Source organism: Rhododendron vialii, chromosome 6a (assembly GCF_030253575.1).
Source record: "Rhododendron vialii isolate Sample 1 chromosome 6a, ASM3025357v1".
Classification (NCBI taxonomy): Eukaryota; Viridiplantae; Streptophyta; class Magnoliopsida; order Ericales; family Ericaceae; genus Rhododendron; species Rhododendron vialii.
In genome coordinates, this window is record NC_080562.1 from 3,044,186 (window position 1) to 3,116,274 (window position 72,089).

Genomic DNA, 72,089 nt, shown 5'->3' on the forward strand with positions numbered 1-72,089 from the left:
ACTCTTGTCATTCTCCCGCCATTGTATTCCTTTTCCTTCCTCAAAACCCTCTCCCAAGAAAACCCCAAATCTCAGGAAGCAACGTACGATCTTGTGAACACGAAAATGCCAGTTATGATTTGTCCGTCGCTTGGATTCCGACCAAGAAGGATGGGCATGGTCATTGTGGCAGCCTCCAAAAAACCCAGGGGGAGCGGCAAGTTCGGACCTTTGCCGAAGGCCGTACGGGAGAAAAGAGGTTTGGGGGAGGCGAGGAAACAATACAAGGCGGGTATCATGGTTTGGGCTACGGTATCCCTCTTCAACCCGCACACCGGCCCGAAGGGTCTGCGGGCACTCGATGTATTGTTCGCGTTGCTGATTCTGTCCCTTCCAGAGCCACGCTACGAGGGTCCGTCCCCAAAGCAGAAGAAGATTGATCGAAGGTTGGAGCTGGAGAGGAGAGCAGAGGATAGGAGAAAGAAGCAGAGGGAAAAATCCAAGTAGAAAGAAAATTAAGCAATGTGTACACGACAACTCATGTTTCTAGAATATCTACATATATATTTTCCTTTCCAACGCACGTATACTCTTTTCTTTGTTACTTGAGTTCACTGACCCAAGGACCTCAGCATGTAATTGCCTGCAATCGTTCTGGCCGGATTATTAGGTTATTTTATCAGCTGTTGCTTGATGGCGACTGTTACCTTATTTGTTAAATTGCTTGTTTATTGGTACTATTTTCCTCTTAACTTGTTTTAACTTTGAAACCATTATTGACCTGTTTTTGCCGATTTATCTAAGCAAGAAAGCATGTTTTTTTTATGAGGATCTGTTGACTGGTGTCATGTGGTGGATGTTATGGAATCAGAACTTTCCTCTATTATTTTTCTCAAATATTGTGGGAATTAAACATGCATTTGGCTTGTGTTACTGTTAGAATTTGCTCTTGCTCTTCCTCTTCTTCTGATACAGAATATTTAGGAGGGGTAAACGTTCTAAATTAGTTCCTCTACATCAATGGAACAGCCAGATATGATCTTTATTCAGGAGTCTAAACTGGAGTGCATGGACAGATTTACTATCCAGAAATTATGGGGAAATGGGGATTTCGCTTTTGCGGTGTCTAATGCCATCGGATCTTCTGGTGGTCTGCTGTCCATTTGGAATAGAAAATTTTTCAAAGCTGATAATATCATCTCCCATAGGTCGTTCATTGTTATGCATGGTGTAATCAATAATTCTTTTCCTTGTTGTTTGGCTAATGTTTATGCTCCGAATGAGGTGGAAGACAGGAGAGTCCTATGGGATGAACTTCTTGGTTTAAAGGGGAATTCCTCTACTCCGTGGTGTATAGGGGGTGACTTTAACGAAATTTCATCTATCAGTGAAAGGAAAGGGTGCCAACGATTGGAGAGAGGAATGAAGGAGTTTTTAGAATTCTTTAACTCCATGGAGCTTCTTGACATTCCAATGATTGGAAGGAAGTTCACGTGGACGAATTACCAAGATCATGCCATTTTGAGTCGGCTGGACAGATTTTTGATTTCTCAACAGTGGCTGGATAGTTTCAAGCTTCTTCAATGGGGGCTTCACCGGCCTATCTCTGATCATTGCCCCATTCTGCTCACTGATGACAGCAGAGATTGGGGGCCCAGACCTTTCAAATTCATGGATATCTGGCTCTCAAACCCAAAATGTATGATTATTGCTAAGGAAACATGAGTGAATACACAGGTGCACGGATGGGCTGGGTATATTATTCTGCCAAAATTGAGAGCCATCAAAGATAAACTGAAGGTGTGGAACAAGGAGGAATTTGGTGACGTCAACATTGCGATGCAAGATAAGGAAGTGGAACTTCATCAATTCGACCTTTTAATGGAAGAGAAAAGTCTTAACTCGGAGGAGATAGCGTTGAGATGCAAGGCTAGAACTGAATTTTGGAGACTCTCTCGCCTGTCTGAAACCTTGTGGAGACAAAAATCGAGACTTAACTGGATGAAATTGGGGGATAAAAACACAAGGTACTTCCAAGCTATTGCTAATAATAGGTATCGGAGGAATATGGTTGGATCAATAAAGGTGAATGACATGGTACTAGAAGACCCCATGGAGATTAAGGCAGCGGCCGTGGATCACTTTACCAACAATTTTAAAGAAGAGAACAACCTGAGGCCAGTGTTGGGGGGAGCTTTCCCTAGGGTTCTTTCTCTAACCACTTCGACCCACCTAGAGAGATCTTTTGAGGAGGGGGAAATCCTTGCGGCGCTGAAGGATTGGAACAGTAGCAAGGCTCCAGGCCCAGATGGTTTCAACTTTTCGTTTGTTAAGAAAGGTTGGGATTTTATGAAGGCTTTGCTACTGCAATTTTTTTCAGAATTCCATACTAATTGCAGGCTCACGAGAGGTATCAACTCGACTTTTGTAACGTTAATTCCGAAGTTAGATTGCCCCAGGTCTTTCAAAGAATTTCGGCCTATTAGCATGGTGGGTTGCATTTATAAGGTGCTGGCTAAAGTCCTAGCCAATAGACTGAAAAATCAATTACCTCCTCTGATTGGTGAATCTCAGGCAGCCTTTATTGAGGGCAAACAAATATTGAATGGTGTTCTTATTGCAAACGAGGTGATTCATTGTTGGAAGAATAGTTCTCAAGGGGGCTTGATCTTGAAAATTGACTTCGAAAGAGCCTATGACTGCGTTAATTGGGGATTCGTTTTAGACTTAAAAGCTAAATTGGGCTTCGGGGAGAAATGGTGTGCTTGGATTAAGGAGTGTTTGTCCTCGGTATCCATGTCCGTCTTGATAAACGGTTCTGCATCTAACGAATTCCAAATTCAGAAGGGTCTTAGACAGGGGGATCCACTATCTCCATTTCTTTTCAATCTAATGGTTGAAGGGCTAAATCTTCTGCTAGAAAGAGCGAAGGATCAGAACCTTATCAAAGGAGCAAGAATTGGTCCGATTGGATCAAATGGAGTTTCGGTATCTCACCTTCAGTTTGCTGACGACACTATTATTTTCTGTAATAAAGATAGGGAGGAGTTGGCTATCATTAAAAGAATTCTGCGTTGTTTTCAACTTTTGTCTAGATTGAAGATTAATTTCTCCAAAAGTTCTTTGTGCGGGGTAAAAGTGAGTCACCAAGTTGTTTCCTCCCTTGCTATGATTATGGGTTGTAAAATTGATCAGTTGCCAATCAAGTACCTGGGGCTTCCATTAGGGGCTAATCCGAACAGAGTGATAACATGGGATCCAGTGGTCCAACGAATGGAAAAGAGGCTTACTGTTTGGCGTAGGAGTTTTAACTCGTCTGGGGGCAGACTTACTCTAATGAATTCATCCCTTAGTAGTCTTCCCATTTACTTCATGTCCTTGTTCAAAATGCCGATGTCTGTTGCGAAGGTGATTGCAAAGATTCAAAGAAAATTTTTTTGGGGCGATACAGCGGAAAGGAGGAAAATTCATTTGGTTAAATGGGAGGTGATCTCGAAAAAAAAGGAGTATGGAGGGTTGGGGGTAAAGAATTTGATGATCCAAAATCTAGCCCTTTTAGCTAAATGGTGGTGGAGATTTTATAAGGATAATGACTCTCTATGGGTGAAGGTGATCAAAAGCAAATACAACTTGGAGCAAAGCTGTTGGTTACCTCGCTTGCCATCCTCAGGTAAGGCCTCGAACATATGGAAGGACATATGTTCGATAGGGGAACCCTCCTCAAGTATCGGGTCAATTATTCAGGAAGGTTTCAGGTTAGTGGTTCACTCTGGGCAGAAGATTTTGTTTTGGAACCAGGTTTGGTTAGGCGACACGACTCTTAAAGAGGAGTTCCCTCGCCTCTACCTTATTTCTACTCAAAAAGAGAAGGTGGTTGGAGATTTATGTGATACAAGTAGTGATGGTAGGTGGAATATGCTTTTCCAGAGGAGGCTAAGGGATTGGGAAGTTCGTCAGGTCGAAGACTTGCTTATGAGGTTACAGCGTGTGACTTTGGATTTGTCCAAAAACGATGCACTGAGTTGGAGATGGGCGACTGACAATTGCTTTTCGGTAAAATCTGTTTACAATAGATGGGAGCAATTGAATTTCGAAACCAACCGGGTGATGAGTTCGATTTGGACTAGCATTAGCCCCCCAAAAGTGGAAATTTTTTCGTGGCAAGCTCTTCAGAATAGAGTGGCTACGAGATCGGTTCTCCTACAAAGAGACTTAATTCCGGATGGACAATCGGTTTTGTGCCCCTTCTGTTCAGTGCATCTCGAAACTCCGGAACATCTTTTCCTTCATTGTCAATTTTCTTGGGATGTTTGGTCGTTGTTGATAGACTGGTGGCATGTTTGTTGGGTGTGCCCTGGCTCTCTAATTGATTTATTCACATGGTGGATAGGTAGTGGTTTCAAAAATCTTGAGAAATATTTGTGGGAAACGACTTTCCATGCTGCAATTTGGTCCGTTTGGTTGGCTCGGAATGAGATTGTTTTCAACAATGCGTCCTGGCGAGTGGAGGATCTTGGGGAGCTAATTAAAACTAGGGTAGCAATGTGGGTCAAGGTGAAGTTCGATATTAAGGTGCACTCGGTGGAAGATTTCAAGGGCTATATTGATGGATTGAGAAAGGAGAAAGTGTAGCTAGTGAAACTTGCAATGAGGATGGGGGCGATCCAATTTTCTGTTGGATGGTCCTCTATTTTTTTCCCTATTTTCCCGCTTTGTTTTCCTCTCTCAGTAAGCGTGTGTGCTTAGTGAGTTTCTCTCTCGATGTACCCTTTTCGAGCTAATAAAATTTTCTTTGCTGAGAAAAAAAAAAAATGGAACAGCCTCCAGGTATAAACTTTCTTCATTCTGTATTTCTTTAAATAGTGCCGACTACGTCATGCTTTTTTGAGGTCTCTCTTGTGACTGCTTTTTCTTTTTTAATTATTTATAACCATGAAGTTACTGTGTTGGAACTGTAGGGACCTGGGTCTAACTCTTACAGTTAGGGCTATTTTTAATCTGCCGTAAGCATGCTCCTGATAACATTTTCCTTTCTGAAACTAAAACTGATGTAGTTACAGTAAACAATCTTTTTTCTAAACATGGATATTTTGCAATGAATGGTTGAGATTTGTTGAAAAACTCTTTCATAAAAGAGTTAACTCTTTCATGGAAAAGTTTTTGAACAAATTCAAACCATTGATTATACATTGGACAGTCACGATATATGTTCTTATTTGGGTCATTTTTTGGTTATGATCAAGTTATTGATTACGGGTAATTGGACTAATTCGTATTGGGTTGCATCCAACTGTAATGAGGATTATGAATGAGCTAGTGCAGTCAAGCGTAGAATAAAAACAAGGCAAATGGCTTAATTGCAAGCCAAATCCTCACACTTAGGCATTCTATTGTTGTCATTCTTCTATAGGGAGTTCACTGCCGGCCCAAGATCTTAAAACTCGTGAAAATAATAAGTGGAATGGATGGTAAGTTGTTTTTAGTTCAGGGTCTATCGTTGTCATTCTTCTATTGCCTCTTGTACAAGGGTGATGCGCCCTTGGAATTCCTTGTGAGTCTTATCACCAAGTTGCTCAAGTTATGGCTAATCAGGAATTTTTTCATATCATCAATTTGTAGTAAACGAGAAAGGTTTAGGGACGTTGAATGCAACCTTAGATCTTAGTTTGCGAATATAGAGCCTTAGAGGTGACCAGCTTTTGAGAAGCAGTTGTACGCATGCATTGGATGGTCTCAACAATATGATGGAATCTACTATCATACGAGGCAGAGAACATCATATTCCCATGATTGGATTTGGTTGACTGTTATAGGGTAGCATGCAGCGTCAATAGTAAAGCCCTCCAATCTGGGTGATGTCCACATTGCATTGTCTAGTGGTGCTCTGCACGCAATGCCCAATAGACTTATTGTCCTTTTATCTTATCCAGCTCATTGGCCAACGTCTGACCAAGTGCACGGAGAATTCTAGCACCTATTCTATAAGCTAAAGGTGCATCTCCAGTAGATTGGTTATTATTGCCACTCGCAAGATGAAAATTCTGTTCTCATCACCACTCCTTCATTTCCAGCCTTCTTAAGCCCAGGTGGTACAAGAGTTGGACACAAAGTGGTGTTCTAGCTTTCTTGTGGCTACTGGAACTTCTCTTTTCGTAAATAGTTAGAATTCATAAGTTTATTGCTTCTGGTTTAGCGAACAGATAAGTGGTTTACTTTCAATTCTGTCATTTGCTCTTATGCAAGTAAGCTACTGTAGTTTTATGACAATGCCAGAACTACTTAGTTAACTCATTATCATTGTTGGTTATATCTGTCTTATTTTACGTGGCAACTTTCTTCTCAACCTTCCTTGAAACCTGGGGAACCACTCAACTTTTTTTTTTGCTCGGCAAACGAATCATTTTATTGAACTCGAAAAGGATACATCGAGGGGAAGAAAATTAGATGAAAGGTGCAACAAACTATCCAACCAAGGTTGGATAGACAATACGCCTAAAGATTACGCTACAACTTCACTTTCCGAATCCCTTCCAGATATCCTTTGAAATCCTCCACTGTATAAACATTAATGTCAAACTTGGCCTTTATCCACATGGCCACTCTAGTTTTGATTAGATCCACTACTTCCCATGCTTGAGCTGAAACATTGTTGAAAACATATCCATTCCTTACAATCCAGATGGATCAGAGAATTGCAAAAAAACATACCTCCCAAATACTTTTTTCCAAGTTCCGAAACCCGTTCTCAAACCACCACGATGCAAGTTCAGCTAGAGAGGATGGGCAAACCCACTGTATTTTCCACCATTCCAGAATACTAGACCAAACTTCCCACAAAATTCGACAATGCAAGAGTAAATGAAGGGGGGTCTCAACAACATCAGAACAGAGGGGACACAATGCCTGTTGGATTTCAGTAATCAAGTTCCTATGAAATAGCACTGACCTTGTTGCAATTCTTCCTTGAACGGCCATCAAAGAGAAGATTTCCACCTTTGGGGGGCTCAAATTCCTCCACAGAGAACCCAAAACACTATTACTTGATTGAGTCTGAAGTTCCCATTGCCTATACCTTGGGTTACCTCTAGGAGCTAACCCAAGGAGGATTAAAACGTGGGAGCCCATTATTGAAAAAACTCAAAAGGGATTAAATTTTTGGCGATCGAGAACCATCTCTACAGGGGCAAATTAACTCTTGTTAATTCCAACTCCAGTACGCTGCCAACTTACTACATGTCATTATTCAAAATGCCAACGGCAGTAGCAAGGACCCTTGAGAAAATACAGAGATAGTTTTTTTGGAGAGATACACCGGACAAAAAGAAGATGCACCTGGTTAGTTGGGAGGGGATTTCCAAGAAGAAAGAAAACGGGGGTTTAGGGGTCAAGCGATTGATACAACAAAATCTGGCTCTACTTGCTAAGTGGTGGTGGCGGTTCGGTAACGAGAAGGACTCTCTCTGGGCAAAGGTTATTAGAGGGAAATATAATCTAGACCGAAGGAGTTGGCTCCCGTACATACAAGACAATGGCCCAGCTTCAAATGTCTGGAGGAATATTTGTTCAGTGGGAAATAATGACTCGGACCTTGGTTTCTCCATCCGGGCGGGATTTCAAGTGCAAGTAAACTCAGGCCGTGATACACTGTTTTGGAATCATGTGTGGTTGGGTAATTCAGCTATGAAAGAGGACTTTCCACGACTGTACTTGCGTTCCACGCAAAAAGATGCTGTTCTGAGCGAGGTTTGTATCGGAAGGGGCAGTAACAATTGGGATTTGCAATTTAGGGGAAGGTTGCGCTTACGGGCGAGTCAACAACTGGAGGAGATGAAGCAACGACTGCAGGGAGTGACCTTAGATCCATCAAAACCGGATTCCGTGCATTAGGTACTAAATGGGCTTACTTTAAAATTAGACTAAGAAGGTTGTTTTTTCTTTCTCTCTCTCCTTGTGAGTGTGTGTGTATGTGAATGTCTGTGTGTGTGAGAGAGAGAGAGAGAGAGAGAGAGAGAGAGAGAGCAACACTAGGACAGCTAGAAATCTAGGAGACATAGCATTAGACACATTTCCCATGTGATTTAGATCTTTGGAGTTTATTTCAGTGCTAAACAGTTGGCTCGTCAATTCTTGGAGGCATGTCAAGCAACTTGGGGTGAAAAAAAGCTTGTTCAGTTCTGAACAATTTCCACCTAGCTGGCTATTTTTATCCCTGTATATTTTTAACCGTTTCTCAGTATGGTGCTGAAAACCTTTGGGACTCTTGCCTGTGGATTGGCCAATTCCATGTTATTCATGTGGTGCACTGGACTAACTGAACGGGGCTTACGATCTTGCGGTCATCATCTTTTCTTTTTTTTTGGTTTTGGATTAGGGGATAATAGTTCTCACATTTGTCTTCTTTACACCATCATAGTTTGTATCTTTACTTTCCAAATTTTTACACTTTTTCAATTCTTCTCGTTGAGACGAATGACTAATATGTCATATTTTATAGTTGTTTACGTGGTCATCTTTGGATTTGGATTTGGATTAGGGCAGTAACAATTTTCGCATTTGTGTATTTTAGACCATCATATCATGTCATTTCACGTTCCATATTTCTATACTTAGTCTTCTCGTCGAAACGAATGAGCAATATGTAATTTCACAGTTATTCACGTGGTCGTGAGAACTAACTGAACAGGGCTTACCATATTGTGGTCATCGTCTTTTTCTTTGGATTTGTCATCATATTTTTCTGCCAGTGCACACATTTTGTTTCTCTGGTAGAGCAATAAATCCGTCAGAATCCAAGTTTGAAGCCAATGTGTCAAATTTGGGGATTGTATGAATTGCCCTTTTGGTTTCCTCTATCACTTGAAGGGTTTATGCTTGGTTAGTTTAAAATTTATGTCTCAAGGCTTATTAATTTGGTATTTTGAATGGAACGGCGATAGGTATATCTACATATACTAAAATATATATACCTGGTTCGAATTGTTCTCTTGTTTCGTTCAACACTTCAACACATGGTAACAGATGCTCATTTTGGTGTCTTAGTTGATTTCCGTATATCAGAACAAATTGTTGGTTAGAACTTAAATGCTGCATCCTTGAATGCTTTTTATTGTACATTACTAAATACTCAAAATAATCACAATATGGATGTGCACTTTGTGATTGTGAAGCAAAGCTCCTGCCCCTTGCAAAGATCACTGCCTTCTAATTACACTATCAAGAAAATTAGCAGCCTTTTTTTTTTTTGCTCGGCAAAACGAAACATACATATAAACTCGAAAGGGTACATCGAGGGGGCTCGAGTGACGAAAGCTAAACAAACTTACACAAACAATCAGCAAAAGCAGAAAAACAAAACAAAAAAAGCCACGCTCCTTACAATGACTTCCAACAAAAAATTGGAGGAAAAAACAAACACCTCATACACCACTGCAAACAATCTTTACAGTTTCAACATTCTAATTCCATCCAAAAAAACCTTAAAATCCTCGACCGTGTACACCTTAATTTTGAACTTTGCCTTAATCCACATAGCAACTCTAGCTTTAATCTGCTCGCCCACAACCCCAGCTCCCGATGTGGCGTTGTTAAAAACATAATCATTTCTCGTCAACCACAAAAACCACAACGTCGCAAAAAAAGTAACTTCCCACAAATTTTTCTCCAAATTTCTAAATCTACTTTCCATCCACCACCCGAAATGAGCTTCCAGAGATGCGGGACACACCCATCTCAAATGCCACCAGTCTAGAATTTGTGACCAAACATCCCACGAAAAGTGACAATGCAAAAATAGGTGTTGCGAAGTTTCCAAGTGCAGCGAACAAAAAGGGCACAGAGTAGATTGGCCCTCTGGAATCAAATTTCTACCCAAAAGCATAGAACGCGTAGCCACCTTGGATTGCAAAGCCATCCAAGCAAAGATTTCCACCTTAGGAGGGCTAAGGTTCTTCCACAGAGCACCCAACACCGGATTTCTTGAGTGCTCATTGCTTTCCCACTGATTGTACACCGATTTCACCGAGAACCGATTATCCGAGGTCCATCTCCAATTCAAGAGATCACGACAAGACGAGTCCAGAAAAATTGGTTGTAACTTCTGCTTTAATTCCTCCACTTGAAAAGATTCCCAATCGCGTAAATCTCTACTAAAAAACAGATTCCATCTATCCATTCCAATACCACCAGAAATTGCACTGACAACTGCTTCTTTTTGAGTAGAAATTAGATACAGACGGGGATACTCCTCCCTAAGAGTTGTGTCCCCCAACCATACATGGTTCCAGAAAGAAATCTCCAAACCGGAACGAATTTGGATTCGAAAACCCTCCTGGATGATATTTCCGATACACGAGGACACTTCCCCAATTGCACATATATCCCGCCAAAAATTTGAGGCCCTACCAAAGATTGGCATACTAGGAAACCAGCAACCCTGCTCCAAATTGTACTTCCCTCTGATCACCCTCACCCACAACGAATTAGACTCTTTATTGAACCTCCACCACCACTTGGCTAGAAGGGACAAATTTTGCACCATCAATTTCTTCACTCCTAGACCCCCATTCTCCTTTTTCTTGCAAATCACCTCCCATTTAACCAGGTGGAGTTTCCTCTTGTCTATCGTGTATTGGATCAGTTAAGCAAAGATAACATTTAAAAGCTTCCTCAAATCCTTCCGAATGAGGAAGGTTTCTTACTCCACAAAACCTGTTCCCAATCCTTCAAAAAGTATTTCGATGGTCATGGTATTATGCATGATCTCGGAATATGTCCACAGTACTTAATTGGAAAGATACCCTGAGAGGAACTATCACTGGATAATCTTCTTGTAGTCTTGTTTTTTTTTCCTTTCCCTCATTTTCCTGATGTGCTGCCTTGTGAAATGAGTTTTATTGATTGTGACTTCTGTCTCCTCTTTTTTTCTCTCCTCCTCAAAATAGATAATTTGACTTCAGGACAATATAGTCTACCATCCGGACGTTTCTTACATAGGCGCTATAGGTTTGTGCTTCTGGATTGCCAGACATCAGAGCGGCATAATATGCATGAGATATAGCTTTGGTGTGATACTTGGGGCTACTGGTAGGAAGTGTCAGATGTGTTGGTGGAAGCAAGAATTTTGAAGGATGCATTATGTCCATGATGCATGTGTGCAACCTGATCGAGTATGCATTACCCTTCTGTTACATGATTAAAAAACTTATGTGAGTTTTTTTTTTTTTTTTTTTTTTGATTGGCAAGTTTTTTGTAGTTATACTAAGTTTTGTCACAATACCGCAAGGATTATATTTTATGAGCACTCAATAATAGATCACCAGCTCCTATATCTTGCTTAGTGTGATAGTGCTTTACCATTCCTAAGGACTATGACCTTTTTTGCGTTGTTTATTGTCCGAACTATATCGCTAGTAGTAGATCTGGGATAGACTGCAACATGTTTGTTGGCAATCGCTAGGTGGCTCCGTATCAATGTACAACTCTTGTGACTTTGGCATCCACTTTTTATTGTGCTCGAATGGATAAACTTTTTACTGGTTCTTTGAAAATTGAGGAAAGTGTTTTATGAAGGTTTGGGCGCCTTATGGATCATCACCTTAATTGGATTATAGAACATATACCTTAGCTTTATTTAATCTGTATTTTGCATTGTGTACGTACAATAGAAGAACTAAAATAGCTGCAATTGTTTCTCAATGCTGGTTATTTGGAAATCTAATCCAGAAACATAAATCGACATGGATGACCTCTTCTGAGCAGGTAACCTGATGTCATAACAGCGGTGGCTTGGGAAAGTGACATTAAGATACTTTTCCATGAGGAATTGCAGCGGAATCACCTCCACCAAAGTATGGTGGGGGATTCCAGAATCCATAATCTTCTTCATCAATCTTGTCTTGGTTTTGAGTGTCCTATGCAAGTAAAGTGCGGAGATTGTTGTCATCTTCCTCCATTGTCGTTAGAATCTGGGTATGATCGATCAGCCTTCGACGTGGAGGTGAAGGGATTGTGATGGTAACGGTGACCAGAATGCTTGTGATGATGATTCTGCAGCTTTCATTGAAATTGATGCGACTTTCATCACCATTATAATGCATACCGTGTGTATAACCTGCCTTCCAGTTTTTGGTTGGCATGTTTAAAATGATCCTTGCGTCCTTAAAGCCGCTCAAAACCGCTCTTTGCTTTATTTGGGATTTTCCTTTGGGATGACTCTGCAACTTATGACTAGGCAAATTGTGCTCATTGACGAAAAGATTGTGCTAAGAGATGTAGCAAGAAATATAGATCAAATTGCTTCCTTTGTTTCATGCCTTGTGGATGAGCCATCATGATTCTTGCATGTATTTCAACAAGACAGCTCAACGATGTTTTTGCCAAGCGGATAATTTGTTTTTAACTTTCTTTCACTTCTCTTGTAGTACAATAATGAACAAAGCTACTCGGTTCGAATCAATTGCACTTATTCGAGATAAACTTTTTTATCAGGGTGGCATTCTGAATTAGACTATCACTGTCAGGTTTCACTTCTCACCCCACCGTAGGTTAAATTAGTTGAGATTATATGATTATTTTACACGTACTAAAAAAATACTGGTGAACAACATAAACATACTAGAAAAATACTGGTGAACAATATAATCATGGCGATGGGTGACCTCTTGCAAACGTTATTTCAATTTTGCTATTGGCAAGGATCATTGCCGAGATGATAACATTTTTTTTTTTTTTTTGATCCGAGACGACAACAATGATCCATGTGGTGTGGAAAGTTGACAGGCAAAAATAAAGGGCCCACTTTCATTGGTAAAAATTCAAAATTTGGGGATTTGAAAATTTCATCATATGTATTTCTTCGTTGATCTCAACAAAATTTGAAAATTCCAAAATCAGCCCATCTCGTCCCTCTTCTCTCATCCCCACCCAAACCATCTCTCCAAATCCAACCCGCCACCACCGACACACCCTGTCTCGCCCCCACAACCGCCACCGAAGCACGACCACCACCAACGGTCATTCTCACCTGGTTTTATCGATGAATAGGAGCGTCTTCAGCCTCTCGCCTCGCTGGTATGGGTTTGTAATTTCGAAGCCCTAATTTTATTGCTTTTCTTTTCTTTGTCTTCACCGAGTTGTACCACCACCACCATCGAACTCCACCAGTCATCGATCGAGAAAACTGAGCAATGAGTATTGCAATAAAGGGCAACGAGTTTATTTGAGAAAATAATTTACGAAAGATTTAAGGGTAAGTCATTTTCATCCAATTAATGAAAAATATTTTTCTTATTTTTTACACAACCAAACACTGAAAAATAAGTAAACCATGTTACCAAAAAATATTTTACGCCCAAACAAACGAAGCCTAGACCAATGAAGGAATTCGATTCTGATTTGTTGTCTTCTGCAGAGAAGATAAACGTGTTTCACTCTTTGTTAAAGATCCGGTAATAGAAGAAGTGCAAGCACCACAAATAGAAGTCTGGAATAAGATCTGTTCAACTTTGATCATAGACAAAGGCAAAAACCAGTAATAGTGAAAGAGAAAAACTTATTTACCGCGGGTTCCGTAATTTACGGCGGCTTCCGTAAATAAGTTTTTACGGAGGCCAATCGCGAGCGTCCAAAAGTATTTTAGATGATCCGGATTAAAAATCAATTTTTGCTGGTAAAAGAAATTTGTTTACCTGTTAAAAACATATATCAACTATTGATGGCCGAAACGAACTGCTGCAATTGCACGATTCTGTAAATAACTTATTCATGGCTCCTCCATGAATAAGTTATTCTCACAGTGAAAACACGGTAATGAGTACGCAAGTGAGCAACAGGGAATTCTTTTAACCATCTCCTTTGTCCCTTTGAATCAACTCAATTCTGAAGCGAAGGATGAACAACCTAAAACCACATTAAGCAATGCACTAGCTATTATAAAAAACCTCTTCATTTCCGCCAACAATTTGAGAAGAGAAGGATAAATAAAACAAAATTATTATAATAGAAATTCTGGCTCACACATCCATTCACAATTTCCAGTTTCTTCGCCTCGAGTCAACTTCCTTTACTCCTTTAAATCATAAGACATAGCACCAGCTATGCAATATGAATTAAGAATATCTCGAGTTCTTGCTCTGGCAATACTTGTGCGCAATACCAAAATCTGTACAAACATCACAAAGAAAACTTTGATCGGGAAAGGAAAAGTCCTTAACTTAGCAAGTTAAGAGAGCCCTTAATAGAAGTTTGGTCTCTCTCTCTCTCTCTCTCTCTCTCTCTCTCTCTATATATATATATATATATATATATATATATATATATAGTCATTTTCAAATAAGGAGGACCTCTCCATTCCTTCCATTTTCCGTTCGAATTTTGATGATCCGAGCCGCTCAATGTGTTTAGAATGTGATTTTAAGAGTACTCGGGAGGAATCAACAAAAAAAATGACCGAGAATGGCTTCATCCGAGCAATTTTTATTTGAACCGTTTGATAAAAAACAAACAAAAACTGCTCGGATGAAGCCTTTCCGGTCTTTTTTTTTTTTGCTGATTTCTCGCGGGTACCCTTAAAATCACGTTCTGAACACATTGAGCGGCTTGGATCATCGAAATTCTATCGGGAAAGGAAGGTCCTTATTTTATTAAGTTAATGTGGTTCTTAGGAGAAGTGGACTCTATATATATATATATATATATATATATATATATGGGGCCGGTTCTTCCCACACAAGTTTTAACACAGATTTTAACACAGGATCTCAACCATTCATTTCAATGGCTGGGATTAACATACACTCCCTCCTCTCTCTACATCTTCTCACCTAATCCCTCCTCTCTTTCCCCAGCACGCCCCACCTTTCTCAGACCAACTGCAGCGCACTCCTTCATCTCCGGCACCTCTATCTCCCGTGACCCCATAACCAGCACGACAAAATTTGGATTGATTTAGTCGGTGTGGAACCTATTAATCATCACTAACAGCCACGGCAAAAGTTTTAAAAAAAAAAAAAAAACCAAAATAAATATTGGTTTTGTTTCTGTTTTCTGGGTTTTTATTTCTGAAAATTAGTCGGAAGATTTCGAACTAAATCAAATCTATTGGCTTCCCCGATCGCTGCTGATGGTGGAGCTTATTTTCCCTTTTTTTTTCATTTTATTTCTTTGGAAGGGAGGGAGAGAGAGAGCCAGCCAGAGTTGGGTCTGATAAAGGTGGGGCGTGTGGTGGGAAAAGAGAAGGAGGGATTAGGTGAGGAGATGGAGAGGGAGGAGGGAGTGTATTTAATCTCAGCCATTGAAATGAATGGTTGAGATCCTGTGTTAAAATCTGTGTTAAAACTTATGTGGGTAGAACTAGCCCCTATATATATATAAGGACCTTAAGTGAGGTTCTTAAGTGCAGACCTCTCTTTCCCAATCAAATTTTGATAATCCGAACTATTCAATTTATTTAGAATGTGATTTTAAGGGTCTTCACGAGAAATCAGCAAAACATTTAACCGAAAAGTGCTTGGTTTGAACAGTTTTCATTTGAACAGTTAAATGAAAACTGCTCGAATGAAGTACTTTCCGGTCATATTTTTTGCTGATTTCTCGTGAGGACTCTTAAAATTATGTTCTGATCACATTGAACGGTTCAGATCATCAAAATTTGATCGGGATCTATGAGGGCCACACTTAAGCTAAGTAAAGGATCTCTCATAGGAAGTGGACTGATATATGTACAATCCCTTTCTATAAGAGCGTCTGCACTCAGCAAAGTGCTGACTTCTCCTTTTCCGATTGAATTTCGATGATTTGAGCCGTTCAATGTGATCCAAGCATGATTTTAAGGCTTACCGCGAGAAATCAGCAAAAAAAAAAAAACCAGGAAGGCTTCATTCGAGCAGTTTTCATTGAACGGTTCAAAAAAACTGCTCGGATGGAGCCCTTTCCGGTCATTTTTTGACAATTTCTCGCGAGTAACCTTAAAATCACATTCTGAACACATTGAACTGCTCGGATTATCAAAATTCGATCGGAAAATGGGACGTCTGCATTTTAACATAGTGCGAATGCCGTTAGGTGAAGATTAGAGGGAGAGGGAGAGAGAGAGAGAGTATTTATAGGACTTGCACTGAAAACCAAGTAATAAATGGAGAGGGTCCTACCTTGTGGTTTTCAAGAGTGAACTTCAAGAATTCTTCACCGCAACTTTCCACCATACTAACCAAGCTCTTTAGCCCCTTAACAGGCCTATCATTAAAAGCGACGATAACCTACATCACAGTAGGAAAAAAGTTTTTTGTAAACAAACTCTCATTATGAGGTCTACTCATTCAATAGCTTAAACTTATATCGAGTGTAAACTATTTCCAAACCTGATTTTGCACCTCCTCCTCCGCCTCGTATCCAGTAGTAATGTCACCTTTAAGCACCTAAACACCATGTTCAAGGCCAAACAGCAAATACAATAACATATTATCCAATCAGAGAGAGAGAGAGACCAACAGATTCACTCATAATCTTAGAGCATCTTTACCAAATACCTCAAAAGTTAGCATCAAGACTATACTTTGTTATCACACTTTTAATAAAGGGTAAGTTTCTGCAAAGAACTCCAACAAATCCTTCAAAATATAATACTTTGGTACATTTGATCAATTTCTAGTTTTCCAAATCTAAACGTAAAATGATATTTATTTTATTATACTACAAAATAATATTTGGTATCTTTATTGCTTAATTATTTGAATTATATTTTTTTAAATAATTAATTTTTCATATATATAATTGTATGATATGAACAAGTCAAACATCACATTTCTAAGTCATTATCGCCAATGCAAGGTTTATACACATAATTACAAAGCCTCCTACCATATTCTGTTTGGCTAAAAAGCACACACGTCTACCAGCCCCACGACACGACATTCTCCCGACGCGTATTGGACATGCCTAAATACTTGTCCAATTTTCTAATTATATTCCTTTTACTCAAACATAGTGGGGTTACTCTAGGACACGTTGGTGACACTCTGGGAACATGGTAAGAACGCATTAAAAAGTTAAAATTTTTTAAAACACGGCCCATAGTGAATTTCCAAAGATGTATAATTGATGTATACTTATAGGCGGATTGATAATTTCTAAATTCATAAGATTGTTGTTAGTTTGATAGAAATAATGTTGTTGCCTTTTATATGAATCCATAACATACCTCTATACTACAAATAAATTTTACATTCAATATGCCCCCGACATGTCCGTGTCCTAATTTTCGAACAAATGATGTGCTTGCGTGTCCGTGTAGTGTCGTATCTGTATCATGTATCCTTGTCCATGCATATTAGCTCTTTGGTGTTGTTTTCACTTTTCATTTTGTTTCTTGTTGTATTCTTTTGTTTTCATCTTTAATTTTTTCGGGAACGAAAGCAATGAAAGTTTCATTTCTTCGGAAACATCATACTCGAATTTTTCTGAATCTTCAAAAAATTTCCAAAAACTTTCAGGTATTTTTAGAAACCTCTAGAATTGTGAGATTTGGTGAAAAGTCCACTATAGAGATTTCATAAGCTCACAAGTCCATCTATTAGTTTTGTAAGCCCACAAGTCTACTAACCTAAACCCTAGGGTATCTTATGAAAGTGCTTAAAATCCTAAACTCTATGAAACTACCACTAAAACCCTATAATAGATGGACTAGTGGGCTTATGAAATTCACATAATGGACCTAAGACCAATTTTTTATTTGATATTTGTTGTTTGAGGGATCTACCGGACTCGGAGATACTCTTAGAAGACTACGATATTCATGTTAGCATATCAAAAAGTGCATTCACTTCAAAACACGAAAAATAATTAAGGACTAGCATATATTGCCGTTACTATCAATGTGATGCCAAGACTAACACGAGAAAGATCATGAAATGAAAGGAAGGTCACCTTACAAAGCACAACACGCTCTTCATAAAAAGCCTCGGACAAAACCTCGTCTTCATCTGGAATCTTCCAGTTGTGGTACCTTTCGTCCTAGGATTAGGAATTGAATAATAAGACAAAAGCAACCGTTTTAACATATTGGATAAAGGCCTCAGCTATCTATGTGAATTACTTACAACAACTCGCAAATAAGAAACCGAAAGTATGGTGAAAACAAATCCTGCAATTATGTAATACGGACGAGGCATTCTGGATAATTGGGGTTGACTTCTGTTATAAGAACACCTTGTTGATCAGGTTCCATCTTCATGAACACTCGCAAACTAAAACTTTCCATCTTCTGCCACTTGATGGCGAGTATTGGGAGTGCTGTTATGCCAACGTATATTATATGTTCAGAATATTTAACTACATGATTTACAGGAGGCAGAAAGTGGAAATCATAATAAATATTCTTCTACTTTATTTTTTTCAAACAGAGAAAATCATTAGAGCGCAAAAGCACAAATACTAATATAGAGTACTAGGGTTATGTGGTTCACCATGACAACATGTACGTGTGCAACAGTTGTGTAACTACAACAAAGAAGAATGCGAGATGGACTTGGTTGCCCTACAACCACAATATACATCTTGGATTACCTCTTTTGAAAAATAGCAAAAGTAGCCTTATGCATGGTGTCTCACGAGCGGGGAGTGTTAATGCTTGCTCCACATTAGTTAATTATAACCTCCAAAACTAACATCTGAGCCAGGGTGGCCTCCCCACTCATTGTCAATTATTTTTGAGTTGGACACTTTTAAGTATGGTATCAATAGGCTTTAGGAGGCTTTTCGACAAGATCTCTTGACAAATTGTCCCGTTGTTTGTGCCGTAAGTGGACCTTATTTCGTTGTATCCCAATTTTATGGATCCTTTACCTCTCCACATGCAGGGGATGTTTGAGCTTGCCTCCCATTGGTTAAATATGACCTCTAAAAACTAGACTATGAGTCTGGGCCTCCACTCATTGCCAATTGATTTTGAGTTGAATATTTGAACATTAGCACTAATCAAGCCAAACACGCCAAACACAGTATTGCTCAAGCCTGGCTCAACTCCTTATTACACATGTTCAAGCTCGAATTTCTGAAGATTAATTGTTCAAGTTCGGCTCACATTTGAAGTTTTGTGATAGTGATAGGCTTGGCTTGGCTTTTGAAATACTCCCTCCGTCCCATAATGTTTGGGTTTTTTTGGGATTCCAACCATTTAAGAAACAGCATGATTGCAAATTAAAAGTACTTCAATTTCCTAAAATACCCTTGATTTGTCATCTTATACAAAGCCAAAAGAATGTTTTCAAAACTTTGGCGGTAAAAGATTCCTCCAAGTTTTTGACTCATAATTCAAAAGCAAAACTTTCTCAATGTTCTAGAACTTTTCAGTTGTACAACTTTACAATTTGATTGTGACTTGAGGGAAGGGCAAAATAGGAAATGAATCCAATGATAGTCATTGAAAAGTCTAAATGGACAAATATTTTGGGACAACAAAAAAAGGCATCATGGCAATGTTTTGAAAACCGGACACGCTCACCGGAAAAGAGACTAGATGGATGGATCACCGGTTCAACCGTGGTCCAGTGATTTAAAAAGCGCGTGAGGCGCGCGCTATAGCGCGAGGCGCAGCGCAGGTTCTGTGCTTCAAAAAAATGCGCTATGGCGGAAAACCCCAAGGCCCACGTTATGGCACAGAGGCGCGCGCCTTTTGTTTGTGATCCAAAAATTGATCCAACGGTGCAGAAAACACACTGCGATGGCAGCGATGCACTGAATTATTGTTGCTTTTAAGTCTGATTTGAACCCTAATCGATCATATGATTCATACCCAGCCAGCAAAGCAGTTTCAGTCGTCCTTTTTGATCGACGATCGATCGAGATAGCTTCAGTCGACAACTCGACAACAGCTTCAGGCAGCGATGGTAGTCACGGTAACCTCCTCCTCCACCTCCTCCTCTTCTTCTCCGATCGATCTGGTTCTTCTTCTTCTTTCTTTCTTTCTTTTTTTTGTTTTCTCCAGCCTAGCTCTTCTTTCTTTCTTTTTTCGTTCTTTCTTTTTTTGTTTTCTCCGGGCTCCAGCTCTTCTTTCTTTCTTTCTTTTTTCGTTTTCTCAGTCCAGCAGCCCAACTCCTTTCCCTTCTTTTTTTTTTTTTACTTGCACTCCAGGACATGTTTTTCTTTCTTTTTTTTCTCTCCACTCCAGGTCTATTTTTTTGTTTTTTTTACCTGGCCAGTGGGCCGTTGATTTTTTGTTTTTTTTCCAGCTATATGTGTTTATGGTATTATTTGTACTTGTTAATTGTAGATGACATCTGAAAATACTAGTAAAAAGGACAATGGTTGGAAGTATTGCGAAAAGGTTGATCCACACAATTCTACCAAGTTGAAATGTATTTTTTGTAACGAAGTGAAAAATGGGGGTGTGTCAAGAATCAAACAATACCTTGCCGGAGGAGCTAAAAGGAATACGGCGGCATGTCGCCGATGCCCACCTGAGGTTAGAGAGGAGATGAGGGAGTTCATACATAAAAGGGATGAAGCAAAGAGTCAAGTTAAGTCTACACCAGATTTTGATGATGCAATGGTTGGTGATGATTATGACCTTGACGATGATGTAGATGTATTGGAGAAGCAAACGTGGTTCAAGTTGTTAGATAGTGCCGCGACAAATGTGGCGGCAGGTGAGAATTTCAATTTGCTATTTGGTTGTGTTACTTGAAGTTATAAACAATTGAAAATCACTTATTATTCTAGTTCTAACTTTTAACACCACTTATTTATAACAATTACCAGGAAGGCTGTTGGAGGCAAAACAACCTCACTTGTTTTGGTCTCCGTGTACTGCCCATTGCTTGGACTTGACGTTAGAAGACATTTTCAAGTTACCAAATTTGAAGACAACTTGGGAAAGGGCAATAATGATGCATGGTTATATTTATAATCAACCCTCTTTGTTGAATACGATGAGGCAATTTACCCAGAGGAATGAGCTCATTAAGCCGGCAAAAACTCGGTTTGCAACCGCTTTTTTGACTTTACAAAGAGTTTATGAACAAAAGAGAAACTTAAGGAAGATGTTTACTTCAAAAAAGTGGACCAATAGCAAATGGGCAAAAGAGCAACAAGGACAACATATAGAAAAAGTCATGTTGATGCCCTCATTTTGGAGGAATGTGCTCATTGCCCTCAAGTTCGCATCACCACTGGTTAAGGTACTTAGATTGGTTGATGGAGAAGTCAAGCCTCCAATGGGATACATTTATGAGGCTATGGATCGGAGCTAAAGAAACTACTGTAAATTCCTTCAATCAAAATAAGGAGATGTATGATGAGGTCTTTAAGATAATTGACAAGAGGTGGGATGTCCAATTGCATCCGCCTTTGCATGCAGCTGGTTTTTACTTAAATCCTGATTTTTTTTACAAAGATCCAGAGGCTTGCAAAGTTCCAAAAGTCATTGGAGGCCTATACAAATGTGTCACAAAGTTGATTCCCAATAATGATACACAAGACCTTATTTGTGCCGACTTGATGAAGTATCAGAGAGCTGAAGGACTCTTCGGTAACCCAATGGCAATAAGGCAAAGAAATACAAGGGCACCAGGTATCACCATGTTAACCTTAATCAAGTAACCAATTTAAGTCCCAAGGGCTAAGAGTGAATGTTTTCCAATATCAATATTCTATGGTGTGCAGCTGACTGGTGGACCTCATTTGGTCATGACACTCCCGACTTGCAAAAATTTGCCGTCAAAGTTCTTAGCCTTACTTGTAGTTCCTCAGGATGCGAGTGTAATTGGAGTGTCTTTGAGCATGTAAGTATATGATAATCAAATTCATTCATTGACTTCCTTTAGTTATGTATGATCATGAATTTAAGTCCCTTTTATAATTAATTGTTAATGCAGATTCACAAAAAAAAAAAAAGGAATAGACTAGCTCAAAAGCGTCTCAATGATTTGGTATTTGTTAAGTACAATAGAGCATTGAAAAGTCGATACCCGATCCCATATCCTTGAAAGATATTGATGACAGCAATGAATGATTGGTTGGGAAGATGGAGGAAAAGTTTGTGTTTGAGGGTGATGATTTGAATTGGGATGATGTTGCTTTAGCTTCTGGAGCCGAAGAACCAAGAAAAACATCTAGAGCATCAAATTCAAAGTCAATAGACTCAACACCTATCGCCAAAATGGCAAAACCAACTCCAAAGGCTAAGGTTTCAAGAGAAAAAACATCTATTATAGATGAGGAGAATAACGAGGAAGAATGGGAGACGGATGATGAGGAGGAAGAAGACGTGGAAGGATATAAATCAGAATCATCAGATTATGATGATGAAGAAGATGAAGTTCTTGGTTTTGAGAATGATGATTAATGCCTATGCATGCCTCTAGATTTATTGCCTTTAATCCTTTTGTTATGTCTCTAAGGCTAAACATTATTATGTTAGCTTTTCATGGATATGAATCATATGATATGTTATGTTTAGTATTTGGTACTTTCGTTCAACTATTGACATGTTATGTTTTATGACATTTGAAAGTTTTACAAGTGTTTATTTGTGTTGAAAACTTGTTCTAATAAAATTTGTCTCGTTGCAAAGAAATTTTTTTTTTTTTTTTTTTTGCGCTTCACTTCAATAAAGCGCACGCTGCACCTTGCACTAAAGCCCTAGGCGACCGTTGCGCCTCAGCGCCTTTCACCATTTAAAATACTGCCGCGATCGAACCAGAATCGAACCGTGATGTCATCATTATATAAAAATATATATTAATTTTATAAATTAATTATAACCAGATATACATAGAAAATAAAATTTGAAATAGAAATTTATCCCATCATTTTGTGAAGTTAAAGCGAAGGAATTGAAGTAAATTGTTCTGGAAAGATGTATCGTGTAGTTTTAGTTAGTCCCACATCGGTGAGAAAACCAACTTAAGGCTTCCCTGGTATCTCTAAATATACTAAGCAAAGCCTTGCAACTTTTGTGGGACACGATGCATACTTTGCTGTACATTACAGCTGTCTAACTCGTGGCCGATCTGGAGTTTCAAAATTTTCACAGGCCAGTTTGGGTCAACCAACCCTTGACCGGTTCTCCGGTTTATCCGGTATATTTTAGCGGTTTTTCTAAAATAGACTGGTTTTTAAAACTAACGGTTTTTGAGTTTGTCCGGACCAGACAATGGTCCGGTTGATGGTCTAAAAGGTCGAACCGGCCTGTCCGGTTTGGATTTTAAAACATTGCATCATAGGACAAGAAAATGGGGCATCATGGGACAAGAAAATGGGACGGAGGAAGTATGCAAGTCAATTTCAAGCTTTCAAGCCATAGCTTAAGCACAAAAGTATTGGAAACGTACCAGCGATTGATGAAAAGATGTAAATGGCAGGGAAGATCTCACATATTTCGAATATTTATTGATCTACCCCTATCCTTATAATATTTACGAAATAACTCCTTGTTCACAAGCATATTGAGCCAAACACCTATATGCACAGGCTTGGCTTGAATTTATAAATGAACAATGAAAAGTTAATGAGCTTTGCTTATGCTTTGTTTGAACGACTTTGAACGAGCCAAAAGTCGAGCCAAGCTCAATCTGAGCTCAAGATGTTGGTTCGTTTAGCAACCCCAGTACTATCATGCTTCACACCCCATAATTTACACTTTTATGGTTTAAAAGCATAAATAAAAGCAATGATTGCATGAACCGAAAACATTTTAAAAAATACTAGACAAAAAAACCCAGGCATACCGGTGTGTGCTCCATTCTTGTCACAGTCTTGAATGAAGTGCTTAATAACCTCTGTAGGTACAACAGTGGTTACGTTGTCTATCCATTGAAGTATCAATCCCACGCATTCGCCTCTTGTATTGAAAACAGGTCCACCAACTTTCCCTTCGTCCCCAGCAACCTTGACCTGTTAAGACAAACGACGACTTTGGTGAAAAAAAAATGACTGACTTGTAATTGCGATTCCGAACGTTAAGCCAAGCAAACACTCCAATCACTTTGGGGTCCAAATTTTGACCACAACAATTGAGGACCCATTTATTGAGCTCCAATTGGATTTTAACTTTGCCAAAATCTTTTCATGTTTACAACCAATACAACAACAATACCAACACCTATGTACCCAATCAATGGGTCTATGGCGGGGGAGAACTGAAGACGAACCTAACGTTTGACAATATGTACACAAAGTGGCTACTTTGAGAAAGTTTTACCACTAATATAGTGGCCACTTAAATCAAGGAACTCAAGGGACGCTATATCGTGGAACCATAATGGCATCCTAACCAATACTGCAAAGTTATCAATTCCATTTCATAATCTAGAACCAATCAACAGTAGTGGAGTCCTTTAAATAGGCTCCACCAAAGTAGAACAATAACATAAACATAAGACTACCTAACAATCTTACCAGATAAATTAACCCTAAAATATCTTCTAAATGCTATCCTCAATATAAAATCAAATAAAATATCCTCCAAGATCAAGTATGAATAGAGCACAGTGACTAGAACTTTGAATCCTTGATAGGAGGTTGAGAGTTTGATTGCCCTACCCTCCACTGTATGAAAAGAAAAAACTACAACAGTACAAAGAAGCTTCAATAAAAGGGATGAAAAACAATTGAAGTGATCACTTATTTAAAAGTGACAGTAATTGCTGGTTGGCTACCAAATTTAGGGATTATTCATAGAATATTGTTGACTATATGAGGAACAGTTGCCTTTGCCCCGTAGAAGAATATTTTTCCCTCTGAACCTTTGAAGATACACTATGTAATCGACACATATGAACCATTGGAGATGCTCTTATACAATTGACACGGATGAGAAAGGAGATTTTTCTTATGTATAATGGTCCTAACAATAAAAGGACTCAGCCGTTGATAAAAAACAATAAAAGGATGACATAATTATCAACACTAGGAAGGAAAAAATGATGGAGAATTTCTAGTAACGAGTAACTACCTTAAAAGCCAAAAGACTGGCTTCCCAAGACTCATAACGTGTCATGCCCAATTGTGACACACGACCCTCCGTCACAGATACAAAATCTCTCATGTGTGGATAACCAATAACAGTTATATTTTCTTTGGGTGCTGGCAGGTCTCCAAAATCCACTGGCTTAACTCCTTCCCAGAACTTGTCATCATTGACTGTCAGCATTGCTGCATGCAACATCATCCCAAAAAATATCATCAAGAAAATATAAGAGGTCAAAAAGTCAACCTAATAGCATAATAATACAAAAAATATATCAAAAGCCTATGAACAAAAAAAATTCTGCAATGAGTCTATCTTAATAAATTTCAATCCAGAACTCCCGCATCTTAAACTTCCTCTAAGCATCCTATCTCTTTAAAATTGTTTTCCTATCAACAAATTTGCATTTTTTTTTACCAAGTCTATCCAAATCACAATGCAACATAGCTAGCGAACAATCACCACCACCGGAAGAACTTCACTTTTCTAAAAACACTAAAATTCTAGTTTTTCTGTTGCTTTTCCTTTTCCTTTTTTTTTGGTTGTCAATCAATAGAAGACCACAAAAGTGTATCATCGTAGTTGCATCAATCTAGACAATCGGCTACTTCTAGATTGATTCTACCAAGCAAAAAGTATTCTACCTTTGGCAGAACTTTTTGCAGTGATTCGAGCACCTTGCTATTGGCATTACTATCTTCTTTTTGAGGAGCTTGTATTGTTTTCCGACCATGAAGCACTCAAATACATCAACTCTCAAAAGAAGCTGAATTCTCAACATGGTAAGTGGGCTTCATATCTGCAAGAATATTCTTTTGTTAACATAAGGGTGGTTCTGAGAATAAGGTTGGTGATGTGCTTAGTCGAGTGGTGTATCTTCTTTCTTCTATGGCTATTCAAGTCGTGGGTTTCAATTTGCTCAAAAAAGACAATCCTTCTTGCAAGGATTTCAGCATTATATACGCTCAGTTGTTGGTTGGACATCATGGAGGGTACGATGGTTTTACAGCTCCCTCTTCAAGGGAACCTGACTTTGTTTACCTCCTAGTTCTCTCCATGAACAAGTGATTTGGGATGGAGAGGCAGGAAGTCATTTTGGAAGAGATAAGAGTCATAAGACAATTGCAATGGCCGAAGATCGCTTTTACTGGCCGAAGCTGAATCGAGATGTAGCCAAGGTTGTTTCCTAATATCGGATTTGCCAACTTCCGAAAGGAAGAAGGAAGAATACAGGTGTATACATCCTACTGCCCGTGCGCATGAGCCGTGGCAGGATTTGAGTATGGATTTCATCCTTGGACACAAATCTTTATTTGTGGTTATGGACCACTTTTCAAAGATGGCACTCTTGATTCCTTGTTCAAAGACATCAGATGCTGTCCACATTGCTAATCTCTTCTTTCAAGAATCTTTCAAGAAGTTGTTATACTTCATGGAATATGGATTGCTAAGACCATGCTCTCTGACAGTGATAAGAAGTTTGTGAGTTACTTTTGGCGCATGCTATGGAAATTGCTGAAAACAAAGCTGAAGTTCTCTGCGGCTTTTCACCCGCAAACTGATGTTCAAACAGAGGTGGTTAATCGCAGCTTAGGTGATCTACCACGTTGCCTTGTTGGTGATCATGTTAGTAGTTGCGATCAGGACATCAGGTACTTTCTATGGCCGAAATTGCATACAACAGCTCTGTGAACAGATCAACAAGTCAGAACCCCATCGAAATTGGTACAGGTTTGCTTCCTAGGAAGCCAATTGATTTGGTTCCTTTACCTATTCAAGCTTGCCCAAGTGCTCAAGCTGAAGCTTTTAGTCAGCATATTCGTGATATCCAGGATGATAAAGCTACAAACGGCATGCTGATTTGAGACGGAGGTTTGCTGGATTTGAAGGCAACATGGTTATGGTTCGAGTCAGGCCAAAACAGTACCCTCGAGGGGTTTATGGGAAATTTCATTTGAAGAGTATTGGACACCTGGACCATTTAAAGTTCTCAAGAAAATCAGCTCTAATGCGCATGTGCTTGAATTACCTAATTATAATGGTTACTAATGTGGTTAAATACTGAGGATCTCACTCGATATTCTGGGCATGTTGAGGTTAGTAACCAGGCTGACTATGTGGCATCTCTCCCACCAGCCAAATGTTTGAAAGATGAAATCAAAGATGTGATCAAACATCAAACTGTTTCAACTCGAAATGGAGGTTATCAAAAGTAACACATTAAGTGGAGGTTATCAAAAGTATCACATCAAACTGTTTCAACTTGGCGAAGCAGTTTCTTGTCGGGTGGTGGTGATCAAGTTGATGATGAGGCTCGAGATCTGCTAGGTTGCTCATCTGCTTCCGATCTGGTTCTCTTTCATGCACCTTCCAACGTGCTGGATTCTGCCGCAGTTGTCGGTTCATCTGCTTTCAATCTGTCTGGTACAGAGATGTGGTCTGGTGGTGGCTGCAGTTGGAGGACCTGTTGGTGGATATGGCGCAGTGGTGGTTGTGGTTGTCGAGCTGAGGCTGCCGATCTTGGGTGTGGGGCGGCGGTTTTAGTTGCTGTTAGGTCTTAGGGTTTTTTTGGTTTGGGCTTGACCCAATAGGTGTTATGGGCTTGGCCCAATGGGTACTCCCTGGGTTGGCTTCTTGCCAATCTCAGATGGGGTCTCGGATTGACACATGATTGTTCTTAGCTTAGTTTAGGGATATAGGGATATGATGCCGTCAAATCCTTGTTCCCTTTAATCTTTGTAACAATTTCAAAGACTAATAAAAAAAAATTTTGCCGTCCAAAAAAAAGTGGAAGGGGCGTTCACTTTCATATTGTACTAGGACTTATCAAAAAAAATATTGTATTAGGATTACCGATGAGGAGTTTCACCGCCTCAACCCTGACCTTCAGGAAAGATTCCATGCTTTTCTCTCAAGACAAGGAGAGTAGATAGAAAATGGCAGCAACTAGTAAAAGTTTGAAAAAAGGGGTGGGCTGGCCGGTTCTAAAGCCCAAGCCCTAACTTGGCATATGCTGGATGATGTAGGGATATTAACTAGACATTGGCCAGAACATTTAAGACCGTGTGACTTTTAGTTTAGAGAGGTCTGACCACATATTGAATGTATGCAACCATCACATAGCGCATTCATCCTACCCAGCCATCTCGGGAATAGGAAGTCTTTGACTCTTTGGTATTAAACACATCAGAAATCCTATGTGTACCGACCAAAGTGTAGGGAAACCGTACCGACCGCCGCGCGCGGCCGTCTCCGGCCACCGGACGGCCGATCCGAGCCGTCCAAAAATTTTTAAAAAAAAAACCGAGGGGCCCAACGCGGGAATCAACGGCATCCGAGGTGTGTAAGGTGCTTGATCCGAGCACCCTTTTTTCGTGTATATATGTATATTCGCGGAATATACATATATACACGAAAAAAGGGTGCTCGGATCAAGCACCTTACACACCTCGGATGCCGTTGATTCCCGCGTTGGGCCCCTCGGTTTTTTTTTTTTAAATTTTTGGACGGCTCGGATCGGCCGTCCGGTGGCCGGAGACGGCCGTCCGGTGGCCGTCGGTACGGTTTCCCTACACTTTGGTCGGTGCAGCTAGCACTACTCTAAACACATTATGAGCCAATACTTTGAAGGTATAAATGAAATCATAAAAATTCCTGCAACTTTAAGCTTTCAAGATTGAGTGATGCAATCCTCTTTCTTTGATGTGATGCTAAAGAGGCCCTAGGTGTGATGCCTAAGGTTTTCTAGGTTTGAGGCCCAAGATTCTTTTTTATATGTAGTGTTCACAGCCCCTAAACATCCCCTTTTTTGTGTTTGGGCATCCTTAACCGTATTCCAACTCTGCCCTACATGACTACATCCCCTCCACAGCTAAAACTTGTTGCTAAGTAGCTTTTTGCCCCTCAAACTAAATACTAAATTCTCTTCAATGATGAAACCACCAAATCAAACGCATAAGAAGAACAATGATTTGTAGATGGGAAGAACAACCTTTTGTTAGTGAGGTTTGTGATAATATTGTCTCGAATCCAACAAGAAGCCACTCCATAATAATATTGTCTCGAATCCAACAAGAAGCCACTCCATATGTCTTCAACATAGTCCACAATTCTATTTTTATGTCACACAAAACACTTTGACGTAGAAAAATCGATGTGAAAATCCTGAAAGATTTCTTGTTCTTCTTTTTTGCCTTTATCATTCAAAGCAAATTAATAGCTCCCCACATTAACACTAGAGGACATTTTTGGCAATCTCTACCTTTTAAAGTATAATGATGGTGTCTAAAGTAGCTGGATCTCCCGAATCCACTTTTAGGGCTCTACTTCCCAAGCTTATAAATTTTGTTTCTACTAGCTTGAGTCTTTCCACTTAGAATTCCTTGTTGCATTTGTTACACTGAGGAGGATAACCTGGCTTGGCTAAACGCCTAAAGGAAGCTTGTTTCCTAAAATTTAATTAGGCATGAAATTTGCCATGGACAAAAGATTTTTCTTCGACAAGGTGGGAATATGTCGATGATATATAATTTGTAAGCCAACATAATTGTAGAAATTCATGTTTTCATGTTTCACATTAATGTTATTTGAAACTAGAATCACTGAATTTGAGGTTGCCAATTACTCAGTAAAAACTAAGTCCGGGTAAAATTTGAATAGAAGTATATTGGGTCAAAATTTCAATTAGTCAATAAAAACACTATTATAGGATTCCCTCCGGTTATACCCAATGTGTTTACGCGTGTGCAATCCTATGTGTGGTCATCGTTATTGTTGTAACCCTACCTTATAGTTACATTTTGTGAACTCGTTTTCCTTTAATTTATAAGATAAAACGTATTAGATGTGAAAACGAGAACTAATATTTGCCTAGATCTCTTACAATGTCACAAAATTAAATCAAGAATTGTACTACGAAGAGAGAAAGCAAAGCAAACCATACCAAGATCACTCTCATATGCTAAAGCAAGCACCGAAGCCGTAAACCACGTATCACTATTTTTTTTCTTGAGCTTCACTTCCATGTGCAGATTAATAGCTCTAGCACTAGTTAGCACTCTTCTCCCGCTTATAATGAATCCACTCCTGAAGCTCTCTTCTTCTTCCATTAACCATGGGTAAGTGTAACTTTGAAATGCTCTGACGCAAAACACCTTGACAACTGTATCTACCAGTGACTGATAACAAAACATAACATTAACCTTTCTATACTTTTGTGGTTGGTACAATCATTCTACAACCACAACCACCTACACAAATCCACTCACATTCACATTACACACATTACATCAGTGTGTGTGGGCCCCTCCAAAAGATGTGAGTATGTATGAGGGTTTGTGGTTGAATAATAATTGGTGGTTGGTACGCCAGAAGAGAAACCAAACACAAATGTGTATTAAAAATTGAAAACACGCATAATATATCAGACTTACTCACACGAACGTTAATGTTCTTCGTATAGGAGGACTTGTTCTGTTTTTCCTTGTCCTCATCCTCATCCTCATCGCCATAGTTGGAATCTACCTTATTATTCTGTCCTAGTGAAGAAACCGAATATCGGACAGAGCACGACTTAGGGAGAGTCATCGAAGGATATGGAGACAATGAGCAGGAGATGACACGACTGGGAAAGTTTGCGGGGGAGGGGAAGGAATTCTTGGTATCGATAGTCCTTTCATCAATGATCGACAACTTAGACTTGCAGAGAAGAGGAGTAAGACTCGCGATCAGGGAATTAGAAGACATAATTCCGACGCAGGGATGGGAAATGGATGTTTTCTCTTTATATATAGGCGACGCCTCTTCTATATTACCCTTTGGGTCGGGAATTTAGGGTGAGTTTTACTACGGGCCAAAGGGGCAAAACGGGCCTAAAATACAAAGAGAAGGAACATACAACCCGCGCTCGGCCCAAACCATGACCTTTCAAAATCAAAACTAGATTTTGAGATCACTTTTAACGCAGCGGAATTCGCAAGAGATTAGTTATTTACTACTCCATTCAAACAAACTAAACACTTGAATCCAAGAGAAAGAGAAAACTCAAAGGATATTACTTTAGTAATTGAATAATGCATAATGTAGGTTACAATTCCTTTTTTAAGAAAAAAAGGCTGTAGATATTTCAATTTGGACCTATTAATTATGTTTAATTCGTGGCCTTGAGCCTTCCCAATGATGAAACGGAATCAAAACAGGACTTGGCTAAAGCTTGAACGATACTTCTTTGACTTTTACAACCCAAAATCACCATTTTTCAACGACACCCTAAGGGTAAAATGGACACACGTTTTAATGTGTAAAACATTTTTGAATGAAACTAATTGGGTTAAACAGAGGACTCAATCAGCTTTCCAACGCTTCAAAAAACACCCAAAATCGAAAGCGCTCGAGAGTGCCACTCTTGAGCACTCGAGAGCTCTGACAAGCAAATACATGTTGACCTTGACCATTGACCATGATTTTTTTAGAGTTTTCAGATTTTCAAACCTGCAGTTCAAACCTGCAAGCACCAAAGACCTGCCTGAGGCAGCAGAAAGAACAATCATCACAGTTTTTCCCCCAAAACATTTTTTATTTTATTTTAACCTTATTTTTCAAATTTCAAACTTATTTTCTTCTCTCCTGTATGTACCCCCATTGTGCTAGCATTGAGGGGACATGAAATTTCCCCTGAAAAACTACCCCCTTTTGCTGCCAAAAATCAGTCTCCAAACCCTCTCAAACTCTTTTCAAAACAATTATCATTTTCTAAGGGAAATTACTAGTTCTTAAGGAAAATCAAGCGAAAATCCTAAAGAGGAATGGAATCCTAGATTTCATCTTCTTTTACTGGCTTCAATCCATTTTTAAGCAAACAAATCAATCCAAGAAGCCAAGTTCAAGTCAAGCAAAGGTATAAAATCTCATTTTATATTTAAAGTCTATTGTTTTCAAACTCCTGAGGGAAGTCAGTGGCTCATGTCGATTCCTCATACTAGTTGTGAGTCCATTTGACCTTGGTTTAACAATAAGAGTAAGAGGAGCTCTGGCAAACAAAGTTTTCTCAGTGTACTGGATACACTCTAGAGCGCTCGGGAGTGTTGCTACTCACCAAAATCTTGTGTTTGTCATCAAATGCTGCATTTTCTGTCCTTAGTAGACATTGGGTGTGCATTGGTCCTTCCAGAGTCCAGTTAGATTTATTTACAATTGCAAGGAAGCAATATTTGAATGGTTAAGACCAGTTCTTATCTATTTAAGCCTCTGGCTTAGCACATCTATACTTTGATTTCTTTGTGTTTTTGCTGGCAGTACTAGCATGTTAATATGTCTAACCAAATTTGCAGGATGGCTTGACAGCACTCCTAAGCGCTCAGGACCACTCCTGAGCGCTCGGGAGTGATTCCAGTGACAATTTGTTTTGTTATCTTGCATCGGCATTTTATCGCATCTTGTACACTTCGCACCTGCATGCACTGCTATCTTTGGTACTTTGTAAATACCTGCTAATTGTTTTCATGAAATAAAATATTTTTGATAAATCCCACAAATATTAAGTAGAGACCGATCTCGTATCGGGCGAGAGGGATGCAGTAAAACCCTTCCCCTCATGTAACCTGGCTTCTGAATCCAAAACAATCTATGGTTTTCAACTTCAAACAATCATTTTCAATTAAAACGGTTTCTTGGATGGCAAAACTTAAATCCGGGTGGCAACGCTTCAACTTTTCAAATACAAAACTATTTCTTTTTCGGGCCATCCGAGATGCCCCATCGCCCAGGGCTGTGGTAGCCCACAAAGGCCCTAACCCAAGCAAACTTACCCAAAAAATAAAGTATCCAGGAAATTGGGAAAACTAACAAAATTGGAAACTAGAAAGAAAATTAAGACTTGCCCAACTGGAACCAACTAAAAAGAAATTATACGCTAAGAGTAATTGCAATTTAAAATATTTTCTAAAACGATAAAAATATTAAATTGAGGGTCCAAACGAAGGAAATAGGCCGAAATGCAATTTTCCTTCATCCCACCAAATTTGAGCCTGATCCAAGCTCTTCCATATTTTGCCAATTGGGGTAGTCCGTAGTTAAAAGTTGTTTAGGCTTCTGAGGTTCTGACCGGTCCAATTAATCAAGGATTTAGTTGCCACTTGTTCCACATTAAGGCTCCATTTGTTTTGATGTAAAATGTTTTTTCAAAAAATAAACTTTAAACTTTTATTTTTCGGTGTTTGGTTTGCACTTGAAAATATGTTCAGAAATCAACAAAATAGTGTAGAGAGAGAGAAGGGAGCTTAAACAGTGGAGAGATCTGAGATTATTGGAATTGAACGTGGGCCAAGACTGCTGATCGAGAAAACTAAGCAGTAAGAATTGTAGTAGAAGGCAGCAGGTTCATTTTAGAAAACAACTTACGGAAAATTTAAGGGTAAGTCATTTTCATCCAATTGATAGAAAATGTTTTACATGTAAAATATTTTTTTCATTTTTTACATAACCAAACACTGGAAAATAAGTAAAACATTTTACCGGAAAATATTTTATGTCCAAACAAACGGAGCCTAAACCCCTTTACTTGGAGAGAACTCGACCCCGAGTTCAAGTTTGGATAAAGCGGCTCCTCGACGTGATATTCAGATAAATCAACAACATTCAAAACCTTATAAATCTTCATGGAATTAGAAAGATCAATCACATAAGCATTGTCACCAATCTTCTTTCCAAACATTGTACGGACCATATATTTTGGGTTTCAACATGTTGTAGGTTCCCACCGGGAATTTTTCCTTGTGCAAGAACACCATCACATAATCACCCTCTTTGAACAATTTGCCACGTTTGTGCTTGTCAATTGCTCCCTTATACTTTGCATTTGTCTCAGCCAGCTTCTGTTTCACTTGTTCATGCACCTCTAGAACTTGTTTAGCTATTGCCTCAGCTGCAACACTAACATCGGGACCTTGCAAAAAATGAACCAAGTCTACTGCATGCTTTGGAGGTGTCACATATACCAAGAAAAAATGTGATTTTTCCTTAGCACTGTGAACTGCACTGTTGAAAGTAAACTGGGCTTGCGGCAATGCATAATCCCACTGTTTCGGCTTGTCACCATAAATACTGTGAATCAGATTCCCCAAACTCCGATTAATCACCTCTGTTTGACCGTTGGTTTGAGGATAAACTATGGAACTTCTCTTTAGCAACATACCAAATATCTTCCACAAAAGTCAACCAAAAAGGGCTAAAGAAACTTCACATTGTTGGGAATTCAAACATCCAAACCCACAAGCAAATACACATAATCGAATCAAAGAAGAAACCAAGAAAAAAAATAATCTAAAGCAAGAAAAGGACAAAACATGGAGATTTACGTGGTTCTAACTTAAGCTAATTGTTTAATCGTACTCCACGGGGTGCCGGGGTGTTTCAGTATTTTGAAAGTATGTAAGAGTTACAATGAGAGGCAGCCTTAGCTTTGCTTTTATGGTTACAAGCAAGTCTATACAAAGAAAACCCTAAAAAAGTTAAAACTTGTGTTTTTGCCAGCCACTGACTGCCCGGGCAAAAATTTCTATGACTTTGCCTACACCCAGGTGAAAATTGCTACAACTTATTTCTGCCCGGGCAATTTTGATGGCGACTGAATTCTGCTTCATTCTGCCCGGGTAGAAATTGCTGCAACTTAATTCTGCCCGGGCAATTTTTATTGCCACCTTGGAATCATCTTCACATTTCAACACACATCGTGGTCAGTGTATGAGGTAGACCCAACACAAAATCCATTAACAAGTCTTCCCAAATATTGTTAGGATCAGGTAAAAGCATATAAAGACCAGCATTTTGAGTTTGCTTCTGTAATTTCTATTGCCGCCTTGGAATCATCTTCACATTTCAACACACATCATGATCAGGGTACGAGGCAACACAAAATCCATTAACAAGTCTTCCCAAATATTGTTAGGAACAGGTAAAAGCATATAAAGACCAGTATTTTGAGTTTGCTTCTGTACAAATTTAAATATAGAAAAGGAAAGTTGATTTGTGCTTAAATTATTAAGATATGAAATGATTAAAAAAAAAAAAACTAGAATTTGTAGAGTATGGAGTGCACTATACTCATTATATTCAAATGATGGATGAGAATAGAAAAGGTAACTGCTGCATACTAGATCTATTTTTCCCTTTACTCGAGACAATAATAAAAGGAAAACTAAAATTCACTTGCCCACGCTATTAGGCTCAGTTCCGGAAATCTTCTTAAAAAATAAGTACTTATTTTGCCACTTCTCATTAAAAAATAAGAAGAGTCATTCCACAAAATCTAAATAAAAAATTCCTTTCACATTTTCAAACTCAAACAAGATCCATAGTGATAGGAAAATTATTTGCGTAAACACATGATTTTTGAGCTTGAAGTTGCTTTATACAAAAAATAAGACTCTTGCTATGATAATGGGCGCCGGCGGAGGAAAATCGTACCGATGGCCGCGCTGGGCCGTCTCCGGCCAACGGCCGATTCGAGCCGTCCAAAAATTCTAAAAAAAAAAACCGATGGGGCTCACGCGGGAATCAACGGCATCCGAGATGTGTAGGGTGCTTGATCCGAGCACCCCTTTTCAGTGTATATATGATAAAAATCTTTAAAAAAACCGAGGGGCCCACGCGGGAATCAACGGCATCCAAGGTGTATAGAGTACTTGATCATATATACACAGAAAATAGGTGCACGGATCAAGCACCCTACATACCTTGGATGCCGTTGATTCTTGCGTAGGCCCCCTCGGTTTTTTTTTTTAGAATTTTTGGACGGCTCGGATCGGCCGTCCGGTGGCCGGAGACGGTCCGGCGCGGCCTTCGGTACAATTTCCCTCTCCGACGCCTATTGGTACCTATATAAATTCTTGAAAAATAAGCACCTCTTTCTTATTGAATAAAAAATAAGTTCTTATTCCATTTTTGGAACGGAGCCTTAACCTATTAGGGCTACATTCATAAAAAGAAAACTAAGGTCCCGTTCCAGAGCTCGATTTAAGTACTTATTTTTTAAAAAGGCAATTTCAAGTTATAAAATAATGTGTTTACGTAAATAATTTTTCTACCAATATGGATTTTATTTGATAAATCTTATCGAGATCTTTTATACCATAGAAAAAAATTTAAAAATTTATTTTTTATTTACATTATTTTTGAATTTAAAATTGTAAAATAAGTACTTATTTATTAAGAAGGTGTTCTGGAACAAAGCGTAATTCACTTGCCCACGCTATTAGGTTTAGGGCCACATTCATCAAGTACATAAAGGGTGTTTCGGATTTGTACTTTATCTCCCTCCTAAATTCAGTTTGTTGGCATCCCAGTCGACCCGCTCGGCCGTCCGTACGTACGTACTTTCTTCATCCCAACATGTTGGCTACTACTTCTTCTCCGATCTCCCATCCTCTCTTTTGTAAGTTTATTAAGTCGTTCACCATAGATCCCCAAAAGTCGTTCCGTTGGCCGTCCGTTGTTTCTTCTCCTCCGATCCCCTCCGCCAGACTCCCCGTGGCGGCCGAAAGTTGTCAATCGTTCCTCTCAATTTCATCGTCATATGATCAGGTCTTTGTACCCGGCCATTGTCTACTCCATGATAATGCCATAATCAGGTCTTTCTCCTCTCGCGCCTCTGTCAGCGACGATATATTTCCGCTTGGGAGGACTATGGTAAGCATGATTAATTATCGGTACTTCGAAATAATGAGCAAATTAGAGGCTGGTCCTAGTTTTTAGTTTATATGCCATGATGTTTAGACTTCCTATTGATCGGTGATACCCAGTGTCATTAGATACTCGATATTTACACGTAGTTTCAGCTCTTAAAAGAAAGTACTAAGCAAAAATGCTAAGCGCGCAACCGTTGTGTTGGTTGTTCGCCTAATTTTGGCCGTCCAGAGCGGGAAAAAATTTACTTTTTCTGGGAAAAAGTTTGAGGGAAGCCTGACCATTTATTATAACAATGGACGGATGAAGATCGGTTGCGTGTTGTGTTAGCAGTTAGTTGCAGTCATGCCACATCATTAAGGTTGCCAAAAAGATAAGCAAAATAGAAAAAGAAAATAAACTCTAACTTGTTGCTTTTCACACTAACTAAAGTTGTCAAAGGATAAGAGCATTCTCTACCATTTATATATCATTCTTGTTACATCGTCGTTAGCTAAGGCAACCTAGTATTAATTCATAAGAAAGAAAAACAAACAAGTAAAAAACAAAAAAAAACAAAAACAAAAAATAAGGTTATATTGTGCTTTTAGCTTGAATTACATAAAAAATTCAAAATCAAAATGCAATATCGGTTATGGTGCTTTATAATTTGTTTTTTTTAATTTTTTGTCATCATTTTTGAAATCAATTATCGATCTTGATGAAAGGAATGAGAAATATATAAAAATGTGAACCAAAGTTTTTAAAAGGTTCAGATACAACAACATTAATGATAGAATAAAAGTTGTTTTCTTTAGTGACCCTTTTTTTTCTTCTCTTTTTGGTCATTTTTTTTTTAAAACTTTTTACACTCCTCTTGTTGAGATGAATGATTAATCCAAAAAGTAATGGGAATCTAAAAAAAATCAGAAAAGATAGAAATTTTGAAGTTAATTGTATGTATTTAAATTGCCTATATCTCTCAATACGGATCTCAAATTAATATGGATTTTGTTTGATAGATCTCAATTAGTTTTATTATACTAAGTTTTCAAAATCATAAGAAATATTATAAATTGAAAGATATTGTCAATCTAAAAATGACATGAATATAAAAAATTGTCAAATCAATTACTCTCTCCGTCCCTTTTTAAATGTCCTACTTCGTAACTCCAACTTATTAAAAAAATATCATCATTATACCTTTCACATCAACTTTTTCCTCCACTTTCCTTACTTACCCATCATCATTACACTTTTTGCTCACTAACTTTTCAAAATGGAATCTACTTTTAAGGACAAAATAGACAATGTACCAACTTTTACCCACTAACTTTACCAAATGGACACTTATTAAGGGACAGTCCAAAATGGAATACTGGACTATAATAAGGGGACGGAGGGAGTAGGAAGGAAATGGTACTTTTTGGGGGTAAAATTGAAAGTTTGGCATGTTTTGATGGTTATTTTTAGAAAGTGAACATTTATTTTGAGACATTCCGAAATAGAAATGTAGACACTTAAAATGGGACGGAGGGAGTATAAAACTTTAGTTTGGAATTTTTTTTTTTTTTTTTTTACGGTTGCCCAAGCCTGCGGGCTTACCCCCGGGCCGGCCCTTGTGACGGTTTCATTGTAAGTCATATAATTTTTCCATGCTCTTGCGGTGATCATGCTGAGTACCACAATAATAAGGTATGCTAATTATTGGATTCTTTCTCCAGCTACACGATGCAGTTGTCAAGGTATTTTGCATTACGGCAAAACCAGATTTCTCTTTCCCATGGGAAACAGAACAACAAGAGTCTTATGGTTCTGGTTTAGTTGTGAGGGGGAGAAGAGTGTTAACTACTGCTCATTTAGTGGATCACCACACTCTTGTGAAACTCAAGAAGCATAACTGTGATACATGGTATACAGCTACAGTGCTTGCTATAGCACCTGAGTGTGATCTTGGTATGATTTACTTTGCTTTCTCTCTGCACCATTTAACGCACTACTCTTAGTATCTTTGAATTTGGCAAAAAAAAAAAGAGATTTAGGCAAACATGAGTTCTTTTTTTTACCTTTAAGTGTTCAAGTAAACCAGGAGAATTTCAATGAGGGTCTCTTGATTTATTTTTTTGGAACAATTAGCCTACCAACAATCAAAAGGACTTAGGATCAGCAAGAGTAGTCGGAATACATAGAGTGTAAGTTTGGTGGTAGTATTGACAGAGTGACGCTCCAAAATCAGGAAATACCAGTGTTTTAAGTACCTTAGCCTGATTGGTAGTAAGGATGAAGAGATTGCAGATGATGTAACAAATGGAGTTAAAGGTTAATGGAGTAAGTGGCAGAGTGCTTCGAGTGTTGTGCGAGTGAAGGATGCTCGAAAGTTGAAAGGAAAATTCTCTGCTATAAGGCTAACCATGTTATACGGCACAGTGTGTTGGGCTATTAAAACACATGGGGGTACGATGAGTGTAGCTAAAATGAGAATGTTAAGATGCATGAGTGGAAAGCTCTTGTGAGGTAAAATCAGAAACAAAAACCTCTGTAAAATGGTGGGGTTGCACCAACAGAAGATAAGTTGAGAGAAGATTGATTAAGGTTGTTTACATATGTCTATTGTAGGCAGGTCGATGTAGTTAGGAGTGATATGGTTTTGGTAGATGGGGGCACTGAGGGAGGGGGTGGACCAAAATGGACCTTTGAGGTGGTAATTTGGAGTATATAAGTTTACTGGATATAATTGATCACGATGCCCTAGACAGAGATCAAAGGGGAAAAGCAAAATCATATAGGCGGCGACCCTATTTGATTGGGATGTGAGGTGCGGTTTTTTTTTGGTTTGGTTTATTTACTCCACCTCGTAAGAATTTTACACGAGAATTCTGAACTGATTCCAAAAATATTCATGCCAATAGGTATTTAGATCAATATGACTTTTCTAGCCCTTGATTAGATGCTCTGCTTTTCCTTTATCCATGGGGCTTCGCACTTGTATACCCCTGCGTTTTGAATATCCCTGTTGAAAAGGTAATAAGAACAACTGGGTTAGTACCAACTGGGAGGTTAGAGGGTCAATTTTTTCCTGTATCCCATCTGCAGCGAATAAGGGCAAGTTTGTCAAAAAAGAAGCAACTCTTAGAAAAGTAAATAGACTTTTAATCCACAGGCGTTCTTGGCTTACAAATAATGAAGATAGGCTGGATAAGATTCCCAATTCATGGACGGTTACCGTGAGTCTAAATCGGACTTGGCAAAAATTCTTTGTCAAACATAGTCACATCGTTTTTTTATTAACCAATTTTTTTATTAAAACAATTGAGTTATATCGTATGGGGTGATGTTTGCATGCAGCAATGCTAACCATCACTGATGATGAATTCTGGAAAGGAGTTGAGCCAGTCGAGTTTGGGGATATGCCACTACCTGGGGATGAAGTGGTTGTTACTGGCTACCGAGAAGATAAAGATTACATGTATCTGATGACAGCTTGGGCGTCGAGTTTCCGCATGACACGCTATTCGTTTTGGGGCACCGAACTTCTGGCTTTTCAGGTACATGAAAGGCAAAATGTCTGCAAAATTTATTCTTAGTAGTATTAATCATATGGTTGAGTCCCTTTTCTTTTTCGGGATTTTAATTTTAGAAATCTCCTTTTTCTACTCATCGGTTACATAAGAGAATCTCCAATGGCTTATTAGTTAGATTTAAAAACATTGCACTGTAGCACAGCTTTTGAGGCAGGGAAAGTCATAACTCATAACAGAAAACTTAACTGTGCACATAGAACACAAATGACAAATCACAGCGGAGTTATTGCTGGATATTTCCAGATTTAGGGCGGTTAAGTGTTTATTATGTTTAGTCCTTAGGGTTAGTTTTGTCCCTTTCTTGTTTTATTAGGTTATAAGTTTCTATGTTATGTTCATTGTTTTCTTTAGTCAAAATATAGCAGCCATCAGGGCTTTCTTTCTTTCATGGTATCTGAGCCGGGGGTTTTACCAGCCACCAAACTTCGTCGTTGAATCAGATTTGATGGGTGTTTAGCAACCAGACTTGCTGCACTAGCTCTGTTGAAGAAGATTTACAGCTTTTTGCTGGCAGCACCAGAATTTTGTACCAACGGTTCTCAGTTGTTCGCAACTCTTCGTCGCCAAACTCAACTGCTTTGAGTCGCATCTGACACCTCCTTTGGTATCATATTTGGATTTTTATTTTTGGGTTTTCTTTTTCTTCCATGAATCTGGTTTAATCGTTTTTCGGCTTTCGAACTATGGCTGCTGCAAATTCTGACTCTCTTCAAGTTCAAGCTATTTGTGTGAGATTGAATGCTGACAATGGAATTATATTGATGGGACTAGTGCAATCCCTACGGATCGCAAGGCTGAAATTTTTTCTCACTTGCTTCAAAGTTGAAACACGGACAATGCTAAGATTATTACTTGAACAAATAATTCTGTTTAAATCGATTTTCATTTGGCTTAGTTTGATGCGGCAAAGGAAATTTGGGACTATTTTTTTCCAGATTGTATGTTCAGTCAAATTTTGCAAAGAGATATCAATTGGAGCATGAAATTTGGGCTACATCCCAAGGAAATAGGAGTATTCTGGAGTTCTATACGGTTATGACTGGTTTGTGAGATCAGTTGGCTTTCACGGAGCCCAAGGAATTGAGTAATAGTCTAGTGTATTGTAGCTCTAGGGAGGAGCAACGATTGGTACAGTTTCTGATGGCCCTTACAGATGATTTTGAAGGAATTTATGGCACAATTCTCCATCGCAGTCTGCTTCCCTCCGTTGATTCTGTAGTTAATGAGTTACTGGCAGAGGAACTCCGTCTTAAGGTTGCACCAGGGAAAGGATTACTTCCTTTACCTTGTTACACAGTTTTGGCAGCACCTATAAGCTCTCAAATCAATAGGCCTCCCACTCGAATGCCTTTTGATGAGTGTAGTTTTTGTCACCAGAGGGGTCATTGGAAGAGTCAATGTCCTAAACTTTTGAGTCATAAGAATCAAAATCTGTTGGGACCATCCAACAATCCTCTTGCACTGATACTCCTGAACAAAAATGTGCGGCTCATTCATTGATTCTTTCTGCATCTGTTCCTAGTTCTCTTTTGGGGTGAAGCGATTTCACTGCAGTTTATCTTACCAAATGGATACCCTCTAAAATCACTTCTGGAGTTTCTCCATTTGAGCAGTTAACTGGAGTTTCTCACTATATGTATTTGGATGCACTTGTTTTGCTCTTCTTCCTAAATCTGACTGTACCGTTATAGTTCGAAATGTCGGCATCGGTCCCCATAACGGTAGCAGTTGTGATGTCACAGTTTCGGGGCGTATCAGTCATTGCGTAACGGTATTGATGACCGGAGGTGTGAATTTTTTAATATGTTGCACAACAGATAACCGGTACTACCGTTCCATATGGGCCGTAATTTTGACCGTATCGGTCGAAACGGACTGATACCACCATATATGTATGCGATTTTCCTTCACACCGCAATATCGGTCATATAGGGATTCAGTACCTACAGCGGTACTTACCGATACCAATATTTCAAACCATGCTGCTCACTTTGCTAAGTGTGTTTCTTGGTTATGGTGAGGGTCAAAAGGGATATCGATGTTATGATCCTGTTACCAAAAAATTGTATGTCTCTCGCCATGTTGTTTTTCTTGAACACATTCCATTCTTTTCTATTCCATCTGCTTCTTCTTCTTCTTTCTCTCAGTCTGATCTTATTTGTCTCATTCGTGGAAATACTCGTTCTGATTCCTATGTTCGTGACTTATATGCTGTACATTCTGTCTACCTCTTCTAGTACATAACCTGCTATTCTTCACACTTACTCCCACAAAAACAAAAGTGGCTTGTCTGCAGGTACAACTCCCTCGCATACGGCAATAGTGTCCCCAGTGTCCCCATTGCCTGCTAATTATGAGGCTCCTGCAGCTTCTCGGTATCCTCAACATCTTTGTAAGTGTCCTAAACACTATGAGCTCTCTAGTACTTCTTATTCCTCTGATTTGTGCTCTTTCTTATCTTCCATTCATTCTCTTTCTGAACCTACCTCCTACAAGGATGCTATTCTTGATCCTCTTTGGCAACAGGCTATGGACGAAGAACTTTCTGTGTTGCATAAAATTGGCACTTCTTCCCATACCTTCTGATAAGCTTGTTGTTGGTTGCCAATGCCCAATGGGTTTATGAGATTAAGACCAAGGCCGATGGTTCTATCCAAAGATACAAAGCTCGTTTGGTTGCTAAGGGTTTCATTCAAGACAATGGTATTGACTTCAGGAGACTTTTGCTACTGTTGCCAACTCTCATTGGAGTAGCAGCTATTCGACATTGGAATCTTTCCCAGATGGACGTCAAGAATGCATTCTTGAATGGGGATTTGATTGAGGAGATTTTTATGGTCCCTCCTCTGGGTCTTTCTTACAATCAAGGTGAAGTTTGCAACCTTCGCAAAGCTTTGTATGGTCTCAAACAGGGTCCTCGGGCTTGGTTTGCAAAATTCTCTACTGTGATTCATGACTTGGGTTTCCATTCTAGCGAACATGATTCTGCTCTTTTTCTACAGTCTACTTCAGCTGGCGACATTGTTCTTTTGGTATATGTTAATGACATGATTATTATTGGAAATGACTCTGAAGGTATTTCTGAGTTAAAAATTCAGTTGCAACAGCGGTTTGAGATGAAGAATCTCAAAGTTCTTCGCTATTTCTTGGGTATGGAAGTCGCTTCTTCTCCTCAGGGATATCTTCTTTCTCAGTCTAAATAGGTTGCTGACATTGTTCAGCTAGCTGGTTGACACACACGGCTAGTCAAGACACCTCTTGAACTTAATGTAAACTATTCTTCTCGTGAAGGTGGGAAGTATTCAAATTCTACACTATATAGGACACTAAATGGTAGTCTTGGTGACCTGACCGTGATATTGCTTATGTCATTCATGTAGTGAGTCAATTTGTCTCCTTTTCGACTACCTTTCATTGGGAAGCTGTTCTACTTATTATAGGTTATCTTCAAAGTTCTCTTCATCAAAGTTTGTTGTTCTCTTCCACTTTTTCTTTGGATGTTCGTGCTTTCTATAATGCTGACTGGGCAGGTGATGTTATGGATTGTAAATCTCCTATGGGATTATGTGTTTTTCTAGGCGATTCTATATTTTCCTGGAAAAGTAAAAAGTAAATTGTTGTTGCACGTTCTTCTGTTGAGGCTGAATACCGTGCTACGGCTACAACTACTGCAGAAATAGTTTGGATGCGCTGGTGACTTTCTGATTTGGGAGTTTCATCCTCTGCCCCTACTCTGAGGTATTGTGATAACAAATGTGCCATTCAGATTGCACACAATTCTGTTTTCCATGAATATATGAAACATATTGAGATTGACTATCATCTTGTCCGTCATCATCTTCAGCTTGGGACGTTCTCTTTACCTTTTGTCGCTTCTACTATGAAATTGGCTGACTTCTTCACCAAGTCTCATGCCATTATGCGCTTCCGCTTTCTTCTTGACTAACTCTCAATGCTTTCTACGGCAACATCTCAAGTTTGAGGGGGGGTGTTAAGTGTTTATTATGTTCCGTTATTTTGTTTGGTCCTTAGCTTAGAGTTAGTTTTGTCCTTTTCTTTCTTGTTTTATTGGGCTATAGGTTTCTATGTTATGTTCATTGTGTTGTTTAATCGGATGTAGCAGCCATCAGGGCTTTCTTTTTTGTTTATCATGAATGAGCATTCGAAGGTTCTCCCGATGCAACCGGAGGGCCTCCTTTGGATTCATCGTATCTGGACATGGCGCGGTTATCGCAACAACTAGTAACTCCTGCCTGGCAAAAAAACTTCTAGTATCCCCTCATTGATGTGAGAATCATGTCTTCCTATTCATTTCAGCTGTTTCATCCAGTGATTGCCAGCTTTGCAACTCAAAGGTCTTTCTTGGATAAAGAAAGATATCCGTTTACATTGGACTTCACGTTTTTCCCAAATTCCATAGAAACTTCTAATATTGTTCTTTGTTTGAGAGAGAGACAGGCGCACGCTTAGTTCGCTAAGGCGGCCTTCAAAGGTGTTCCGACGGTTGTGGTTTAGCCATTCTATCCTGGGAGACAGATGTCGGTCAACCTGTAACACCCATCAGTGAGGCGATGAATCTATTTTAAAGAGATTGTTAACAGGGCTCGGTTTGGTTTTCAAGTTCTGCTGTATCAGCTCATTTTGTAATCTGTAATCTTCAGTTTTTATTATTATATAATGGAGTTTGTATTCTGGATTTATCTGATCTTATTGTAATTTTTCTAACGGTTATGTGCTACAAAATGAAATTTTGGGGGTCCAAGAGAAATGATATGCTACTTTTTTGTTAAGGATTAGGGTTGTGCTGCTTGTGCCTAAGCGGGGCCTCCATTTTTTTTTTTTTGGTCATTTTGAGAGTCCAAAGCGACTGCATTAGTCTTTGCAATTAATTTCAGTCGGTTTTTGGGGTTCACCAATTTTAATACTTTGTTTGCATTTAACAGGTTCTTGAAGCCATTAAGGGAGTGATTTGCAGTGGACCTGTTTTTAATGAAGTACACAAATGTGTAGGAATGAAATTTCAGTCCAATGAAGACGAAAGCGATGTTATACCTGCGGAAGTTATTGAGCACTTCATTCGAGACTATGACAGGAATGGAGCATATACTGGTAAGCCATGCATAATGGTGCTTCTTAAATAGTAAAATCTTTTTTATGGAGTGTGAAGCTTGATAGTACGCCATGCATAAGGGTGCTTTGGGTATTTTTCACAAACTTCTTATCGTAATAATATAATGTGGGATTAGTGCCGGCCCAGGTGTTTGGGTTGCCTAAGCCCGACCCCAAGTCGGAAAAAAATTTCAAGGTTAGCACTGGTTTTAGCTTGAATTACATCAAAAAAATCAAAATTAAAATGTAACCCTGATTATAGTGTTTTACGATTAGCAAGATCCGATCCAAAGAAAATAAATTCTCCTATGAAATGGTAGTTCAACGACAAATTTTATCAACTTAAACTTAGAAAACTTGTCTCCACTGAAGTAACTGTAACCTGTATAGTCAATAAAATTCGATAAGATAAGCAACTCATACCATTTGGAAACAACCATCTTCCCAATAAGAACTTATAAAATCAAGAATGTCTATCGATCTGCGGGGCATATGGCTTGGTAGGCCTTGCGTGGGGTAAGCCCCGCAATTGCAGCGACTGTCCCACACCTCCGATCACATAGCTCATTTATTCTGGTACACATATTTTCGAACTGCCTCGGATATTGACTTTGACGAAATAGAAATGTCTGTGAAGATACGAACTACTTGAACCTAGACAGAAGGACAGGTCTACTGTTTGAGTTTGTATAGCCTTGATATGTAGAAAGTAAGTATAAGTAGAAATTAATTCCAAATAGCCCTAGAAAATAATATATAATCTAATCAACTCTTCCATCAAAATAAGAAGGCTCTTAAATCTATTGGGCTAGATAGAACTTCATTGGGCAAAATGGAGGAACTGCTTATGCGGTTAAGTACCAACACAGAAAAAGCGTGGTTTTTCTTGCTCGCTTCAAGGGAGTTTGCGAAACTCTCCAAGAGTTTGGCCCTTGCTTTTCGAGAAGCCACTTTGAGCGATAAAGGAAGGAAAATATATGGACCAACCCCATCTAGAAGCTGATTTACTCACTTTTTGAGACAATCTAATTCTTTCCTATCTCCCTATCTGCTCTCCTAACCTTCACTAGCTTCTTCTCTCCTCGCCTTAAACTTAAGTCTCTCTGCCACTATAATTAACATTTGACTTTCAACTCCACTCTCCCCTTGTGTTGAGTCACTCCGCCACTATAATTAACATTTGACTTTCAACTCCACTCTCCCCTTGTGTTGTCAAGACATTCTATAATGAACTATGATGTTTGATTATTCGATGGAGATGTATTTCACATTGATGTGAAAATTTAACAATGGTTTTACTGTCTTTGTAAGATTGCCCCTTAACTGGGGCCTATCAAATAGCTCCTTCTGGTTCCGCAGCCTCTCTATGAAGGTCTACCTTTTCCTGATACAAAGGATTTAGTGATCCCATCTATCTATTTGTACCTAATGCAGACGCTAGTACACCTTATCTTTGTGTTCCTATCGCAGTGGCGGAGGGAGAATAGGACGACCGGGGGCACGCGCCCCCACTCAATATTTTTTTTTTTTAAATTTAAGATTTTAAAATGTATATTTTGTATTTTCTCTAGTTAATTGTATTTCATAATTGTATTTTCTCTAGTCAAATATCATTTCATTCTCAATTTCTTTTCCACATATTTGAACATTGTCATTATACCGGCGAAATGAGATGTCTAATGTGAAAAATAGCCGCCACTTACTATTTGGAACTCTCTAATGCATAATGTCCAAAATTCAAAAATGCCTAACCATGGGTTATATGTTTTATACTTTAGCAATTATTAACAATGGGAGCAATAATGGTAAATATTGTGTAGTGAATTGCTCTTAGACTTGATCCGCTGAGACAATTCAAGTAATTCGATTGTTTTTATATTTTATGTGATTTACTATATTAAAAAATTATGTTAGGTTTTTCAATTCCTAGCACAAATGTTTTAACGTTGCTTAAAACGAAATTTTATTGTTGAAATGTGTTTAAAAGGTGCCCCCACTTACAAAGTTTTCTGGCTACGCCACTGTCCTATCGTATGTTTGGGTTTTCAAGTTCTTAACAATCTAAGCATCCCATTTGTATATTCAAACTACAGGACTCCCACTACTCGGTATCAAGTGGCAAAAGATGGAAAACCCTTGTTTACGCATGTTCATGAATATGAAACATGATCAACAGGGCGTCCTTATTACACAAGTCAAGCCTTACTATCCAGAATCTGCGATTCTAAAACCTTATGATGTTATTCTTAGCATTGATGGGATTAACATTAATAATGATGGAACAGGTAAATCTTTTTTTCCCTTTTACTTTTTGCAACGTTGATCCTCAAACAACATCCGTAAATTTATGCTCTATTTTGCAATTAATTTACAGTTCCATTTTTAAGAGAACGGCGAGTAGAATTCATTTATCTTATTGGTGGAAAATATAATGGCGATAAGATTGTTATTAAAGTGTGCCGAGGTTCAGAGATACGTGAATTCATCACCGAACTCGCAACACACAAACAATTCGTCCCAGCCAACATAACTGGGATGCCTCTTCCATATTACATTATTGGAGGATTTGTTTTCACGACTCTTTCTATTCCATATTTGAAGGATATGGTGAGTAGTTTACTTAGATATGGTAGCTCTTTTGACAAATTAAGTGCTTTATTATTCGTATGGTATTTTATTAACCGTTGTGCTTCTTTTCTTGTATTTATTGAACTCCTTATCCTAGGATGATAGGGACGGTAGGTACGAAATTGATGGTGACTATGAGACACCAGATGAAGACAAGCTTTTCTCCCAGGCTTTATACGAAGAGCGTGTTGTGCTTAGTCAGGTGACCTTCCAGTCATTTGATAATTCTCATGTGTTAGTGTTGTGAAATTTTATTGTACGCATAATGCATATTTACTGCGAGAGGGAGGTACTTCTCCTTTGTAGCAAAACAACATAAATATTATATATGTTACTATGTAGCGATCATACACTGACCTAGTTAACAAAAATGTGATTCTTTGTTTAAGTTAAAATCGAACAAGCAAAAGGAAGATCAAACAAATAACATAACTACTGAAATTGAAGTGACTAAGGTTTTAGAATTCAAACTCATGCTTTGATATTACTTAAATCTTTTTTTTTTTTTTTTTTTGGACTCCTCAAAATATTTGGAAATCAATCTTTATTACCATGGAAGATATCTTAGTTAAGTCTATTCAATGAATCAGTATGTGCTATGTGGTCTTTCTCATCTTAATGTTCAAGACCCAAAAATCATGTGTGTCGGTTAGAGAAAGAACCACAAAAGATACCTAGTACTTGAAATAAAAGTTGGATTATAGGGGCAAAACAATAAATTAGTAATTGAAAATCATGAAAAAAAGGTGATTGAATGCATATCCAAAACTATTAAATTAGTTGATGGACGAATGCATGATTTAGTGGATTAAACCTTGCATTTGAGAAATAAATGTGATGTGCAAAATTAGTTGCTATGAAACGTGATGTTTCATGCAAAAACCTGTCAAAAAGTTTAGCCTCCCACGGATAGATAACAACCAGAGATTATAAAACTAAATGCTTACAAATTTTCTTTGAAACTTATTTTTTCCCCTTTTTTCTAATTCGTTTCTGTCAACTGGGGTACAATTTTTTGCACGAATCCTGTTGTCCCTTAGTATAAGGTGCCGACTTTTATAGCCCATTTGGATGGTGAGAAAGGATGAGATAAGGGGAGGTCTTTTCTCACAAAATCTCACCATTTTTGGTGAGATTGGGTGAGAAAGGGGAAGGGTCAAGCAAAATTTCTTATTTGTACTTTTCTCTTCATTTCTCACCAAAATACTCAATCCAAATTAATGATTTCATAAGAAACCACAACCCTTCCCTTTCATTTCTCATGAAACCCCTCCGTTCAAAGGGGCTGTTAGTTTGGAAAGGAAATTTCCATTTTTTGGTTACAAGCCATCAAGGAAACAAAAAGTATACCAGCACAACTTTAAAACACAACTTCGGGCACAACTGTGTCCGGAGCCTTTTGATGCATATGAACCCATGTGCATCAAACGACTCGATCCAACGCAATTGTGCCCGAACTTTTTTTTTAAAGTTGTGTTAGTAACTTTGATCTTATTGAATACTAAGCAATGTATTTACTTTTGGGGTGTGAATATGTTTGTCAGATACTTGAAGCTGATATTAATGCTGGGTATGAAACGGGGTGCATGGTACAGAATCAGGTTTGGAAATTTTATCACTAGTGTTTTTGTTATTTTTTTATTTTGCATTTATTAGTTTTGCGTCATTTTTTTGGGAATTATTGATTTGCATTGACGAGAGGTCCTAAAAAGTAAAGAATTTTGAAGCAAACTTATTTTTTTTTAATAAGGACAAAAATAATCCAAAAAACCTGATTGTTTTGGATTTTTTTGTCTTGAGCGAACTTTTTAAAGCTTTTGATCATAAATTTTTTATTTTTTAGATTCCTCTCGTCGAGATAAACCAATAATCCACACAAAATCGGCGCAAAAGTAACAAATGCGATTTTTTTTTGAATAAGGACAAAATTATTTTGGCTCAATTATATAGTCAAAGGCGATGCTAATTTGGTTACAAAGACCTCTTTTGCTTATGCCAATGTAGGTTCTCGTCACTTTTAATAACAAGCCTGTTGAGGGACTAAAGAGCTTGGTCAGTATGGTAGAGACTTGTAATGAGGATTTCATGAAGTTCACGTTTGGAAACAGCAAGGTGGATGGACTCCTCCCTGTTCTTTTGTTATTAGCTCCAAACTTCCTAATTTATTCTCAGTTTTCATTTTAATCTTTTGGAGTTTTTTTGTCCTTTGGGCGGGATCGAGAAAGAACAATATTATTTTGTCTGTCATTCTTCTTACCATTTTTGCGTTCATGTGACAACCTTACAATTACCACATCCGTGGCTAGCCGTTGGCTTTTAATTTTAAGCTATCTTGATCTAACCATCGTAGTAATGTTGGCAAGTGTTTTTTGGTAATTTTGTGCAGATTATGGTATTGCCGACAAATATTGCCAGATCAAGAACTCCAGATATCCTAGAAGCACGATCCAGAAGTTGTGCTTGTCTACTGATCTGAAGGAATTAGTGAAGTTGACTCGAGGCAAAGAGAAGTCCCATGGATGTCTGAAATCTTGAAGGGTTTTGTTTGAGCCAGAATTTCTATTAAGAAATTCGTTAGTCTTTTTCACTTTTTAAGTTGTAACTTGTAGGGTAGGAAGTTGTAGGGTAGGAATAGAAATTTTTTGGTACTAACTGTTGCTAATGTGGTTTGTGTTGATCTTTTGCTTCAGTTGGATCCTCGGAAGAGAGAAATTTATTTACAGAGCCACTTGCAGCGGCTCGCAGCTCTTTACAGAACTGAGCAATCTCAATCGTCCGTTTCATTAATCAATAGTTGAAATGTGTTTTAAATCTTTTATCAAGATTAACTATATACTTGATCGTCCAAAACACTAGATGGTCAAGATTAAGCTTCGTAAACATTTGTAACAAGTTTTTCTCTCCTCGGAAACTTTCTAGATAAGTAAACAGTAGAAAACTTTCACTTTGTTCACTTAATCATTTGCCTTCCTTTCATCATTGTTTTCCAGTTCCATTCCTGTAGTCTCTGTAAAGCTGAGCTACTTTGTGTTTGTAATTCCATTGACACACCACACTTCCAAGTCTATACCTTAATATCGAGTTGTAATCTACTCCATTTACCTATATATCTTCTCAGAGAGTCTGTTTAAGGTATTGGAAAGGAACCATTCTCAAACGTAACGAGTGTTTTGAGTGCAATGGTAATGCCATTGTGATTCTTGACATCAAGAACTATCAAGCAAAGTCGATTGCGACGGCAGAGCAAGTGCAAAGTCCTCCATAGTTTGCTAATAACTTTCTGCTCGGCTAACCGATTGAGCTGATTCGTTTTGGGTTGATAGACACCAAATGCGGAACAAATATTGTAGGATAGTATATGGGATTTTGAGTTTCCCTAATATGTATTTTGAAAGTAAATTCCATGTATTTTTTAAATTAAAGCATTTTCAAATTGTTAACCGTACTCTTCAAGGGAGTGCCAAAATAAACTCTGAAACTCCTGAAAAGTAGTGTAGTTACAATTGATGATTTGAGTACTCGTTTTGCATTTTCGTTATGTAGTGCGGATTGGGTCATGGATCTCTAGCCTTTCCCAATAAATGAAAGTGAAGATTGTGGAGGTAAAATCAATGAATCTCACAATAATATTACTAACAATATTGGCTTCCAACGTGTAGTGGAAAAGGATTGGAATATTTCCTATGTAATCTTCAAATAACTTGATAAAATTGGGTTGCATGACTTTGGACAAAATGAAATTGACGAGAATCCTATATATTCACTATTTCATCCATCAACAAGTCATAAAACTTGGCTTAGACACTCATAGACAACATGCATTAATTTTTTTTTTTTTGCCAATATTGTATACACTAGCGGGGTGTTAATATGTTAGTCCATAGGAGTTCGGAGGCTGTTCATAGCCCTGAACTCTAAACCGCTCCTCGTAGGACTCAAACCATGCCTCCACTGAGAAAAACATCCATTATTGAGATTGTGAAAAAATACCCAAGAGATTTCTATCCTCGGATAGAACTAACGTAAGCACCCTTTGTTCTTTTAGGATTAACAAGATATGGGTAGGGTGGGTTTCGTGGCTAATGTAATGCTGAAATGAATCAAATGATCTTTTCGATGAGTTCTCCGAAATTTGGTAGTTTTCAACTATTAAATGAGAAAAACTTCTTTACAGTAGTTTCCGTAAAGAAAGTTTACGGAAGTGAATCGCTGCCGTCTAAAAGTGTTTTGGACAGTCCAGATTTTAATGAAACTTTTTCGGAGGAAAGTTAATTATGATCAGTCATAATTAAAAACAAATCTCAATCATTAATTGCACAAATGGACGGCTGAGATTGCGCCGCTCTATAAACACCTTGTTCACAGAGCGGCCGTGAAAATTAAAAGTCTATCTCATTACTAATTCCCCATGTAGTAGGTTAGATCTAAAATGATGTAAACAATTCTCTTCTCTTTTTTTCTTTTTTTTTGTGTGTTTTTGATTGTGCAGAAAAGCTAATAGCGTTATGGAGAGAAACTTCTTTACGGAGCCGCTTCTTTACGGAGCTGGGCATTCTCAGACGTTCGTTTCGACAATCAAAGGTCCGGATTTTAAATAAACTATTCGCTAGAATAGTTTAACTATTCACGCAAATATTTTTTTAAATCCGGACCGTCCAAAATACTTTTAAACGGCTGAAATTGAACTCCATAAATATTTGTTTATAGCTGCTCTGTAAACAAGATTATCTCCAGTGTTATGAGTAGGGAAAGGGATGATTGCATTTTCGCTGCATTACTTGTAGCAATACTGGGTGGTGGTGCTATCTGGTTAGTGGTGGCGATATGGAAAATTAAAGACTTTTAAAGATAACAAAGATCACTCAAGAGATGCAGAAAGTTGACGGAGCAGGACATGTAGAGTAATTAACTCTGATACAAAGTCTCATAATCTACTCTCGCGCAAGCGTGCTTAGCAAGGTTTTTTTTTTATACAATGGTTATTTGCAATGTCCTCTTATGGTGGGTCGCATGTATGTGTAGGTCCCATCCTAATTATATGATCAGATGGGTGTTTACAAATAACCATTATATTAAAAGTTTTCTCATGCTTAACAAAGTCAGAAAAATACAAATCACCGCACGCCGTGTGGGGTCCACTCTAGGCCCCACAAAATACAAAAATAAATTAATACTTATAAATTTTAAAATAATTATTTATGGGAGCTTGTAAAAAATCAGCTCCAACGAATATTAAATTGCTCTATTGTGACCTATAGAGGTCACGAGTTCGAGTCGCTGAAATGGCCTCTCTGTTTGTAGGGATAAGGCTGCATACATCAACCTTTCCCTATACCCCACAATAGCGAGATCCTCGTGCACTGAATTTGCCCTTTATTACGTTGCATTGAAATGAATATTCAAATTAATGGACAAGTAAGACCCTCATTGTGTTTATTCTTTTTTCCGCCATAGAATATGTATACAACCAATGGATTAAAAAAAATTATGAACCTGAATCACATCCAAAAATCTAAATAAATTTTACATAATACAATGCAACAAAAAAATTAATGGCCAAACGAATATTTTAGTACGTACATCAATAGTGAATAGTGAACTTTAAAAAGAAAACCATAAAGATTGTAAAAACCAAAGGCATAAATTCCTATGCAAACATGCAATGTGTTATCCATAGAATTTTCTGATTCATGTTGCAATTAATATTCAAACATACAATTAAGTCGACCCTCACTACATTTATTCGTTTTTCTCCATAGAATAAAACATTTATGAATCTGAATCACATCAAAAAGTAAAACAAAATTTATGAACGAGCCAAGCTGATCAACATTCAAAAGCTCGGCACGGCTCGCAAAAGCTCCGTTTGTTAGTATAGGCTTGGCTCGTTTAAAGAGGTTCGTTAAGGACATTAACCAGGCTTGGCTCGTTTAGCGTTCGGCTAGTTTATGAACAAGCCGAGCTTGAATACTATGAAACTCGGCTCGATTCATTTGCACTCCTAACACCGGCCGGGCATTAGTAACAACACGTATCTAATAAATTACTAGTAGATTATAACTTCTTTTCCGCTTCCCACATTTGTTTGAGTTTCACGGAAATATCAATTACCTAATAAATAAATTCCTACCATGCATAGTGAATTTTTTACCATTTTCCTTTAAGGTTCCTTCCTTTCAATGGAAACTATCCTAATTTTTGGCAAACAAAATGGACACCACCCATGATTCGTGGGATTGCTTACGACTTTTAAAAGGAATGTGAGTGACAACTAATTTTAAAAGGAATGTGAGTGCTTCCTATTCGATCGATCTCTAGCTCCATTCAATGTCTCCTTTATTCAATAAATACCTTATTATTCTCTTCTCTCACAATTAATTTTCAGATTTTCTCTCTACTCTTTTGTCGCTCAAGTTCTGACTAAATTATATATCAAGGTATACAATTCAATTCGTTCTACTTTTTCTTCTCAAATTCATTCATGGCTGATTTTATGTATTTGTTTTTTTAATTTTAAGTTCTATATATATTCAGTTCGTAAGAGAGAATTATTGAGATTTTTCGATTGTTATGATCATGGATAGCAATTCAACTACCATTAGTACAAATTATATATATGAGAGAGATGATTGTTCATGGGTTTCTTTTTTATATTAATTAACTTGCGGAAGTTATAGTAAAAATATATATGCAGAGGTCGACAAAACTATAATAACAAGTAATTAGTAGATTCTTCCCATGTCTATTTCGCTGTTTAAATTTGAGTTTCACAGAAAAAACAATTACCTAATTGTCGGTACGGCCAATATTTAATTTAGTACATGCAAGTGTAAATGACTTAGTATAGATGTGTTGATATATTTTTTACGGTCAATATTCAATATTCGATCTTATAGTATATATGTGTTGGCTAATATTTTTTTTTCCTTTTTCACATGTCGTACATAGATGATCAATCAATTTTTTATAGGAATCAATTTTTTATAGGATGAATCATGAGAAATATTAACCCGCAACAATGCTACTCACACAACGATCCAAACACAACAACTTACACAGCCTCTCACATACATGTGGGGCCCACACATAGTAGTGTGTGTGGAGCCCACATGTATGTGAGAGGTTGTGTTTGGATTGTTGTGTGAGTATCATTTTTGTAACCCGAATGTAAATCGCTTCAATCTAAAAAGACAACAAATACTTGAGCGTGGAGACGCTGACAATGATCGATCAAACGAAAAAGGAATCAACAAAAAGGCGAAAGAAGCACGCACTGTGAGATCGTACATCTTACGTGAGAAGAATTTGTCACCTCGATACACCAACCACTCTACACGTAATTGGCATCTTCATTACTTTCTAATTAGACCTTTTGAAACATATATGATAATAGCTTTTGTCAAAAATTGTCCATGTGACCACGACCTCATTTGAAACCACAATGGAATCTCAGTTTACGGCACCCCAACATATATAGTGAATTATTTAGAGCATTGTCCGTGCCTACGGCACTCATTTAAATCAAAATTTTCAAATAAGAGTATTGTCTAGCGAATTATTCGTGCCTAGGGAACTATCAAGAACGATTCAAACCACAAAATTTACGTTTTGGTGCCCAACTTAGCATTGATATTTTCACGGTATCCAATTAACTAAGCTCATAAATCATAATAGTGAGTTGGTCGTGCCTAAGTCAAAGGTCTATTAAATTAACCAACATTGCACGGGCGAATAGAGTGTAATTTTTTCAAGAAACCAGGTAAAAAAAATTATGATAGCCTGTTCACAAAAATCTGTGGACGATTAGAGTAAAAAAAATTCATTTTTCTGATTTTTAAATTTGTTCCGTTCCGTGCATAGCACGGGCTTTATGATAGTATTCCATTAAAATGACACATGCATCCTAATCAAGAAAATATAAAGTGAAGGGTCGACGAGTAGGGTTTTGGTTTGGTTTTGGGGTAGAAGAAGATGTTGGAAAACACACCACCACGCATAACGTAACAGAGATCTCGGAAACAGAAGATCAGCAAAACAAATTAATCTCTGTGAGCTTTTCAAATTTGGATTATTAATGGGTCATTAATTAGTTAATAAATATAAATTAATTCAATCATGATAGGATTTCTTTTTCATGTCCTGATATCGAAGGAAAATTTTAAAATCAGCCTAATGGGCTGACAATAACAAGTGTGTGAATATATAGTAAAAGATGTATAAAGTACACAGAAATACGTATTTTTCTTGTCTTCTAATGTGTTTATCGTCAACCCAGTGAGCTGACAATAGCAAAACCGTTAATCAAAATATTGCTTGATTTATTAGAGTTAATATTTAAGTATTGTATAGTTATATACTATGATTTGCTCTATGGATACATTTGATGATTTGTTCTTATTTGTTGAAACACAAGAAGAACATATTGTTGTTTTTATAGTAGTACTTTTCACGGTGGTTAAGATTGATCTTTAGTTTTCCTTAAAAAACTGAAAGAAGGCACAGTTCCTGTGAATTCGACCTTACTCTTGCATAACTATAATATCCATACGATTCGTGTTTTGCAAGTGCATTCAAATTTCCCAACATATGTTAATCTGTAGTACTTCCGAAGCAAGTGAGATTTTATTCATCCACCTAAAAAGTAGATTGGTGAACATTATGTGTGGCTGATTCGAAACGAATACGTGTTCAACAACGCATCAACTCGGGCTTGGGAGGTGGGGGATTTAGTTAAAACAAGGGTCGCAATGTGGATGAAGGCAAAGTTTGATATTAAAGTGTATACGGTGGAGGATTTTAAGGTGTTCCTAGATGGTATTCGGAAAGTAAAATTGTAGCCTTTTCCTTAGGGACATCATCCAACCGTTTGTTGGAGATGTTTTTTGGTTGTTTGTTTATGGTTGTTCTGTTGTATCTTGGATTGTTGAGCAAAGATGTAATCCCCTCGATGTACCCCTTCGAGATTTATAAAATCGTTCGTTTGCCGAGCAAAAAAAAAAACATTATGCACTCACGTTTTTTTTTTTAATGAACATTATTTGTGATTGGGTCATGGAGTTTTTTGGGCTTGTTCATTTTGGGGTCTCAAAATTCTTGCGCACGGTCCTTAATAAATTTTCTCTGTCTATCTCTCCCTACTCATTACGTTTTAAAAACCCAAAATGAACAGGGTCGAAGGAAAATTAACGTAATAAGCACCTTTTATGTTATTTTAGCTGCTTCTTTGCCTTTAACAAAATTAACGTAATGCAGAAATAATCTATTTGATGAGTGTTACCAAAATTTGGTGGTTTCCAATTATTAATAACTTCCTATGTACATAGGTTAAAATCTACAATGATGCAAACAATTTATGCGCTTCTGTGTTTTTTATCGTGCAGCAAAAGCCAGTAGCGCTATGGCCAGACAAATACCTGATGAATGTGAAGCCACTGCAACATTTGGAGCATGCTTCGGTGTTGTCGTAACCATTTGGGTTGCGTGGGAATGGATAGCGGCTTCTATAGGTCACAACAAAAATCCCGGGCTGTTATTTCTAATTGTCCTCATCCCTTCTGTTTTGTTGACAGTCATTTCCATTTGGTGCTGTTGCAAGAGAAGGAGAGAGTTGAAGGAGTTGAGGGGGTTGGAAATGCATTCTAGTATTTAAATCCGATGTGACTTGTCACGTAATCGACTATTGAGCTCTGGCATGCATGATTAGCGAAATATGCTTATTTTACAATCTTTCTGATATTAATATTATAAAAAATTACTGACTTGATATTATTTTCTTACATTATAATATCGTCTTAGTATAAAACGTATTAATTATATCATTTTAATTTATCTGGTAGATTGAGTTGGTTTTAAATGTTTCGAAACAACTTTGCGACCTTCCAAACCTCATTTTTGATTCCCGAACTATTTTTCCTAGACTTTTCATACCTGAAAGATCATAACTTGTTAAGATCATATTTTTTTATTTAATTATCTATTTATTGAATTATTTATTAATTATCTATCAAGTTTACTAACGAAAAATCTTTGCTACCTTCCAAACAACGCTTTAACACCCAAACTAATTTTTTCTAGACTCCTTGCATCTCAAAGATGATATATTGTTAAATTAATATTTTTTTTATTTAATTTACCATTTATTGTTATTTCTATAGCGTTTTCAATCAAAACTTCCTTACGACCTTATAAACCATATTATTAATGCTCAAGTAATTTTATTTAGACTCCCTACATTCCGAAGATGAAACTTTGTTAATCTCAATATATTTTAATTAGTAAATTATTTATTATCTATTTACTTCACTTTCGGTCACTTTATTTAACATCTTTATTTAAAATAATCTCGCGACCCTCCGAACCCAACTTTTGATACTCAACTGATTGCATAGGACCTCTCGGACTCTTAATCAAGTCACGTTAATTATTTTAATATTTTTACCTAATTAATGCATTAAATTAGTTTTTAATTAATCTAATTACTTAGAAATAATTAATAAGAGCCCAGAAAATTGTTCTTTTAATTTCTTTTAAAACTCTTACTTTATTATTGACATTGTGACCATACAAGATTAAGGACAACGGCCCGTTCATAATAAGTTGCGTGATTACATTGCTTATTAATTATTTTAATTATTATTGATTTGTTGTATATTGCATCGATATTTGATTTGAATGCTAGATTGGACCCTAGAGACATGGGATGGTGTTGCGAAATAGAACTCATCTAGACGATGCTAGATAATGAATAAATTAGAAAGTTTTATTTTTAGATTACCTGCAGGCGGGATTTTGAGATGTGATGGTTTGAAACTGGCAATATAAGCCCAGTGTTGATTGATGAATGATGATTGGCAAAGTAAGCCCAATGTTGAGTGATGAATTGATACTGGCAAAGTAAGCCCAGTGATGATTGTAGTGATTGTGAAGTGGTGCATAAGATAGGCGAACCCTAGTTATGATTCGGGCATGATAAGCTTCCTTTTGTTGTAATGAGAGGGATACACGCTAGGTACATAACTGAGGTGCAATCCGCGACAACAAAAGAAAGTGATCTCATGGGACAGGGCATGGCTAGCGGTTGGAGAGGAAAGATCTCGCGGAGAGATCTTAGATTTCAAATTAGGTTATGGATAGTAATGAATTGGCTTATATGGAGAATATTTGTTTGGCTTCTTCGATTCAATATTATCTTATTACCTGCTAATTGTAAAATAAGAGGGGTGGTTGGGTTGGATTATTCTACTGGGTGATTTATCACTCACGGATACGTCTGTATCCTGGCAAATCGTTTGCTTCGGCGATCAATTTGCCAACGGGCGCAAGATTCAATGGAGAGGATTCAAAGATGTTGCAGTTCAACATGGAAAGAATATCAGGAACGAAGATCGAATATGTTTTGGATTTGTATCAAGCCTAGAGTCAGCTCTGAAATTAATGTATTTTGAATCAGTAAATTTATCTTGTGATTGTAATAGATAAACCTTTATCTTGGAAAATTATATTTATTTAGCAAAGTTTTCTTAAGAAATTATTTTCTTTTGCTTCCGAAAAGTCGGGGCGTTAACTATTAGGATCTTTGGTTTTCATTGTTTGGGTTTGTCTCATTTATCTGGGCATTGGCCTTATAGGTACTTGAGTTTACTGTTTATCTGGGCTTTTAGGCCAATAGGTGTGGGCTTTGTCACAATGGATGTTCCCTTGTTTGGTTTCTTGCTAAACAATGGGTTTGGGTCTCTGATGGGCATAGGATTATTCCTAGCGTTGTTTACTCGGTTGAGTTTCGGGTTAGGAATTTGATGTTTTCACTCATTATTCCTATTAATTTTTGTAATAATTTCAGAGATTAATGAAATTTTTTGCCTTTAAAAAAAAGAAAAGGATCCAACTAATTTATGAACAAATTGAGCTCGAACACTATAAAACTCAGCTCATTTGCACCCTATGTAACACCAAGCATTAGTAACAACACATATCTTTTGAAATCTCAACAATCAAAACCAAATTTGTACTAGCAATTAATTAAACTGTATCTATTGCATAGCAACCCCACCTGTAGAGGGTTCTTATGAAATCTCAAAAATCAAAACCAAAATTGTAGCAATTAATAAAAATTATAATGTTGTGTTATTTTGTTTGCGAGTTATCTTGATCTGATTTGCTTCCTTCTTCGTAAATACTGAATCCTTCTCGTTCGTACTTATCTGTTAAGTTTGATGTTCCTGATACAGCTCTTAAATAATTACTATCTGTTTTACTAATAAAACTTAACTTTCGGCTAATTTCTTAACTTGGGCTACCAAATCTTTTAACTCTTTTTGAAGTGCTATCGATTGTTCTATAAGCTGTTTAGTCTCTTGTTCTATGTCATTGGGTTGTCTACTAGTCTAGCTTACTAATTAATTCTTGTATTTCTTGCTTAGTAGGCAATTGATCTTGTACTCTATTCTGGTTACTTTCTATTTTACTACATCTCTTAACAATATCTAACTGAGAATCTTGTATATACTATCTTTCCTCTAAATTAATAATTTCTTTTCTAAATTATCGAGTCTATTGTTGATATGACTAAACTGTTCTAAATTTTTTTTACAAAAATTTCCCAATCTAGTAAATAGCTTACTTCTGTTCATAAACAAGCAACTAACTAAAATAAGGAAAATTTAAATAATCATCCTCTTTATTCAAGTCGTGTAAAAATTCATTCTGCCCATTTTGTATGCTTATGTTTTTATCCTTATGTTTTCATCCTTTCAATGCATGAATTACCCTTATTACCCTTTTACTATAATATCTATATAGATATATACATTTATTGTTTCCTAAATTAAGGGGATTAGGATGAATATCAATCTCTGCAATTAAATGAGATATCATAGGAGGCTTTCAAGATTTCAAATTATTTTAAACGATGTCTAAGCCGATTTCATGGAAAATAAACCATCTGCATTTACAACATTAAATATTTAGAACATAGACAAACAATTAATTAACCATGAAATAGTTTCATGATAAACGGTCCAAATAATTAACCATGAAATGATAGTTTCATAGTAAACGGTCCAAATAATTAACCATAAAATGATAGAAATATAGACAAACATATTTCATGGGAAAAATGCTCCTAACTGAAACTCATTCCACTAGCACTAAAGGACTTTTTTTATTTTTTTCATTTGAATTTTTTCTCGTTTGTTAGTTTTGTACCAAAAAATTTCGATTTTTTGATTCGTCTCGACTCAGAAAAGTAAATTTTTTTTTTTACTTTTACCGAAATATTTTGGAAAATAACCATTTTTCAGTAAAAAAAAAAGTTGACTTTTTTGACTTTTTTTGCTAAAAAATGGTTATTTCTCAAAATATTTTGATAAAAGTAATTTTTTTTACTTTTCCGATTCGTTTCATCGAGACGAATTAATAATCTACAAAAATTTGACATAAAACGAACAATTGCAGAATTTTTTTGAATAAGGACAATATGTTCTAAAAGAAAAAGTTCTTAGCGGAACTTAAGATTAATTTGAAAATGAACCAATTCATAAAATCTAGTAATTCTGGATGAAGAAAGAGATCCAAGTAACCAAATCCTTTTTCCATGGAGTTTATATTCTCGTTTATAATCTCTAGCAAACTAGAGTGAATCACAAGAACCGATAGAAAAAAACCCAATCAATGATTAAAATTCATCAAAGCTTTGCTAAAAGTGTTCTTGTTCCTCTTTGGATATTACCATTAATTATAACTGCTCACGTACCTTTTAGAGTGGACAAAGAAAATTTGCAGAAGAAATCAAAAAAGAGGACAAAGGGTAGAGAGAGAGTGTCTCGATATTAGAGAGAGAGGGAGAGAGAGAGGGTATGTGCATGTCAGACAAGAGAGGGTTTGGCCCAAAACGGCGCCGCTTTGATGGGCCGCAAGTTGCAGCTCGTTTAGAGCACTGTAGGGACTCGGAGTCCAGTTTTCACACTTCATGTACGTCAAAAAAATTGCTATTCTTTTATTTTTGATATTTACGAAGCAGCCCTACGTTAGTATTTTTGTTCTCTTTTTTTTTTTTTTTGTCAAACGATAGATGTTACTAGTATTTGTTAGATTATTGCGAGAGCCAATCTTCTATCCATAGAATTCAATCCCTAGACCTCACGCTTCGACGAGCTCTACCTTAATGGATCTAATAGCTATATTGTCAAGGTATTCCATAATAGAAAAAATTATATAAACAAAGACAAAAAAAAAAAGTTAGATATCCGTTTAACTTCCCAATGTAGTAATTCAATGACATGGTTTATGCATGGTCGCATTTTATACTAGGATTGGTATGAATCTTCAAAAAAAATTATTATCCATGACAAGTTTGAAGCCGTGACGACCGACAAGGTATTCAGATCATCTTGTACCAACTCAGGAGTCGGGACAGAGAATTTTATTGGGATAATTTATGGACATAATAGAACCAAATATGTAGACCCAAAATTACAACTTGTAATATTGCCGAAAATAATCCAGGTCTAGAAAGTTAATGTGCATTTTATTCTTCTTCATCCATGAAAGCTCCCCAATGGGGAACCTAGTTTTTTAAAAATATTAATCTTTGGAGAAGAAAATCAAGATTAAAAGAATCTTAGGCACACCAGCAAAATGCAACCCGAAAATCAAAGCCAAAAGAATGCAAGAAGTCAACCGCACCAAAAAACCTGAAACCAACAGCCAAAACCAAACAAACGCCCACTGTAAGGAAAACCTGAAAAATGGCAAACCTAGTTGCCATAGCACATCCAAACCCGAGGCAAATGTAAATCAATCTATCATCAGCCACTTGCTCTAGCATAACACTTACGCATTCACCCGTTACATTAAAAACAGTACATGACATACAAATCTTCATATATATATCCTCCTCAAAAATTTGATAATGCTAAGGGAAAAAGTGGACGGGCCACTTCGGCGAAGGAAATTGAGCACCCAATTTTTAGCCACCAGGCTCACTACTCTGGTAATCTGGTACAAGTATCAAAATAATAAAGAGAACAAAAGAAGGTAAACAATTAGAGTTTGAGAGGGTGAGGGTGAGGGGTGGGCTATCTGCAAGTGGGTCAAGCTATATATCTACATAAATTTCATAGAGATTCCCCTTATGGCTTGGGGTATTAGGTGTTTGGTTTAATTTTTCTGGACTCTATCGTTTGGTTGGTGTCTTGCCAACTTCTCCTACCTTTGGTAGCGGATGACATATGATTGTCCTCGGTCTAGGTGTCAATATAGTTGGGATGTAGGTCGATGGTTTGATGCCTTTATTTGTTTCTTTTAATCTTTGTAATTTCAATTCGTCGATTAATAAAATTTTCTTTGCTGACCAAAAAACAGAAGGGTAAATATAAGACAGTAGTAGAACAAGTATTTGCCACCGTGGAAGCATCCAAGCCCGGTGGGTCCTCAAATTCGAGGCTGATATCTAAAAACAAGAAAAAACGAATGAAAATAGGTGAGTCGAGAAGAAAAATTGTGAGAGTTCTAGAATTTGTGGAGATATGAAGAAACAAAGATATTGTCTAGGAGGATTCTAAAAGAAAAATATGGGTCATTGGATGAAAATGATCTTTTGAAGTTGTGCTGGGATTATGTTATTGACGTTTCTGAACTTCCCCATCGCAGGGTCTCATCATCAAATTCTGATGGGATTATGTTAGTGACGTTTCTGAACTTCCCCATCGCAGGGTCTCATCATCAAATTCTGAAAATGAAGAAATGCCATATCACCAATGTCAAATGCGAATACCTTCAGAGTCAGAGTCAGAGTCTTCTTACTACTGGGAAAGCTTTATGGATATTAAGAAGGATATTTAAATAGGTATAGTTATACTAGGAGATTTGAATAAGAGTCAGATGGAGATTTGATAGAGTTATACTAGAATAATTGAATAGGTATAGTTATGCGGGCATAGCATGTGCATAGCACAGGCATTGCACGGATATAGCACAGGCATAGCACGGATATTAAGAAGGATATTTAAATAGGTATAGTTATACTAGGAGATTTGAATAAGAGTCAGATGGAGATTTGATAGAGTTATACTAGAATAATTGAATAGGTATAGTTATGCGGGCATAGCACGGATATAGCACAGGCATTGCACGGATATAGCACAGGCATAGCACGGACATAGCACGGGCATAGCACAGACATAGCACGTGCATTGCACGAGTTTTTATACTTATTCTTCCTTTCAGCCCAAAATACTTGATCAAACCTCTTTGGTTATCACTCGTTTTCTTCTTTGCCATTTTGGACAACGTGTTTTACTCTCTATACCTCTGTAAAATTCCACTTCTAGCAATTCCCTAACCAATCCACCGTCTTTATTTCAAGCAAAACAATATGAACTTCAGATTCCCACCTCTCTCTCTCTCTCTCTCTCTAAAAATCCTAAATTCAGTTTCAATGTTTCACATACCCCTTCTCAAAACTCTCATCATCTCCCTGACCATGGTCCCTTAGTAAAGTGCCAGTCTTTTCATTGTAGTTATCCAAATTTTGACGAGCTTGAAGGTTTATGTGGTGTGCGCGATTTTCAATCTGATATGTGAGTGCGTGAGTGCGGCTTTGGAGCAAGTGGCCGGGGATAGACTGATGTACATTTGGCTGGATTTGCATGTGCTCTCGTAGGCGCTGGATTCACCATCGGAGAGGTTTTGTGGATGAAACAGAATAAAATCCGCATTGGCTTCCTAGACTTGGGTTTTCTAGCAGCAGTTCTACAGATTCTATCTTCTGGTATGGAAGTTGTGTACGTTTATCTCCATACAGCATTTCCAATCAAATTTTTAACCTATTTTAGCCGTTTAAACCGTTTCTTTAATTTTGGCCAAAATTTGGTGTAAACAAAGGTACATTCTGGAAAAACCCTCTTCGAATGCCCAATCTGTGACACCCCCAAACTTTCTCTCCACCGGTCAGAGAGGGATGAAGATTATGTAAGAATTCCAATTGAACCGCTGAAGTACGCTCCATGCGAGGTCAGAGAGCGGATATTCTACGTGGCCCATGATCCAGATGCTAAAGAAGGGGTAGGGGTACATGATCCATGGGGCAAATCCAATGCGAAGTCCAAAGCAGTCTCATCCGGCCTCATCATCTTATTCTAATGATCAAGAAGTGGCATGTCCAATGCAGTGTCATCCGGACTCGTCATCGGATTCTGATGATAGAGAAGTGGCATATTTGGCATGTCCAATACCTTCGAACGCATGTCTTCTGCCTTCTTCAGAGTCTGAGTCTTCTCACTACTGGGAAAGCATTATCGATAAAAAAGAGTTTTGAAGGGTTAAAGTGGGTATGAGCATTTCCACTTATGACTCAAATCTTGACTCAAATTCAAATTTGAGTAAAAACACCCAAAACTCTCCTCCTAACCCAAACCTATACCAAAACTTTACTTAAATTTATACTAAAATTTGGTTAAACTCAAACCCTTACTCAAATTTTAGTAGGCAAATTTTACCCCTTTAAATTTACAATATTGTCATGAAATTTTTAATTAAATTTGTTCATATTTGTGCTTGGGTTTGAGTTTACTCATTGAAACACATAATACCAAATGAAATTTTTACTCATATTTTTACTCAAATTTGAGTAAAGGGTGGGGATGCTCTAGTAGGCTTTTCTTTTAGGTAAATAGTTACTCCATAGTTTACGCTAGATATATATGCTTCATTGTAAATACTAATCCAAAATGAAGATAATTAGTATAGCATTACTAGAAAAATGTCTCTTCTACATGTTCTTCATGAAATTGCAAATGTGTGCATTCCTAAATTTGGTGGAGAATGGCTATTAGGGAGATATATGGCAACTCTTCAATCGTGATTATCAAGTATACTTTTACTTTAGGATAAGGAAAGGTTTTAAATCCAATTGATTATTGAAGGATAGGAACAATAATCAATTGGATTTTTCCTAGGCAAAAATAAATAAATTAAAAAACCTTTCCTTGTCTCTTCTTTCTACTCCGATAACGGAACAAAAAAAAAAAGAAACTTATTCGTTTTTCTCTCTTCAATCATAGGCTGGATTATCAAGTAGACTGTGATACTAAATTGTTACCAACCACAAGGGTTATAAAATGAATAGGGGCCTAAATCATCCGGTAGAGTTTAAGGTCAGTTTATAGGAGCTAGATTCAGTTCATTTAACCAACTTCCAAAATATACAAGCAAACCTCTGATCCAGGAATCATCAAAGCCAAATAGAAAATTACAAAATATAATTAGACAGCTACTCATGAAACATAGTGGCACCATTAACTCAAATCTCCCTTTCAGCAAGTTGTTAAACCCTGTGTTGCCTCTCTGTATTTTGTACCTTCATACATGCTACTTTCATCCTGAAACAAGTAGGATCCGCGCCATAAGAAATAAAATCTATGCCATTCCCAACAGCTCTTAAAATTGATACATTTTGGCAATGAACAAAATGACGTAAACCTGGGCTAAAGTTAACAGGGTAAATTGACTGCGTAATTTACCGCTTTTTAAAGACATTCAACTATTAAATAACTCTTCCCACGAGTCACGACTTTATAACAGTAGCTGGGGATCCTCAAGTTTCAGGAACACAGTTCAAAATCTTATCGATAGATCAGTTAATCGATAAAACATGATAAGACAGTCCTCATGCATACAGCATAGCAACTTTCAAGAGTATCAATAGTTTGCAAGCTACAACAAGGGAAACCTATGCTTCAAGTGTGAAGCTTACATCCCATGTTGCAAAGCTTTGCTAGTGTGTTACTGCAATGGAAAACAAGGGTATCTAGTTATGGCCTATAGGTACAACAACAAGAATGTCCAGTTAAGTCTCCGTCTCCCTTTGTCAACAATTCCGTTCAATCCTATGTTGCATGGATTCTTCAATCTTGCCAATGTACCCACGACATGACACAACTCACGATATAGATCATCTTTCTATTTTCGCAACGGGTACTTTCGAGTTTCTTTTGCTTTTCATGAGAAATATAGAATTTCAAGTATGACCATTGTCAGCATACGAATAACCATAGTATAGATATTGTATTTTGAATTTTGTGTTGCCAAATTTCGAGATATATGTAGAACCTTTTTATGTGACATGACATCATGAATAAAGTTCCCTCTTGTACGTACAGTACCAATACTAATAAGTGTGATGAGTGTCCGTACCCATATCCACTTTATTATGTGTCTAACCCTATCCACTCAAAGATCTGTCTAACCCCTAGATCGAAACTCATACTCAAGTCATGTAACATAAGCTCAAACTCCTGCTACAACTAAGAAAATCTGCTTAGGCAAGTAAATTATTTGCTGCTAAATTCCAATGACTACCTTCCAGAAAACCAATGCATATCAGTGCAGGAGGCTCCTGCTTCTAGGGGCAAAATGGAGCAACTTGACCAATCTGCCAAGGCCATTAATCTCTGTACAACTACCGAGAAAAAATGGTCACCAATTACAAAATCCAAGAATGGTTAATCCTACGAAAAAAAATTCAGATCGATTGTTCACATCTGATTAAATTAACCGATTTATGCAACTAATACAAAATTGGTTAATCATAAAAGACAGGAGGAAACAAGAAAGTACCTTAAAGAAGACCATTTTTCCTTGGACCCTGTAGTATCCTGGACCAAGATTGCCATGTATAAAGTGATCCTTGTAAATGTCTCTTCTCGATGAAAATGTCCTTGTCTTGCATATCAGGACATGACCTAGGTGAGCTATTCACAAGAGTTTTTTGTATTCTTGTCTCTTTTTGGTAATAAAATCTCTCCTTGCCAAAAAAACAAAAAAAATTTGCACCTAGTTAATTGTACTTTGGAGGCGAAGGAAAATATTTTGGAGGCAAAATGGTAGTACTCTCTAAAATTACCTAGATTCTGGTATCCAAAAAATTTACTAGTTTCTGACATTTTCAGCATTAACAAATGTTCTTAGTTTGTCTTTGACGGGTATTAATTATCAAAATATGTCCTGGGCCGTCATTTTTCCAAAAGAAAATATGCATGACCATGACCGATGTGGGTACTAAGTCCTAATCAATATGCACGTAAGCTGATCCAGAAGCCTGGTTAAAAAAAAAAGGGTCCAATACTAGGTGAGGGGGCTCCATCTGTTTCATGGGCTTGAGGGATTGATTCTGCAACATTGGGCCAAACTGGAACAAGTTAGTTGGGCCCTGAATAGAATCATGAACGCTATGACTATGATCTCATGGCCCGATAGCAAAGTTTGTGATTAGAACACCTTTCCAATCAAGTTTGGCAAGTGGAGTGTTAATGAGATGCTTGCCCATTGGGCCTACCGCAAGCCCACTTTGATAATCATACTAATTATTCATCGTAAATTAACTTATTAGTAGACCAACACATTTAAAAACAAAACAAAACAAAACAAGTACATCTAATTACCGATAGCACATGATCAAATCACTTTTATTCTTAACAGAAGCACTAGTAATATTTTTGGAAAAAAAACATCATTAGCCAGACACGTGATCAATAAAAGAGGCCAAGGCTTAGCGATTGGTTTAGATCGTTGAACTGAGTGGTGCAATATCCACGACATCATTCTCGAAGTCACGTTCACCCATTAAAAAAAAAAAAACATAATTAGAGCATCTCCAACCGGGGAGGCCGGCCAAAACACATAACGCTAGCATTGATACTCGTTACTCGCGTTTCAGGACTCGATCGGTGCTAATTGTTCGATATTTAGGGTTAAAGCCTGTGGAATACTATAAATGTTGTCAAATAAATTCGATTAAATAAATCAAGTGGTGGTTCCATTTCTACGAGCAATTAAAAGAAATCTAATCCAAGTCCCATTCTGAACAAATGTTTTCGGTGGTGTCGAATTGGACGTTAATTGGACTCCAAGTTTGAGTTCGGCCCAATCTGATATTTATGGAAGTGATCAAGTCATGACCAATAAATCGGAGGTTGTACACATCCGGGGTTGCCGCGGTGGTTTAGACGGATGCCCCGATTTTGGAAGTGCTTCTCAAGGTCTCGATTCGATTCCTCACCAAATGAGTATCCTGAAGTAAGGGATGTCGTGACTGGTGTGATCGCGCTAGCTCTCCGAAGGTTTGTGTTAAACAGTCGGATCCATATATATTAACCAAATTGGACGTTAATTGGACTCCGAGTTTGGGTTCAGCCAAATCAGATATTTATGAAAGTGATCAAGTCGTGACAAATAATGGACAAAGTTGGAGCTAGGTTGTTGGGTTCTTGAGGTACTTAACACGGCTGGGCGCTGACGATCACCACCACGCGCAGGCAGTATCGGAGCCCTGATTGACTGAACGCTCCGGCTAGCTAGGGTAACGAGGATATATTTCCGAGTAATGTGATTGTTTAGATTTCAAAGATTTTTATTCAACAATTAATTGTATAACTTTGAATGATTCATAGTTTTTATAGAAGTTAAATATTCTTCCGATTTATCTTTTGTGTTTGTATTCATGATATCAAGTACCGTCATACAATCGTTTTCATTATTTCGGGATAGGCTTTGAGATAGACTATACGACGTGAGACGGGTTGTGCCGTTAGTAAGTCCAGTGAGATTCGTGCCGTGTTGAAATAGTCTATACAGAGTACGAGTCTTGAGAATATTTTTTGGGATTATCGATAGAAATTGCTACCCTAACAGTGGTCTGATTACAAAGCGAATGAAACCCTAGACATTGCCACAATTGTATTATAAGAGGAGGTTGAATGAAACCCTCGTTCATTTTCTCTATTGTTTCCAAAACCTTTAAATTGTTTTATAGTTCAATCGTAGTTTAATCAAATTAACTTAAACTTCCATTTCTTTTCAGAATTAAATTACAAATTAATTGAAACTAAAGTAACTTAGTTTTTTATTCCCCGCAAACTATCCCGGTCATAATTGCTATTTTACGGAGTAATAGTTAACTCCATGTTTTATAAACTTATTTTTTGTACAAAAACAACAGACCAAGCCACATTGTATGGTGGCCATTTTTTTTTTTGCAGGAAGGTTTGACCACATAGCAATGCCTCATGGTAGTCCGTGAGTACCCAACAATTCCTCGATTACTCAAAGATTTTGAACACGTGTACGTACACCCAAACACCACTTTTCTACGTAACATTCTCTTCACAAATTTCACTCGTTGAGTATTATTTACTTTATTTATTAAATTTATTTTGCTATTACGTACGTACGTATCCTTTCGTTTCTCAAAATTTCGTCCTCTAATTACTTTATCAGTGAAGTCAAATTATTCTAGTCGAAGCTCCCACTGTACTACTCATAAAAATTAATGTTTTAAAAATCGCTAGACGCTAGTCGGGCAGAAAAGGGCTGTCTAGTGCCTAGGCGGGGACTAGGCACCCGACTAATCGGCTGTCTAATCTAGACATCAGACCGCTGCTTAGCGCCTAGGTGAGAACTAATCAGCCTAGGCGGCCGCCTTTTAGAAAACTGATAAAAATTTGTACGTACGTAGGCTAAGTGATACCGGTCCTCCTGCTCGGATTGTTGGCAAATTTCCAAAGCAACAAATCGTGGGTTCGAGGATTGGTAGTATCTTTTAAAAAACGTGAGCTAGCTAGGTATTTCAAAATACCTCTTTTTCCAAGGAAAAATGACAATGTTTTGGGTTCCAAAAAAAAAGGCTAAATGATACGAGCATACTCAGCACAAGCCCGACTATTGGTACCGAAACCACCCAGGGGCTGCATGCTCTATTGTAGTTTTATCAAAGTGTAAGAGTTTGTGTCCGGTAACAAATTGATTTGGCCCTAAATAATAATTTGACCTGGAAGAAGCTCTTATATCTTTGGGAACTCAACGACGTTTCTTTTGAAAGTATAAATGTTTATTTAAAAGAAAAAAGTATTAGATTTTGTCCCAAGCCCGTTCAACTAGCCCATTTATTTTTCAAAAGTATAATACCCAAGTATAAATTAACCATTCTCAATGCTATAAGTTAGAGTTTACAACCATAATAAGTATAGTTACACTTATGCATTTGAATGCATTTAAAAAAGAAGTATTCTGTATATATAGGTTTGGTAGAAGTTCTTTTTCTTCTTAATAATATTTTTTAGGAGTAAAAATATATAATGCACCTCATTAATGAAATTATTATACAGGTCGGGCTTGATTTTTAGTGATATTCCTAAGGCCATCCTAATTACTAAACGGCCCTAAGAAATTCACCCAAACGAATCCGATGGACCTAAATACATATCACAAGACCCTTAAAAGAGTGTGGATGTGCACCCTTAACAGAGAGTGCTCTTGATTCTTCCATGATTCTTTTGTGCATGTTTTTTTTTTACTTCTTAAAAGAGACAAAATGTAATGCAACATAAATTACACGTACTTAGCACATAGAATTCTATACCATCACCATACACAAGTGTAATAGGAGTAGTTGATCATACACAAGAAATCAATAATTTTAAAATCACACACAATTAAACACACAAACTCACTCACATCACACGCCACGTGTGGTGAGTGAGTTTGTTTGTGATTAGATATAGCAAAACTCGAAGTGAAATTCACATATGCATACGATGGGGGAGTCATTAATTATTGCCCTTCAACTTAAATTTGCTACAGTATTTGTTTATTAACTTGGATAGCCTGTATCATGCAACTTTCAAGTTGAAACAACCCAAAGCTATGAGCTAACTACCTTGGATTAGGTTACTCATGAAATTCTTCTTCATTTACCATCCACTCACGCCTATAAATCAAGGAAAAAACCCAATTCATGGCAGCCACCAAGTCACTTGTTTAATTCCCTCTCCTCCCGAGCCACATTGGTATTCGTGCTCATCGCGTAGGTGGTTAATTCAAACCCAGGCAGCTCAGCCCCAAGCCCGAACCTCCTCAGCCCAGCTCGGTGTGACCAACACTAACCCCAGGTCCCCAGCCCCGACTGCTGCATTTCTGAAATGTTTGTTAATTTTGTTTTTGTTTTATCTATCCATTTTTTAAATGTCAGTTAATTTTGTTTTTGTTTTTTAATCTTTCTGTTCTTTTTTTGTTCGTGTTGTTGCTTTGTTGAAGGTTTTGATACAACCATGGCTGACAGAAGAAAATCCAAACGAAGGTTCCGTTCTCGAAAAAAATTGAATTGAACCATGATTCTGAAG

At 37.6% G+C, this 72,089-nt stretch overlaps 3 protein-coding genes across 4 annotated transcripts; 2 read left to right on the forward strand and 1 right to left on the reverse strand.

The window, feature by feature from the left end:
• Positions 1–999: 999 nt before the first annotated feature.
• On the forward strand, positions 1,000–1,704 carry LOC131330923 (uncharacterized). The gene has a single exon (XM_058364688.1). It carries the CDS (start codon positions 1,000–1,002, stop codon positions 1,702–1,704), a length of 705 nt encoding a protein of 234 aa, XP_058220671.1.
• Positions 1,705–11,888: 10,184 nt separating this feature from the next.
• LOC131330924 (protease Do-like 9) lies at positions 11,889–30,706 on the reverse strand. Its single transcript, XM_058364689.1, has 9 exons — positions 30,377–30,706; positions 29,883–30,117; positions 24,926–25,125; positions 23,700–23,865; positions 18,137–18,264; positions 17,866–17,985; positions 16,335–16,391; positions 16,125–16,232; positions 11,889–12,239 (listed from the first exon to the last, which is right to left on the reverse strand). The coding sequence occupies exons 1-9, from the start codon at positions 30,683–30,685 to the stop codon at positions 11,889–11,891; spliced, it is 1,674 nt and encodes a 557-aa protein (XP_058220672.1). The 5' UTR covers positions 30,686–30,706.
• Positions 30,707–36,229: 5,523 nt separating this feature from the next.
• Positions 36,230–50,703, forward strand: LOC131330217 (protease Do-like 9). Of its 2 annotated transcripts, none has more exons than XM_058363706.1 (10): positions 36,230–36,622; positions 38,323–38,554; positions 39,944–40,143; positions 45,123–45,288; positions 47,382–47,573; positions 47,663–47,895; positions 48,014–48,121; positions 49,464–49,517; positions 49,921–50,028; positions 50,303–50,703. In XM_058363706.1, exons 1-10 carry the CDS (start codon positions 36,326–36,328, stop codon positions 50,390–50,392), a joined length of 1,680 nt encoding a protein of 559 aa, XP_058219689.1. In that variant the 5' UTR covers positions 36,230–36,325; the 3' UTR covers positions 50,393–50,703. The 2 variants fall into 2 exon arrangements, with proteins under 2 accessions (XP_058219689.1, XP_058219688.1); XM_058363705.1 differs by having other exon boundaries at positions 36,231–36,622; positions 48,014–48,118; positions 49,461–49,517.
• Positions 50,704–72,089: the final 21,386 nt, after the last annotated feature.

What these genes read in the sequence shown, in the direction of transcription:
- LOC131330923 (XM_058364688.1), top strand. Translation starts at nt 1,000, where the DNA reads ATGGAACAGCCAGATATGATCTTTATTCAGGAGTCTAAACTGGAGTGC.
- LOC131330924 (XM_058364689.1), bottom strand. Translation starts at nt 30,685, where the DNA reads ATGTCTTCTAATTCCCTGATCGCGAGTCTTACTCCTCTTCTCTGCAAG. An exon ending in CGAAGAACATTAACGTTCGT is followed by an intron (nt 30,118 to 30,376) that starts GTGAGTAAGTCT and finishes TTTTGTTATCAG; the next exon opens with TCACTGGTAGATACAGTTGT. An exon ending in AGCATATGAGAGTGATCTTG is followed by an intron (nt 25,126 to 29,882) that starts GTATGGTTTGCT and finishes TGTTGCATGCAG; the next exon opens with CAATGCTGACAGTCAATGAT.
- LOC131330217 (XM_058363706.1), top strand. Translation starts at nt 36,326, where the DNA reads ATGTTGGCTACTACTTCTTCTCCGATCTCCCATCCTCTCTTTTGTAAG. An exon ending in AGCACCTGAGTGTGATCTTG is followed by an intron (nt 38,555 to 39,943) that starts GTATGATTTACT and finishes GTTTGCATGCAG; the next exon opens with CAATGCTAACCATCACTGAT. An exon ending in GTGTTGTGCTTAGTCAGGTG is followed by an intron (nt 48,122 to 49,463) that starts ACCTTCCAGTCA and finishes GTTTGTCAGATA; the next exon opens with CTTGAAGCTGATATTAATGC.